The sequence below is a fragment of the Salvia hispanica genome, chromosome 2 (genome assembly GCF_029641045.1).
Source record: "Salvia hispanica isolate PSC_SH4W2 chromosome 2, Shi_PSC_v1, whole genome shotgun sequence".
In the NCBI taxonomy this organism is placed as follows: domain Eukaryota; kingdom Viridiplantae; phylum Streptophyta; class Magnoliopsida; order Lamiales; family Lamiaceae; genus Salvia; species Salvia hispanica.
The window spans coordinates 17,463,502-17,534,901 of record NC_142693.1 but is presented as its reverse complement, the minus strand read 5'-3'; the positions used below and the strand labels follow the sequence as shown (position 1 = coordinate 17,534,901).

At 37.2% G+C, this 71,400-nt stretch overlaps 6 protein-coding genes, 1 long non-coding RNA gene and 4 pseudogenes across 11 annotated transcripts; 7 read left to right on the top strand and 4 right to left on the bottom strand.

The window, feature by feature from the left end:
* Positions 1-1,824: 1,824 nt before the first annotated feature.
* LOC125187985 (peroxidase 42 pseudogene) lies at positions 1,825-3,166 on the bottom strand (annotated as a pseudogene).
* Positions 3,167-8,228: 5,062 nt separating this feature from the next.
* On the top strand, positions 8,229-9,358 carry LOC148931694 (uncharacterized; annotated as a pseudogene).
* Positions 9,359-13,089: 3,731 nt separating this feature from the next.
* Positions 13,090-13,566, bottom strand: LOC125187968 (peroxidase 42 pseudogene; annotated as a pseudogene).
* Positions 13,567-15,563: 1,997 nt separating this feature from the next.
* On the top strand, positions 15,564-18,164 carry LOC125201048 (Pentatricopeptide repeat (PPR) superfamily protein). 2 transcript variants are annotated; one of them, XM_048098931.1, is made up of 2 exons: positions 15,564-15,680; positions 16,101-18,164. In XM_048098931.1, exon 2 carries the CDS (start codon positions 16,137-16,139, stop codon positions 18,078-18,080), a length of 1,944 nt encoding a protein of 647 aa, XP_047954888.1. In that variant the 5' UTR covers positions 15,564-15,680; positions 16,101-16,136; the 3' UTR covers positions 18,081-18,164. The 2 variants fall into 2 exon arrangements, with proteins under 2 accessions (XP_047954888.1, XP_047954889.1); XM_048098932.2 differs by having other exon boundaries at positions 15,594-15,680; positions 16,106-18,164.
* Positions 18,165-18,365: 201 nt separating this feature from the next.
* On the top strand, positions 18,366-19,695 carry LOC125201051 (ATP synthase gamma chain, chloroplastic). The gene has a single exon (XM_048098936.2). The coding sequence runs from the start codon at positions 18,450-18,452 to the stop codon at positions 19,548-19,550; it is 1,101 nt and encodes a 366-aa protein (XP_047954893.1). The 5' UTR covers positions 18,366-18,449; the 3' UTR covers positions 19,551-19,695.
* Positions 19,696-22,267: 2,572 nt separating this feature from the next.
* On the top strand, positions 22,268-23,633 carry LOC125201050 (ATP synthase gamma chain, chloroplastic). Its single transcript, XM_048098935.2, has one exon. The coding sequence runs from the start codon at positions 22,365-22,367 to the stop codon at positions 23,463-23,465; it is 1,101 nt and encodes a 366-aa protein (XP_047954892.1). The 5' UTR covers positions 22,268-22,364; the 3' UTR covers positions 23,466-23,633.
* Positions 23,634-29,595: 5,962 nt separating this feature from the next.
* On the top strand, positions 29,596-40,904 carry SS3 (starch synthase 3). 3 transcript variants are annotated; one of them, XM_048121025.2, is made up of 17 exons: positions 29,596-29,838; positions 30,275-30,332; positions 30,417-30,841; positions 30,944-31,829; positions 32,816-33,030; positions 33,200-33,470; positions 33,825-34,000; positions 34,652-34,759; positions 35,134-35,243; positions 36,090-36,195; positions 36,740-36,910; positions 37,051-37,179; positions 38,251-38,433; positions 38,686-38,817; positions 38,889-39,000; positions 39,525-39,648; positions 40,158-40,904. In XM_048121025.2, exons 1-17 carry the CDS (start codon positions 29,725-29,727, stop codon positions 40,285-40,287), a joined length of 3,450 nt encoding a protein of 1,149 aa, XP_047976982.1. In that variant the 5' UTR covers positions 29,596-29,724; the 3' UTR covers positions 40,288-40,904. The 3 variants fall into 3 exon arrangements, with proteins under 3 accessions (XP_047976982.1, XP_047976990.1, XP_047976974.1); XM_048121033.2 differs by having other exon boundaries at positions 30,275-30,338; positions 30,417-30,754; XM_048121017.2 differs by having other exon boundaries at positions 30,275-30,338.
* Positions 40,905-47,275: 6,371 nt separating this feature from the next.
* On the top strand, positions 47,276-47,936 carry LOC125187962 (protein S40-4-like). The gene has a single exon (XM_048084658.2). It carries the CDS (start codon positions 47,299-47,301, stop codon positions 47,749-47,751), a length of 453 nt encoding a protein of 150 aa, XP_047940615.1. The 5' UTR covers positions 47,276-47,298; the 3' UTR covers positions 47,752-47,936.
* An 8,105-nt stretch (positions 47,937-56,041) lies between these two features.
* Positions 56,042-59,556, top strand: LOC125214224 (E3 ubiquitin-protein ligase UPL5-like). Of its 2 annotated transcripts, none has more exons than XM_048115161.2 (3): positions 56,042-57,611; positions 57,904-58,493; positions 59,089-59,556. In XM_048115161.2, the coding sequence occupies exons 1-3, from the start codon at positions 56,090-56,092 to the stop codon at positions 59,350-59,352; spliced, it is 2,376 nt and encodes a 791-aa protein (XP_047971118.1). In that variant the 5' UTR covers positions 56,042-56,089; the 3' UTR covers positions 59,353-59,556. The 2 variants fall into 2 exon arrangements, with proteins under 2 accessions (XP_047971118.1, XP_047971126.1); XM_048115169.2 differs by lacking the exon at positions 59,089-59,556 and adding an exon at positions 58,580-58,934.
* LOC125214239 (uncharacterized) lies at positions 59,220-60,230 on the bottom strand. Its single transcript, XR_007175085.2, has 3 exons — positions 59,731-60,230; positions 59,528-59,638; positions 59,220-59,336 (listed from the first exon to the last, which is right to left on the bottom strand). It is a non-coding gene; the product is annotated as an uncharacterized LOC125214239 (long non-coding RNA).
* A 1,828-nt stretch (positions 60,231-62,058) lies between these two features.
* LOC148931693 (protein FAR1-RELATED SEQUENCE 5-like) lies at positions 62,059-64,267 on the bottom strand (annotated as a pseudogene).
* Between the last annotated feature and the right edge of the window lie 7,133 nt (positions 64,268-71,400).

Genomic DNA, 71,400 nt, shown 5'->3' with positions numbered 1-71,400 from the left:
AATTCCAATTTTATATATAAACTTGTGATTTTAAAAAAAAATTCCTAATTACTTGCTCACACGAAACAATAAATGTCAACTTGAAACTTTATTCTATTAATTTATTTTGTTGAGAAGAAGCCATGTGATTATGTTTATCTATTTATTTACTTTTTGAAAATATAGACATTATACTTTTCATTTTCCTGTTTTCCATGGATCCCGAAAATGATTAACTAATAATTAGTTTAAGAATTCAATTGGTTTGCTTTGTTGTATTAATATTAAACAATTCTAGTCACACATTCAACAATGGAACAATGCGCTAGATGATGAGCGACTGTGTCATTTTATTATTGTAAAGCACAATTCGAATTTTAAAAAATAGTATACAATTTTTTGAAATGGTCATGAAGAATTGAGATGGGATTAAATGCAATGCCAGGGATCGGAGGAAAAGATATTTTTAAAGTTCAAAATTTTCCCCAAGTAGTTGCGAGACAATTCGATTCGAAAATCGTTAAAAAAAATGTAAAGTTACCTAATATATGATATACAGTATTTTCTAGAGACTGTAAATATTTAAATTCCAAAGTCCATGTGCCATTAATGTAATTCACTTTTAAATTTTATTGGCATACCGTGTAATATGAGCATATTTTTTGTGCATTTCAAAATCAAGATAATGTGAAAATTGCAAATTAGATTTAGTGGTTCATTTTTTGGATTTTTTTAATTTAAAATTAGTACTCCATGATGAGTTGATACTCCATGATTTAGTGGCGGAAATACGATTTAGTGGAATTTTGTACAATCAATAAAACATTGCACGAATTATGACATACTGTATAATTGTTCATCCGAAATTATATATTGTCACATTTATTAGATAAAAGTTGATGAATTCTAAAGTGGAGTAATATATATTCACTCCATCCACCAAACAAACATTAATGGATAATATGAATTTTAATGTAAAATTAATAAAGAAAACGAAAAAATTGCAATCCTTTGTTTAATGAGACCTATATACTCAGAAGTGTTTTGTTAAGCAGTATTAGTAGTATTAACTTTCTATTTTTTGTGTATGGAAGTTTATAGTATTTTCAAATTCTTATTTTTTCAAATAAATGGAGTAATACTTTTTTTTTTTATAATATACGTAGTATATTACATGAATTAAAATAACTAATTTTGAGGCAAAACATACACGGTAAAAAAAATGAGACATCAAATCTCATATCATAATATTGGAGGTGGTTGTGGTTGTAACTTGTAAGAATGAAATGGAAAATTATAAAATTGGATATTTTTTAAATTCGTATAAAGCAAAAACAGACTAGATATATAGGAATATAAGAGATAAGGAAGCGACTTATAATAACTGCAGACTCATCACATACATTAGATGTCTCATTAATGAAAGAAATAAATAAGAAATAATTAAATAATCTCACTAAATTTTTATTCGACTCTGATTAAACTTTCAAAGGTCTGGACAGATTGCCACATGTATAAGTCAATTAGAGTTTCAAAATTAGAGAAGAAAAAGGAACAGAAATTATTTTTATGCAATTATATATGATCAGCTTTAATATGTTCGAACCACTGAAGTTTTATTAGACTCGAAACTCTTACATACACATGTAACAAATGAAACAAACAAATACCAACACCTCCTTTTCCTTACATACACAGGTAGCAAATGAAACAAACAAATGTTCCATATCGATGTATAGAGAGAACGTCATTTAAAAAAACACACCCACACAAAATCAAACATAATTACATTGCCACCATCCTTATTTTCCAAAAACATCCCAAACAAGAAGAGGTGATCATCACTCAACGAAGATCGCACCACTCTTGGATCTCGTGTTGGATGCCGGTGAGAGGGTTGTTCTCGGCGAGAAGGGCGATGGCTCGAGCAAATTCCATGAAAAAGTAGTCTTGGCTCATCGCCATCTTCTCGACATAGGGCTTGGTCCTCTCGTCGGTCGCGAGGAGGCGGTCGACGATGATCAAGCCCTTGTTGTCGAGAATGTTCCTGTAGTAGTTGTTGTCAAGCTTCATGGGCGCGCCGCGGTCGTTCCTCACGTATTGTACGGCTTCGGGGATCCGGTGGGGGCACCTTTGCTCCACCCGGTCCGGGTAGAGGCGGTGCGCTAGCTTCATGCAGTAGGTGCGCCCCGCGCTGTGGGAGGCGAGTAGGGCGACGCCACCGGCCGTGTTGATCCCGATGCTGGCCAAGCGGTCAAGGACGACTTTCAGGCTCTCGTTCTGTGGTAGGAAAGATAAAAAACAAAACATGATACAGATACACATTTTAGATCTGTTTGTCATATAATTCCAAGACAAATTAGTACTACTATATAAAGTAAGATTGATTCATTTTCCTATGATCAGATACTCAAAAAGACAATTTTTCTACTTATATATGAAATGGCAAAAATTGCCCGATATAAGTCATAAAGTTAAATCAATCTCGTAATTTTTTAAAATGGTCAATTATATTAAAACTTCAACATTTTACTCAATTATCCCATACGTTCAAAATTGGGAAAATTATGTATGAAATGCCTAACGATGAATACTATATATATAGACAGAACGTTCGACTATTTAAGCGATACTTAGTCAGTCATGTCTTTTAATTTATACACATGTACGCTTCACGAAATCAATTCAGACACATAGGATTTTTTGCATGAGACAAATAAGAAATCCTTACAGCGACGATGGCAGAAAGCATGAGAATATCAGAGCAGGAGACGACACCGGGACAATCTCTCTCTTGAACGTTTTTGATGTTCTCGAACATCACCCTCCTCGGTGAGTCAAGCAAACGCGATGATGCATCACGTGACTGGGATCAACACAAAAGGAGAGATCGGTCATCAAATTAAATCTCTATGCAATTGAAATCGAATATAGAGTTGAAGATTTAGAAAGTTGTTTAATTTGTGAGTACCTCGACAAAGCAATCATCGAAGAGCCACGAGAAAGCAGTGCTTTTGTGGCGATTGCAGAGAAGCTGGACTTGCTCTTTGATCATGTCTTCAGCTTGAGGAGGGCAAAAGTTTTTGTACATCTTCATGAAAAGACCTTCATTTTCTGCGAAAGCAGAGACTGAGGAGAAGTAGAGCAATGAGAGGATGAAGAGAGCTCTGCAAATGGAACTCGACATTATTATTGTGATTTGTGAGGATGAAGAAAACCCTAAACTTTCGCCTTTATTTTATAGAGCCAATTTTTACTCCTTACAATTTTCTATCTATTTACATAACCGAAGTAATAATTATGTCAAATTTATGATTTTCTCTTTGTCTACGATGTCAACTTTTAATTGCTCATTTTAAATGCAATGAATAAAGGTAAAAAAATATGATAAGAATTTAACTTCGTCTTTTTTTAACATGGGGCATATACAAAATGGAGGAAGTATCCATTACTCTCTCCCCGTTCGCGAATAGGAGTTGCATTTTCCATTTTAGTCCTTTTGCAAATAGGAGGCTTGTCCATTTTTACTATATATAAATGGTAATAGAGTATCACATTCCACTAACTAACTCTCATATTTCATTTAAAACTAATACTATTACATACAAGTGAGATCTATGTGTCACTAACTTTTTCTACTCATGTTTCTTAACATTTCTTAAAACACGTGTCGTCAAGAAATGGGACTCCTAATGACGGATGAAAGGAGTATTATTTTACATAAGCAAGTCAGAAGAGTGATTCTATGATTCTATCTACATTTATGTGTATGCATAAGATCATGTAGAATTATCATGAATTAGGTAGTCCATTCGATAGAGAGAGGTGGTTAGTCATAATAAGCTCTACCATTACTATTTATTTTAATAGCAGTTTATTTGCACTCGGTACTCACATGTATTAATATTATTAATTTCTAGTATTAAAATACACACATGATCACGCACGCATAATCGTATTAATTAGTTCAAATTCTACGATTTCTACACTTCCAATTTTTTTATTAAAAAAAAAATCATAATTTCTTGGTAAATAATATTCTAACATCACTAAATAGTTTTATAAATATATTTTCAGTGATAAAAAGTTTAGATATTACATAATTTTCTAAAATAAACTCAGGAAAAGAATAGAGAATGAGGTATTTGTTTATTTATCCCTAATGGCAGAATCAGAATCCCAATTTGGGTATAAACTAGTAAGATATTAAATTTTCACGTATAATTTAATTTAATTTAATTTTTTCCTAACTACTTGCTCGCACGTAACAATCAACTTGAAATTTTATATTTGTATTAATTTATTTTGTTGAGTAGAAGCCATGTTATCTTAATGTTTTTCTGTTTGTGTATTTTTCCAAATATAGACAATACTACTTACGGCAAAAAGATGCATGATAGTAGTTCCTTTTAATATCCCTGATTACCATGGATCCGACTTTGCCCTAATTAATTAATTAATTCATGCTTCGCGGTATTAATTAAACAAGTTTAGTCACACACTCAACAAAGGAACAGTGCCAGGTGATAAGAGACTGTGTTCTTTTACTTCTATTATATTAATCCATTTCTTGTAAAAAGCACATTTCAAATTTTAAAAGAATTTTTGAATAAAATACACAAACTTTCAGTATTTTCTGATTTTTTCTAAATTTTAATTTTTGAATCTAAAAACATGAATTTGAAGTTTTAAGATTTTCTTCATAGAATAATTTTCTCTAAATTGAAGTTGATATGTTCGTAGAAGTGTGAGCGTGGTGAAAGGCGGCGAGTATGAAAACGACGTCATTTAACTAGAAGAAAATAATTTGTCTATAAATACACGAACTTCCAAGGTTTTTAAGATTTTTCCTCAAAGTTTGAGAACTTCTATAATATCCCCCAAACTTTTATGATTTTCTTATTTTTGCCCTAATGATAGGTGTTTTACTAAAATCATTCTATGTCCAATAGTTTTTTTAAAATTTATGCATGAATATTAATTTATATATATTGATGCTTAAAGAGAGTGAGATATTTAGAAAGTACAATTTCATCAAATTTTTTAAAATCACATACATTATATAATTAAAATAAAATTTATCTCCATATTATTGCATAATCATGTTAAAATCATAAAATTTAAGCTTTAATAATTGATATATAAAAATAAAAATAATCATCATCCCAACTAAATGCAATTTGAAAGATAAAATTACAAATATCTCAATTTACAATCTCTTAAAATTTGTTAATAGATCAAGACATTTGACATAGTCAAGTTTAATTCAAGAAAGAGATTTAACGTCTAAAAAATAAAAATAAAAATACAATTTAAAAAAAGCGTTAAATTAGATTATTCACAAAATATTTCAATTTTAATGAAATTGATTTATGGAAAAAATATTAGAAAATCTTAGATTTCATGTGATTGAATTTTTTTTAAAAAAGTTAAAGAGGAAAATTCAGAAAATGCCCAAAGTTCGAGTATTTGTAGGCTGATAATATGTCAAGTTGATATACCACATTTCACCATGTAGATGCTAATATGTCAATTTTGAGAAAAAAAAAAACCAAAAAAATAGTATTGAAAGTCGTGTATTTATGTGCAAATAAGCTTTTTAAAACTATCATTTTTTGTATGGGTAACTAAGAATTGAGATTGGTATCTGGTCATTCATTTATTTTAACAAATGGTTTATAATCTTATAATTTAGTACAGTATATACAGAAGTACATAATTTATCTTATTTTTTTTCTAATTTAAAGAAAATCAACTAATTTATCTTACTTTTTTTTCGACCAGAACATTTCGCCCTAATTTTTGTAGGTTTTTGGACCTCCTTTGTGATCTGTTGTTGGATCTGTTGTTTGAGAAGCCGTTTGTTCATCCTCTTTACCTTGAATCGTCGATAGCAATCCATTTTCGCTCCATACATGTAAAATAATTAGTGAAATAATTAAAAAGTTGATAAATATTGACGATTTGTTATAGTTTTTCAAATTTATGAACTCTGTTTCGATTTTACCTAAAATTTGTGAAACGCTTCCGTTGTCGCTGGAGTGTGTAAGTTTTGTGCTCTAGCCCTGATTTGCGATGGCAGAACCGATTAGAAGATAACGCGTCGCCGATTTTGGTGGGTGTGGTCGTAGACGCAGTCTATGGCGACTTTTTCTCCGATTTGGTGGGTGCAGATCTAGGGTTTCGTCGCCGTGTGAAAATGCAGAAGAAAGTATATACTACATATTTTCTTAAAATATGTTATTTGATCATAAAGTTGTTTAATTAATGAGATCATTTGTAATTAGTTAATGTTAAGTGCAATATTTTGGATTAAATCGGTTGGTTTTGTAATATGTTTGATGTTGGGCTTTTCAAATGTGAGGGCGATTTTGATTGGGCCATTTCAAAGAATTTTAGATATTTCATGTTATTTTTTTTGTTGTTATCTTTTAGTAATTTAATGTGGGATATTGTGGAACAAATATTGGATCAGCATTGTATGTAAATTTGGGATAATATTTTTGAACTCAATATCGCTCTATTTTTAAGAATTGTTAACTATATTGAGATAATTGTAAACTATATCGGGATCCTCCTGTTTTAGGGATCTATTTTTAAGAATTATTGGGCCATGTATGTTAACTATATTGGGCTTTTTTTTTTTGTCATGTTATTTTTTATAGTTATATTAAAGTATGTTTGTTCCTCTTTTTATCTTTAAAACAATTATAATTTTTAATTTTTTTAAAATTTATGATTTACTGGATTGTTTGTTTTTGTAAGTTTTTTTTTTCAGTTATGAATAACTGTGTTTTGTTAATCAAGTGAAATCATGAACTCTTTTATGTTCAAATTATCTGATTTTATTTCATCTTTTGGTTTCTGCTTTATATTTTTCTTTATTTGTATATATTATTATATTCCATCCACTCATCTCCTATTTTGTTATTTCTTTTATTTAATATTGCTATACTCATACTATTTATTCAAATTGTATAAAATTATATGCCGAATATGAGATGGTTCATTTACAGTATCTTGAGGGAAGTACATTTTTTTTTGTTCTTAATAATGATATGAATATTTTTTATATACATGGATATTCTCATCCGTAAAAATATTTATGTATTATTTTCTCTATATTCTTTATTTTAATATATGTAGTTATTAATATATCGTCAGTTTTTGAAAATCTTTTGTCCAGTGCATAGCACGGGTGGTAACAGTACCAGTTAGAAGGAGTGCGTTTTCCTTTTTTTTATTCTTTGTAATATTATTAATTGTTATAATGTTATTTATACATATTAAATTATCACATTTTTTTTCATAAACGTCAATGTTATTCTGTTCTTTTAATTTATTCCTTCTTATTTAAGATCATTATTCGTAAATCGTTTGGCCCGTGCTTAACACTAGTGGTTTATAATTTATAACTTATAATTTAGCACAGTATATATAGAACTACATAATTTATCTTACTTTTTTTTTCTAATTTAAAGAAAATCAACTAACTAAAATTACTTTAGTTTTTCTAAACTTAATTGTACAAAGAAATTTCTAACCTCGTTATTCAAATTCAAAATATTTCTATTTTTTTAATAAGTTTGGGGTGTTAAATGATTCCATTAAAAAAAAATTCAAAAAATTCAAAAGAAAGCTTTTGATGATGGGGTTGACTTTGATTTTTCGATAGGAAATATTTAATTAATCACTACTTGTGTTGATGCCAGTACGAGGATGAGATCCCAAATTTTAGGATCTTCATTAATTGAACAAAAAAACAATGTCTCAACTCTCACACCATCATCTCCTATTCCTTACGTACACTGTTGGCAAATGCAACAAACAAATATCTCAGATCGATACAATAGACTGTTGGAATAAATAATTAAATTTAATTTTGTAGTAGAATTATCTAGATATTAGTATGTATTAAAATATCTAGATATTTTATGAGAATTCTCTAGATTATAGATATTTTTTAGAATTCTCTAGAATTATGATGTATTAAAATATTTAGATATTTTAGTAGAATTTCCTAGAATGTTAGGAAAATATCTAGACTTTTATGTAGAAAAAATCGGGATATAAAATATTATAGATTCTAGTATAGAATTCTAGAATATGAAGTGAAGCCCTATAAATAGGGGAGAGTTGTAACATTTTGAACAAGTTGAAGAAGTTGAGAAGTTGAGTGAGTTGAGAAAGTTTGAGAAATTGAGTGTTCATTTCTTCCCCACATCAAAACATCTCCTAAATCATTTCTCACATATTCCACTCATTCTCCTCTCAAATATTTCCTCCAAACTAAATTACTCCTCCAACATATATCCTATATTTTTCCAACAAAGTGGTACCAGAGCCATAAGTTCCTACCTATAGTATGGCTAACTTGCCGTCGTTCCAAGTCCCCATGCTCAACAAGAGCAGTTTCGATAATTGGAGTATCAAGATGAAAGCGTTATTAGGAGCCCACGACGTTTGGGAGATCGTGGAGAATGGCTACGAGGAGCAGCAAGATGAGACCAATCTATCCCAACAACAAAGGGATAGATTGCGAGATGCGAGAAAGAGAGACAAGAAGGCTCTCTATCTCATCTACCAAGCTCTAGGGGACGACGATTTCGAGAAGATCTCGAGTGCAAGCACCGCCAAAGAAGCGTGGAAGAAGCTCCAAATCTCATGTGTGGTGCGGAGCGAGTAAAGAAGGTACGCCTCCAAACTTTAAGAGGGGAATTTAAATCTTTACAATATGAAAGAGTCCGAATCAATTTCGGATTATTTTTCAAGAGTCTTGGCGGTGTCAAATCAAATGAAAAGAAATGGTGAAAAATTGGAGGATGTTAGAATCATGGAGAAAATATTGCGCTCTCTAACCCCTAATTTTGAGCACATAGTAGTTACAATAGAAGAAACAAAAGATTTGGAGGAAATGACCATCGATCACTTATTGGGTTCGCTACAAGCATATGAGGAGAAACAAAAGAAGAAACAAGAAATTGTGGAGCAACTTCTGAAGTTGTAAGTAAGCCCAAAGGAGAAAGAAGAAAGCTCGAGCAATGGTGGTGGCCCACAAGGAAGAGGTCGCGGACAAAGACAAGATCGTGGTCGTGGTCGTGGTCGTGGTCGAGGATATGCTCATGGATGTGGACGTGGACGAGGATATTTTTCCAACAATGAAGAAAGAAAGGAGTTCCCAAATATAGGACGAGGAATGAGCAATCCACAATCGAGGTACGATAAATCTTCAATAGAGTGTTATAATTGTCATAGATATGGGCATTATGCTTCCGAGTGTAGAGAGAAAAAATCAAAAGTTGAAGAGAAGGCCAATTACGTGAAGAATACGAATGAAGAAAATGGATGAGTTCTTCTAGCTTATAAAGGAGAAGCTGGAAGAAAAGATGATATGTGGTACCTCGACACGGGAACGAGCAATCATATGTGCGGGAATAGGAGCATGTTCGTGGAGCTTGATGAATCAGTAAGTGGTAACGTCTCCTTTGGTGATGAATCTAAAATTCCAGTTAAAGGAAAAGGCAAGATTCTAATTCGTTTGAAGAATGGAGCTCATGATTTTATTTCTAACGTATATTACGTGCCCAACATGAGAAACAATATATTAAGTCTTGGACAACTCTTAGAGAAAGGTTATAACATTCACATGAAAGATTATAGCCTTTCAATAAGAGATGGCAAAAATGAATTAATTGCCAAAGTGCCTATGTCCAAGAATAGGATGTTTTTATTAAATGTTCAAAATGATGTGGTGAAGTGCCTTCAAGCATGTTATAAAGATAAGTCTTGGCTATGGCATCTTCGATTTGGGCACCTGAATTTTGGTAGCTTGAAATTGCTATCAAATAAAGAAATGGTACGAGGATTACCACCCATCGAGCACCCTGATCAACTCTGTGAAGGATGCTTAATTGGGAAGCACTTCAGAAAGCTGTTCCCAAAGGAGTCAAGTTCGAGAGCTCAGAAGCCATTGGAGTTAATCCATGCAGACGTGTGTGGACCAATCAAGCCAAGTTCCCTCGGTAAAAATAATTATTTCCTACTTTTCATTGATGATTTTTCAAGAAAAACGCGAGTATACTTCTTGAAGCAGAAATCAGAAGCATTTAACGCATTCAAGAAGTTCAAGGCTGCCGTCGAGAAAGAAAGCGGTCTACAAATCAAAGTAATGAGGACCGACCGAGGTGGAGAATTCACATCTAGGGAGTTTCAAGAGTTTTGCAAAGAAAACGGAATTCGGCGGCTATTGACGGTCCCAAGATCCCCCCAGCAGAATGGAGTTGCCGAACGAAAGAGCAGGACTATCGTCGAGATGACTCGAAGTATGCTAAAGACGAAGAATTTGCCCAAAGAGCTATGGGCAGAAGCAGTGGCGTGCGCCGTATACCTGTCTGACAGGTCTCCAACAAAAAGTTTCTGGGGAATGACTCCTCAAGAAGCTTGGAGCGGAAGAAAACCAGGGATCGCCCACTTGAGAGTGTTTGGGAGCAAAGCCTATGCACATGTACCAGATCAGACGAGGAGCAAACTCGATGACAAAAGCAAGCCATTCATCTTCGTCGGGTACGACTCTAACACTAAAGGCTATAAGTTATATGATCCAACTTCACAGAAAACCATGATTAGCCGAGATGTGGAGTTCGATGAAGAAGGAGTATGGGATTTCGGCTCAGACAATGACTTCACCTTCATACCACCATTTGGAGAGCAAAGAGCAGGTGAGCAGACCGGAGAGGAGCACCAAGAACAAACAACTCCACATACATCTCCCACATCAGCTGTCAGAGACTCGCCACCATCTTTCTTGAATGAAAGAGCCATAGAACGCACACGAAGTTTGGATGGAGTGTATGACGACACAGAAAGGTTAGAAGATCTCACCTTACTTTGCCTTTTTGCTGATTGTGAACCAGTTAGCTTTGAAGAAGCTACAACAAGTGAAAATTGGCGAGTCGCAATGGAGGAAGAGATCAAAGCCATCGAGAAGAATGACACGTGGGAGCTGGTGTCACTACCAAAGGGACACAAGGCCATTGGAGTCAAGTGGGTGTATAAAATCAAGAAGAATTCCAATGGTGAAGTTGAAAGATATAAAGCGAGAATCGTCGCAAAAGGATATAGCCAAAGAGCTGGAATCGACTATGACGAGGTATTTGCTCCTGTCGTTCGCTTAGAAACTATTAGACTAATATTATCTCTTGCAGCCCAGAATAGATGGAAGATTTATCAAATGGATGTAAAGTCGGCTTTCTTGAATGGATTTCTTGATAAAGAAGTCTACATCAAGCAACCTGATGGTTATGTGGTGAAAGGTCAAGAAGACAAAGTGTTGAGGTTGAAGAAAGCCTTGTACGGGCTAAAGCAAGCACCGAGAGCGTGGAATACCAGGATCGACAAATATCTTGAAGATAACGGCTTCACCAAATGCCCACATGAGCACGCGCTCTATGTGAAAAGTAAAGGAAATGATATCTTAATAGTGTGCTTGTATGTGGATGATCTCATTTTTACAGGAAACAATCCAAAAATGTTCGAGGAATTCAAGAAGGCCATGACTAAAGAATTTGAGATGACAGACATCGGGCTGATGGCATACTATCTCGGAGTAGAGGTAAAGCAACGAGAAGATGGAATATTCATCACACAAGAACACTACGCAAAGGAGATCCTGAAGAAGTTCAAAATGGAGGATTGCAAACCAATCAATACACCGGTGGAATGCGTGATCAAGCTATCAAAGAACGATAAAGAAGAAAAGGTGGATCCGACGCTATACAAGAGCTTGGTTGGAAGCCTACGGTACTTAACTTGCACAAGGCCAGATATATTGTACGCTACAGGACTCGTAAGTCGCTACATGGAGAATCCAACCACTACCCACTTCAAGGCAGCAAAGAGAATACTCCGATATCTCAAAGGTACGATCGACTATGGCCTATTATATTCAGCTGCTAATGATTATAGACTTGTTGGCTACAGTGATAGTGATTGGGCTGGAGACAATGATGACCGAAAGAGTACAAGTGGATATATGTTTTACATGGGAGACACTGCCTTCACTTGGATGTCTAAGAAGCAGCCCATTGTCACATTATCAACATGCGAAGCCGAATATGTGGCAGCCACCTTCAGTGTTTGTCATGCAGTATGGCTCAGAAGTTTATTATCGGAGCTCGGGTGGCCACAAAAGGAGCCAACAACTATTTGTGTGGATAACAAGTCGGCGATTGCGCTATCCAAAAATCCAGTGTTCCACAACCGAAGCAAGCACATCGACACCCGCTACCACTACATCAGAGACTGTGTTGCAAATCAGGAGATCCGAGTCGAGTATGTGAAATCGCAAGATCAAGTTGCTGATATTTTCACAAAGCCCCTCAAGTACGAAGACTTTATCAAGATCAGGATGTTGCTCGGAATGACAAATCAAATTTAAGGGGGGGTGTTGGAATAAATAATTAAACTTGATTTTGTAGTAGAATTATCTAGATATTAGTATGTATTAAAATATCTAGATATTTTAAGAGAATTCTCTAGATTATAGATATTTTGTAGAATTCTCTGGAATTATGATGTATTAAAATATTTAGATATTTTAGTAGAATTTCCTAGAATGTTAAGAAAATATCTAGATTTTTATGTAGAAAAAATCTAGATATAAAATATTATAGATTCTAGTAGAGAATTCTAGAATATGAAGTGAAGCCCTATAAATAGGGGAGAGTTGTAACATTTTGAACAAGTTGAAGAAGTTGAGAAGTTGAGTGAGTTGAGAAAGTTTGAGAAATTGAGTGTTCCTTTCTTCCCCACATCAAAACATCTCCTAAATCATTTCTCACATATTCCACCCATTCTCCTCTCAAATATTTCCTCCAAACTAAATTACTCCTCCTACATATATCCTATATTTTTCCAACATAGACAACAATATCGTCTCCTGATGAAACCCTAGAGATTTCTATCATATACGACACAAAAAAATCAAACATGCCAACATCCTTGTTCTTATCTTACCAAAACATCCAAACAAAAGAGGTGACATATCACACACTGACATGGATATTTTTAGTCGATAAATTAGCTCGTTTGCAAGATTACACTGGCCGTTCCTCACAGACCATCGGGACAATCCCTCTCTATGGCTTCCCGGATAATGTTCTCGACATACCTAAAACTCCTCATCTCATAGCTCCCGTCTGCCTCCTCCTTCTCGGACATCTCCCTCCTCGTTGACTCAAGCAACATTAATGCATCACATGACTATATATGAAAAAACACACACAACAAAAAATTAAAGATCATCAAAAAATATACAATTGAAGATGTAGAAAGATGTCTCTTTGTGCATTCCTCGAAAACGCAATGATGGAAGACGTTTCTGAGCCAGGAGAAAGCAGTGTGCGCGTGGTGGCGATTGTAGAGAAGCTGGACTTGCTCTCTGATGATGTTTTCCGCGTGAGGGCAAAAGCCTTTGTAGTATTCGAAAGAAAGCTCGGAAACATAAGTTGCTTCGTCTACTGCGAAAGCGGAGAGTGAGGAGAAGTAGAGCACTGTGAGGATGAAGAGAGCTTTGCAAATGGAACACATTGTTGTGTCACATTCAAGGGGTTGTTTGCATTATTCTTTAAATGGAGAAAGCCCTAAATCTAAATTTTGGCCTTTTTTAACAATATTTACTTCTCCATCTCATAACAATTTTCTATATATTGCTTAGACTTTATCAACTTAAAACTAATTGGTAGTACCATGAATAAATGATCTCCATATGGAATCATGTTTCTTAATTAATTGAGCTTCTTTAAAGTTACCATATGAACAAACACATGCAGATAGAGCTATGTTTTCTAGAATAGTGTTTTTGTATATTCTAGTTTTGCACATGATCATTTTTTCAATCTATAAGTACAAAAACTTTTGATTTGTTTGAATTTTATAAAAGTTAGATTTTTCTCCAAATCAATTGTGATGTGGCAATCAAATTTAAGGTGAAATTAAAATGATGTCATTTTGATGATGTAAAAATTTTTAAATGAAATTAAAACGGTTTAGAATGCCTCTTTATGATTGAAACGGTCTCTTTCTTAATAAAATATAGTAGTACTATAAAGAATTTTCAATCAAGGTGGTAAATTTCCAGTTTATTAGTTTTTTCAGGTATTTTATGCAAATAAAATAATCATGTAATTTATTGATAAACATAAAGATCATATGGCCTGTATTATTAATAATTTCATAATTCTTGTTATATTTTAACATTAGTAAATGCCTATGATTTTATTTTATTTTTTCCCACTTACTTGCTCACACGTAACAAATCAAATGTCAACTTGGAACTTTATTTTATTAATTAATTTTGTTTAGAAGAAGCCATGTGATCCTTCATCCTTATGTTTATCTGTTTATTTACTTTTAAAAATATAGTCATTATATTTTTTATTCTCCTGTTTCGCATGGATTCCGAACAGGAATAACTAATTTTTTTACTTCAATTGGTTAGCGTTGCTGTATTAATACTATTAAACAATTTACAAGTTTAGTCACACATTCACCTGGTCAAGGCCCGGTTAAGGCTCAGCCCGGCCCATGCCTATGTTAAAAGGCGATTGGCGTTAAATTACAATATAGAAAGAAGATGATATTCAGCTTAGAATCTTACTTTTAGGAGTCGGAAATGAGTCAAAGTAAATTTCGTTTTAGACTTTTAGCTATGAGTCGTTTTTCACTTCTAGAATGGGTGCAAAATGTTGGCAGATTTGTTTTTTTTAATGGTGTTGTTGAACTCTTGCTCACCATCTTTTAGTTTGAGCCTATTTTTATCAAAAAATAAAATAATAATATATTGATTTTAGTATGAGAAAATATATACTCTATGATATAGTACCATTTCCGTCCAACGGCAAGTGATTGATAGCATTTTTATTTTTGTTGTTCCAGTATAGATTACTCCTATTAGTTTTTACGTTTAACAAAAAATAATATATTTATTCTTTCGTACTTTATTCTCTTATACTTTTCTCTATATTCCTTCTTCATTTTTTTCTCTCTCCACTTAATACAATAAATATCATTTTCTTAAATCTTGTATTTGAGTGAAATTTATCAATTGTAGTGGGACGAAGAGAGTAATGAGCTACTCCCTTCGTACGCGAATAGGAGTCTCGTTTCATTCCAGCATAGATTTTAAGAAATGTTAAGAAAAGTGGGTGGTAAAAAATTAGTGGAATATAAGTCTCACGTGTATATATTAGTTTTAAATGATATGTGAGTAGAGTGATTTGGTGGAATGCGAGACCTTTTTACCATTTATAGTAATAATCAACCGGGACACATATTCACGGACAGACCAAAATGAAAAAATAAAATTCTTATTCGCAAATAGAGGGAGTATTTTTTTTTAAGTTATGCGACCATAATTTGAACAAAAAAAAAATCATTTGCCCATTTATTATGTATAAATAAATCATTATGTAGAAAATTTTAAAAAGAAGTTTTGGGCCACCTCTGTTAATCATGATTGGGCCTTGATGAAATTATAATCATAAGAAATGAGAGAAAATAGAAAAGCCCATGTAGAAAATTTTAAACAAATCCCTTCACATCAATATTTTCTCAATTACTCGCGCCACACTCATCGGTTTCCTTCTCCCTCACCGTGAAACCAAGCTCTCCGGCTCTCCAGCGCCGTTCACGCCTCAAAATTGGTAATAATTTTGATATTACATCTTACTCTCTTGTATTGTAGGATTGATTAGAAAGATTGAAGTAGGAGAAAGTTATTCATGAATTGAGCTTGCGAGGGGGGCCGAGAATTTATGGCTTGAATTGGGGGTATTTCGAAGTAATTGGCTTTACGTGATGCTCAAACTTATCTGGTAGATTATTTTCTTGAATTCGTGTAGTAATTTGGGACTTCTCCAAATATTATGAGTTCAAACTGAATTTTCAATTTTTCTAAGTTTTTCCGAACCCCCTATTTCTCACTACTGGGCTGGATAATTTGTGAATCTCCTAATCTTCCAATTTTTAATATCATTTGGTTCATTTTGTGTTCTTCATTTATTTTTATGTTCCAAGCAATTTTGTATTGCCTGATTTTGATGAGGTTTTCTTTTTTGGAATAGGATAGGTCATGCTATGATCTGCAGCTCACTCTTTCTATGTTATTTACCCTATTCAAATCAAAAGGGAGAAGTGTTCTAGTCAGGGGCCTGCATTTTTGTAAGAAATTCACACCACCTGGTGCTGAAGATATTATTTTCAAGGCTATTTGTGTGAACATAAGCCAGAAGAAATGGAAATTCTTGGACCAAGTTTCTTCAAGTCTCACAACTACTTTACTCACGCGCATTTTTCAAGAGCTCCGCAGCTCTCCGTGTCTACTTTTAGAGTTCTACCAGCAAGTGGGGGGAGTAGACACTGTTTCGTGCTCACTAGAATCGTGTTGTATTCTGATTCATGTGATGGTAGAACGTAAGAACTTTGATGATGCGTTGTGCTTGATGAAAGAATTGATGATATCCAAAGGCTATTCACCTTTGGAGGTTTTAGAAGCATTGATTCATAGCTCTGCTGGAGTATCTCCGAGTAGGGCTGTTTCTGATGCATTGGTTAGGGCTTGCACACAGATTGGGGCAACTCAGGATGCGTACGAGGTTATCAAGAAATCGAGGATAGGAGGCATTCGTGTGTCGATTCATGCTTGGAACAATTTTTTGGGCCACCTATTGAAGATAGGTGATGTTGCTGGCTTTTGGGAAATGTACAGAAAAATGGTTTCTTATGAGTATTATGAGAGTGTGAATACTTATAATCTGCTAATTTATGCGCTTTGTAAAGAAGGCCACCTATCGGAGGCTTTGTCAGTTTTTTATAGGATGATAAAGGCTGGAGTTTTGCCTAATGTAGTGGGATTCAATATGCTTATTGATGGAGCTTCTAGGGCTGATGACCTTGACGTAGCGCAGAAGGTTATTGAGAATATTGGAAAAATGTCAAGGGGGTGCGTCTCTGCTAATGTTGTTACATACAACTCTCTCGTCAATGGTTATTGCAAGCAAGGTAATCCTGAAATGGCTGAAGATATTTTAGATAAAATGATCGAGAAGGGTGTGAAGCCTGATGTACGAACTTATGCCACAGTGATTGATGGGTATTCGAGAAAGGGGTGCTTGGAGGAGGGATACAGGCTGTGTGATAGAATGGTTGAAAATAGTATGATTCCGGATGCTGTCGTTTATACTTCATTAATCCACTGGCTATGGATGGAAGGAGATATCAGTGGAGTTTCACTGTTACTATCAAACATGATGGAGAATCGCGTAGACCCTGATGAAGTCACGCATTCTATGATGATAAATGGATTATGCAGGAATGGTCATGTCAATGAAGCTCTAAAAGTTCAGAACTGGATAATAGATATGAACCTTGTTGAAGATGCTTTCTCTCACAGTATTCTCATGAACTATCTTTGCAGAAGCAATGATATATCTGGAGCAGAGCAACTCCTCTGCAGAATGTTTGTTCGAGGCTTCCTACCAGACACGGTCACATATAGTGCTATGATTGATGGATACTGCAAAGCAAGCAAAATGGAAAGCGCCATTGAGGCATACACAGACATGGTTAAGGTGTACAAGCCGAATTTGGTAATCCTCAATTCCATTTTGAATGGTTTTTGCAATGAAGAATCTATGGACATCTCCATGTCTTTGCTAGATGAGATGAAGGCGCTGAATATGTTTGATACCATAAGCTTCAACACGTTGTTGAGTTCCCACTGTCGTACAGGGAGACTCAAGGAAGCGTTTGATTTGTTCACGAGTATGAGAAGAATGGGCTTCTTGGTGAACACGGTCACATATAATATCATGATTAACTGCCTATGCAGATTCGGATTGTTTGATCATGCCGGCCAGATTTTGAGTCTCATGCTCCATCAGGGCTTAACCCCTGATTCTATTACCTATACCACTCTGCTCACAAACCTCAGCAATAAAAGCAGTTTTGATGAAGTTGTCAAGATGCACGACTATTTGTTACTCCATGGGGTGCACACGGATAAGGCGACGTATGAAGCCATTGTCCGTCATGATAGCTCGTGAGATATTTCGATGTAAAGCATACATTAGTATCAGTATTATTTTTATCCACCTTTCATATATGGAAATGATTCCTGCTTTGTATTCTGTTGTCTGGTTTATTTACTTTCGACCATATTTCATTTCTAAAAAGCAACTAAGCAATTGGTTTTTTATTTAGATATGAAAACTATTGTGAAAATTATGGCATTTGCTGGTGCCCACATATCATGTATATTTCGTAAAATCCTTATCTTGAAATGAGTCTCTCTCAGCCTCTCATTTCAATGGACAACTCTCAACTGAAAAAATCCACCCACACAGAGAGAGATAAGGCAGCAACAAGAATCTCTCACTCACTTCCCTCCATAGCCGCAGAGCTTCAGCATAAGCATGTCTTCCTCCAATCTGACTATGCCATCTCTGTCGAAGCTCTCCTCTCGCTCCTTCATCGCCCCGTTCCAGCTCCCGAGCTCCAACTCCTCCACACCTCCATGCAGATCATCCACCACCCAAATCCAGTGCAGCCTCCGCGATCTCCGCGACCGCATTGATTCTGTCAAGAACACGCAGAAGATCACCGAGGCCATGAAGCTCGTCGCGGCCGCCAAGGTCCGGAGAGCTCAAGAGGCCGTGGTGAATGCCCGCCCCTTCTCCGAGACCCTCGTTGAAGTCTTGTACAACATCAACGAGCAGCTCCTCACGGACGACATCGACATCCCCCTCACCAAGGTCCGGCCTGTCAAGAAGGTCGCCCTCGTGGTGGTCACGGGCGATCGCGGTCTCTGTGGTGGGTTCAACAATGCCATCATCAAGAAGGCTGACTTGCGGATCAAGGAGCTTAAGGCGCTCGGCCTTGACTACACCGTGATCAGCGTTGGGAAGAAAGGGAACTCCTACTTCCTCCGCAGGCCTTACATCCCAGTCGATAAGTTCCTGGAAGGCAGCAATCTCCCGACGGCCAAGGAGGCGCAGGCGATCGCGGATGATGTGTTCTCGCTGTTCGTGAGTGAGGAGGTGGACAAGGTCGAGCTTCTCTACACCAAGTTTGTCTCCTTGGTGAAGTCGGATCCTGTGATTCACACGTTGCTCCCGCTCTCGCCCAAGGGAGAGATCTGCGATATCAATGGAGTCTGCGTTGATGCTGCGGAGGATGAGTTCTTCAGGCTCACAACCAAGGAAGGGAAGCTGACAGTGGAGAGAGATATTGTGAGGACTAAAACCACTGATTTCTCCCCAATTCTGCAATTCGAGCAGGATCCTGTGCAGATTCTGGATGCGTTGCTGCCACTCTACTTGAACAGTCAGATCTTGAGATCGTTGCAGGAGTCGCTAGCGAGTGAGCTTGCTGCCAGGATGAGTGCCATGAGCAGTGCCTCTGATAATGCATCCGAGTTGAAGAAGAATCTGTCAAGAGTTTACAACAGGAGGCGTCAGGCCAAGATCACCGGAGAGATTTTGGAGATTGTTGCCGGAGCCAACGCCTTATCCTGAGCTCCACATCTTTCTTGTATCTCGGATTTCGATTGTGTTGTAATACTAATATTTTTCAGCAATATACTCAAGCAGGAGAAACACCATTCTATTTTGTAACCATAAGCCATGTTACTCACATTTCATGTACAATGCCATTTTTTCACTTCTCCCCTGTTTTATGATTGTATGCTTTTCAAACACATAACTCAAATCTAAAGCATTATAGGAGCATTTCATTCAACTCTCATATCCAAATTATGGGAATAACTAACAAGGTATATACAAATATCTAAATTTAAGTATTGGCTCTTCATGTCCTAAACTAGATTGTACATATTCCCATGTACCCTTCATTAGATCTTATATTGTAAGAACTAGTTCCACCATTGAAGGGATAGTAAACTACTCTTATCAAACCAACAAGAATTGAATTGCAAATACTAAACCAGCAAGAATTGAATTGCAAATGCAAGTTCAGTAAAGTTGTATTGACTGAACAATAAAAAAAGTGTCAAAATTCCAGTGGTAGATTAGGAAGTTCCTAATCTGTAAATTCATTCAAGGAGCAATTAAGAAACAAAGTGTTTAATGCGTGTATGCTATATACTAGAAACTACCCTATCAAACCAGTGATAAGTGAATTGTAAACGTATGTTTAGTAAAGTTAAATTGATTGAACCATCAAAGAAAAGTGTCAAAAATCCAGCCGTAGATTTGGAACTCTAAATAAATTCATGGAGCAAAAAAAGAAACAGACCGTTTAATGCATATATCACAGCCATGGTGGAGTAATTGCAACTGAATACGGGCTGCATCATAATATTAAGTAATTGATTGCAAAACAAGAACCAAATCCAACAAACAGAAATAAATTTATATTAACTATATCGATTGCAAAACAAGAATCAAATCCACAAAGTAGCAGATTAATACCGATTCTAACTGATTAATTCATAACAAATTAATTAATCACCAGCAACTAGCAGATCTACCTTTGATTCCAGAGAGTTTTATCAATACTGGACTAATATTTCGATTAATTTCCAAAACCGGAGCAATAATTTCGCATGTGAGAGCAAAATAAAAAATTTGTATATCGTTTTATTCATCTGATATTCGTCTACACTTGTGTGTGGTCAATTACAAATAGAATATGAAAAACACCTAATACCAAGACAGCCCTAACAAAACAGCATTGTATATGCAGTAGAAAAATAAATTACAGCAGGGAAAGACGGTTTACGGCTAGGTCTCAGTAAAAACCGGCGCCACAGCCAGAAGCTTTTTGCGCATAAAGCACCTCGGGAAACCCTTGGTCCTCAAATTGAAACACGGAACTGCTTCCATGGCCAAACCAGTTGACCGCGGCTGCGGAAGCGACGAATCGGAATCAGATCCGAGTCGGTACAGCGCGAGCAGAGCCTGAGCGCTGATTTGTTTGGATCTGGCGTTGATCTTCGAGTATCTGAGTTGAACAAGCTCTCCCGGCTTGAGATACTTGTAATACGCCGGCGCCGCCGATGATGAGCCAACTCTGGATTTCATGGTGATGTAAATCTGGAAACCCTAGAGTGAGATTGTAGATTGAGAGAAATTGATGGGAATTGGGAAATGAATTGTGGGAGGAAGAGAGGGTTTTATAGTAGTGAAGCGAGAAGCGGGAAAATAGTGGCGGTCAGTGAAGTGGCGCAGCGAATTTTTCAAGTTTTAATTTTGGGGTGCGCCTCATGGACTCTTCTGTCCCTCAAAAGTTATCATATGTCATCCTCTGAGATTTATTTTTTATTAAAATTATTTTTTTTATTTCATAATTCATCAATTATTCCCCATTATAGGATTAATAGCAATTTTGATGAAGTCGTTTAAATGCACGACTATTTGTTACTCCATGGAGTGCAAGCGGATAGGGCAATGTATGATGCCATTGTTCGTCAATTGATTATGATAGTTCTCCACTATTTGAGCGGGTGAAATGATAGTCCATGAGGTATTACGCTGTAAAGCATAAAATAACATGAAATATTCTTTTCATCCAAGTATGTGTAGTGTTTCCTTTTTTAATTTTGACCATAGTTGATTCCTAAAAAGTATTATGAACCACTCGTTGTGATCCTCATTAATTATTTCATAAGAGTAGTTAATTGGTACAGGTTTTAAGAAATTTGGTATCTTTGTTGATAAAAATGAATCATAAAAGTGAATAGGGCAATTACTGAGAACCAAACCAAAATAGCATATTAGGATAATTAATTATTTCTGGCCCATTTTGATTAGTGGGCAACTTGAGATTGTGCTTTGGTATATTCTTGGGCTAGCAATCGGTAGTGCTCCCTCCGTCCCAGATTAAGAGTCATTTTTTGCCATAAAAGTTCGTAAAATTTTAAGAGTTACTTTTAGAATTTTCCATATTTGGTCATACAATTTTACCCCATTCTTCATTAAAATTACATAAAAATGTCATTATCTACATTAAAATAAATCAAAACAAAAATCAAAATTAAAAGGGACTCACATTCAACCAACTCCATCATCTCACTTTATTTATTACACACTTCAACTCTTTCTTAAAATGCGAACCATAACAATAAGTGACTCCAAATATGGGACGGAGGGAGTATTTATTTAGATATGAAAGGTATTAAGAAAATATGAGATTTTGTTGGTGCCCACATATCATTATTTTGTAAAATCCCTTATCTTCAAATAGGTATCCCTCAGCCTCTCATTTCAATGGACAACTCTCAACTGAAAAAATCAACCCTCACAGAGATAAGGCTACAACCAGAATCTCTCACTCACTTCCCTCCATAGCCGCAGAGCTTCAACATAAGCATGTCTTCCTCCAACCTTACAATGCCTTCTCTGTCGAAGCTCTCCTCTCGCTCCTTCATCGCCCCGTTCCAGCTCCCGAGCTCCAACTCCTCCACACCTCCATGCAGATCCTCCACCACCCAAATCCAGTGCAGCCTCCGCGATCTCCGCGACCGCATTGATTCCGTCAAGAACACGCAGAAGATCACCGAGGCAATGAAGCTCGTTGCGGCCGCCAAGGTCCGGAGAGCTCAAGAGGCCGTGGTGAATGCCCGCCCCTTCTCCGAGACCCTCGTTGAAGTCTTGTACAACATCAACGAGCAGCTCCTCACGGACGACATCGACATCCCCCTCACCAAGGTCCGGCCTGTCAAGAAGGTCGCCCTCGTGGTGGTCACGGGCGATCGCGGTCTCTGTGGTGGGTTCAACAATGCCATCATCAAGAAGGCTGACTTGCGGATCAAGGAGCTTAAGGCGCTCGGCCTTGACTACACCGTGATCAGCGTTGGGAAGAAAGGGAACTCCTACTTCCTCCGCAGGCCTTACATCCCAGTCGATAAGTTCCTGGAAGGCAGCAATCTCCCGACGGCCAAGGAGGCGCAGGCGATCGCGGATGATGTGTTCTCGCTGTTCGTGAGTGAGGAGGTGGACAAGGTCGAGCTTCTCTACACCAAGTTTGTCTCCTTGGTGAAGTCGGATCCTGTGATTCACACGTTGCTCCCGCTCTCGCCCAAGGGAGAGATCTGCGATATCAATGGAGTCTGCGTTGATGCTGCGGAGGATGAGTTCTTCAGGCTCACAACCAAGGAAGGGAAGCTGACAGTGGAGAGAGATATTGTGAGGACTAAAACCACTGATTTCTCCCCAATTCTGCAATTCGAGCAGGATCCTGTGCAGATTCTGGATGCGTTGCTGCCACTCTACTTGAACAGTCAGATCTTGAGATCGTTGCAGGAGTCGCTAGCGAGTGAGCTTGCTGCCAGGATGAGTGCCATGAGCAGTGCCTCTGATAATGCATCCGAGTTGAAGAAGAATCTGTCAAGAGTTTACAACAGGAGGCGTCAGGCCAAGATCACCGGAGAGATTTTGGAGATTGTTGCCGGAGCCAACGCCTTATCCTGAGCTCCACGTCTTTCTCCAATCTCCATTTTCGATTGCGCTATAATACTATTATTCAGCAATACAAACTCCCTGTAATTCTCCGCCGCCTTCTTAAACAAGAGAAACACCATTCTGTGTTGTAACCATAAGCCATCTTACTCACATTTCATGTACAATGTCATTTTTTCACTTCTTCTTCCCTCTGTTTGATTGTATGCTTTCCTGTGCAACCTGATCATGTGTCTATTTCTGAACAATCCGAATTCAAATGCAATAACAGAAATTTACAAACAGGTGGATTGTGGAGATTTGAAGCATTTCATTCAACACTTATGTCCTAAACTAGATTGTACATATTCCCATGTATCCTATATAATTAGATCTTACTACTCCATATAGTAAGAATTGGATCCACCATTGAAGGAATAGCAAAACTACTCACATCAAACCAACAAGAATTGAATTGCAAGTATATGTACTGGATTGTACATATACTCATGTATGCTCTATACTAAATCTTTATATTGTAAGAACTAAAACAAACCATATCATACCAGCAAGAATTGAATTGCAAACGTACATCAAAGGAAATTGTCAAATAATCTAAAGGTATACTACATCAAAGGAAACAGGCTGTTTAATGTATATCACTTCATGTATGCTATATACTAGATCTCTATATTGTAAGAACTAGAAACTACCTATATTAAACCAGTGAGATTGAATTGCAAATGAATGTTCAGTAAAGCTGCATTGATTGAACCATCAAAGAAAAGTGTCAAAAATCCAATTGTAGATTTGGAACTGTAAATAAATTCAAGAAGCAATAAAAGAAACAAACTGTTTAATGCACACTATATCACTTCATGTATGCTATATAATAGATCTCTATAGTGCAAGATTTAGAAACTACCCATATCAACCAGCAATAATTGAATTGCAAACGTATGTTCAGTCATACTGTATTCATTGAATCATCAAAGAACAGTGTCAAAAATCCAATGGTAGATTTGGAAGATCTGGAAACTACACACATCATAAATCTCACGACGATGGTGGTGTAATTGCAGGTGGGAAATGGTAATAAATTGCAAAACAAGAATCAAATCCAACAGAGTAAGAAATTTATATAGATTTAAGCTAATTAATTCATAGAAATTAATTAATTACCAGCAAGTAACTCATCCACCTTAGATTCCATAGGGTTTTGTCAAACTGGATCATTATCCTATCTAATTTCCAAAACAAGAGCAATGATTTTGCATAAGCATCACAAGTGATCAAAACAAAAATTTTATCGTTTTATTCATCGCATATTCTTCTACACTTCTGTGTGGTCAATTACAAATAGAAAATGAAAAACATCTAAACAGCCCTAGCAAAAACAGAATTTTAGGCTTATTGTATATGCAATAAACAATAAAATTACAGCAGGGAGAGACGATTTACGGCTAGGTCTCGGTAAAAACCGGCGCCACAGCCAAAAGCTTTTTGCGCATCAGGCACCTTGGGAAACCCTTGGCCCTCAAATTGAAACACGGAACTGCTTCCATTGCCACACCAGTAGAATTCGGCTGCGGAAGCGACGAATCGGAATCAGATCCGAGTTGGTACAGAGCGAGGAGAGCCTGAGCGCTGATTTGTTTGGATCTAGCGTTGATCTTCGAGTATCGGAGCTGAGCAAGCTCTCCAGGCTTGAGATACTTGTAATACGCCGGCGCCACCGATGGTGATGAGGATGGTGATCCGAGAGCGCTGCTACCAACTCTGGATTTCATGGTGATGGAGAGGAAATCTGGAAACCCTAGAGTGAGATTTTAGATGGAGAGAAATTGATGGGAGATGCAATGGAAGGGATGGAGGGTTTTATAGTAGTGAAGCTAGAAGCGGGAAACTGGTGGCGGTCAGTGAAGTGGCGCACAGAATTTTTCAAGTTTTAATTTTGGGGTGCCGCCTCATCATTCACACCCTTTTGGACCATGGTATTTTTGTAATTTTGCATCTATTTTTGTTTATTTTACTGTTTTGACCTTCAAAATTTGTCACAAATAATGATGCTCGATAATTTTAGCCAATATTAGTAGTACTACTATATATGTTGAGTGTATAAGAAGAGATACTTGAATGAATTAATGATGATTTACTTTAAATAAAATTAGAAAGTGTATATGTATAAGAAAGGTGTGATTGAATGTATTAATGAGGATTTATTCTCTATAGGAATAGAAAGTTGACTTTTTTTTATGACCTATCTAAAAGAAAAGTAATGCAAAATCGCAATTATAAATTACACTAGTTCACTAATATACAATATTGTTTTGCGAGTTAATGAAAATGACATAATAAAGTAAGAGAAAAGAAAAAAAAAATAGAGATAATGTTGTTTTTATTTTAAAAACATTTCATTTTTAATGGAACATTTCAAAGAAAAATATTTTATTTTTTTAAAGGATAAAGAGAGTATAATACTCCCATTATTAATCATATGTCATGTTCTAAATTTTTAGTTGTTGCAAAATAGTTTTCAACTTCAAGTTTTTATCATTTTTCATAACACCATTTACTAAATTGGTGACCAACAAATTGATTTGTCTAATTGTGTAGCCTTCAGTATAAAAAAATTTCACCAACTATATAAAATAACAATGTTACGGTGAATATTGCTCCCAGATTAAAAAGTTAATAGACTATGTTTGGTTGTCATGATTATATCTGAGAAAGTAATTTGATTTTTTAAATTTTAAATTCTTATGTTTATTTTGATTTTTAATCAAACTGGGAAAGTAATCAAAATTCGAAAACAAAGAAAGTTAATACAACTTTCCAGAATTTTAAATCCTAACTATTCTTAGGTATTATTATTTCCAGTTTTAGGATTCTTACATATTTAATGTAATATAGTATAGTTCTATTATTATTATTATTATTATTATTATTATTATTATTATTATTATTATTATTATTAATTATAGTATTTTTAAAATAATTTAAAAGTATAAATTATTGTACTTAATTTCAGTATAATAAATAACTACGATGAAAATTATCGTAATTATAGCTATATTTTATAATATTTCATAATAGTAATTCATAATTTATTAAATAATTAAAATATAATTATATAATATAAATCGTATAATAAATAATTATTAGTATATTTTATAAATTAATAATTAATCAATAAAGTCGTATTGAAATTTTGAATTATAAAATTTATTCAATTATAATATACATAAATATAATAATAATAATAATAATAATAATAATAATAATAACAATCATATTTATTATTATAGTAAATGAGTATAATACTCTATGTAACTATATTTACAATTATATCATTATATATTATGGTGGACAATCCATATTTAAACTATATAATAAATATAATAATATAATTATTATTATTTATAATTAACAATTTATTAAAAAAATTATATTATTATTATTATTTTTTATAAATAAAAAAGTAATAAGTATATTTTTAGTTTAGTGTTTAAATTAACATATAAATTTAAAATCTTGATATTTTCCAAACACAGGAAAGTAAAGTTACTAGGAATCATATTCTCGGGATTCATTTTCTCATGAATCATTTTCCTTGCCAACTTTACTTTCCTGTCAACCAAACATGGTAATAGTGTTTTATTGCCCAAAATTTAAACTTATTCCGATAACTATCTGTAAATTATATGTAACGTTTTAGGGTAAAACTAGGGAGCGATGTCAGTGCAAATGTACATACATAGAGCAGAAGGGGACATGAATGAACTGAAACACACTTGAATGAGAGGGATTCTAGGGATATGTTGGTATGAGACTGCATATCCGAAAGGAGTTTATTAGATTTGATAGATGTTACATATACCAACAAATGCATCTTCTTTCTTGGCATCCATTTCATGAGAGCTCCAAGCATAAGTCTGGTAGCCGAACCTTTACGTACTCACATTATATTCTATTGATTTTAGAAAAACTAATCTGCTTATGCTTTTAGCGTATTCCAAATAGTGTTATGGCCTTCATAAAAAAATTGGACACCATTAGAACGTGATCACTTTGCTCTATTTCTTATCAATAGATTTGGGTTTGCTAGATATGGGGGCATTGTTGCTCGCACAAATGAATGTAGATAGCAAATCTTACCAATTTGAAAAAAAAATGAATATGCTATATTTCATATGAACAGTGCGGGCTAGCCATTATTTATTGAGTTCACCAAACACCAAGAATTTTCAGAAATAGACCCAAATATGATCAATTCTTCAAGGGTGAACACGCCCCTCAGTAGACATTCTTAGATAACAAGCTTGACTGTGGAAATTAGCTAGAAGACCAGATGTAAAATACGAATGAATTGTCATGGAGAGAAGGTTAAAGTAATCTTCGTCAAAGGTATCATACAAATTAAAAATGGATCATTCTTATAGTATTGTAAAGTGATCGGTAGACTCATAATTCAAAAAATATTCAAATTGCGGATCCAAAATCCGAAAATAAAGAGGCATAATTTTAATAGTATTTAATAGCGTTAAATATAATTTAATTTAATTTAATTTGTAATAATGAAATAAATAGTCCTTTTATTCCTTAAAAGCTGAGTTAATCACTTGTACATGTTTTACCAGAATATTAAAAATATTGTGTAAAAAAAATAGCATTATACTCTATTTTTAATTTCATCGCAAAATAAAATATACCCAATAAAATAAGAATATGCTTAATTGTCAATAAGATGCATTAGCTTGTACATACATATTAATATTCACCCAAAATTTATACATATTATTTAATTGATTTTCCTGTTATAATTAGTTGAGTTAAAAAATTGCTACACTCTCAACTATCAGTCCTCATTACAATATCAATAAAACTGATTTTAATTAAAATACAAATGTAATATACTAAAGTAGTAGTATTTGAGTTTATATTGATAATAAGAAAGAAATATGAATTGTTAAAATAAAGAATGCACAAAGAAAAGAAAAAATATGTTCTTATTGATGGTTGAACCATAAACCTTTAGTTGAAAGACTAAAAGTTAAACCATTGGGCTACAAAATTTTATTCTATGATATACATTGAAAGCAAATATAGTTTTACACACGAAGGAGGCAGATATGTTTTTTTCCGGCTAGACTCCATGGGATTTTTAGCCTCTCCGACGGTCGGAGAGAGCGGCCAACCCCTCCCGCCCCCCGGAATCTGCCACTGGGCTGGTTCCATGTAGAGAAAAGTCAATAGTACTAGCAACTTAGATGGATGTGGATAATCTATCTTGAACGATTGCAATGCCTATTTTGTAGTCGCTCACTGTATTGTATGATTGATGACACGAGGTGTAGTGTAACACTAGATTGTATCACAACGAGACTAATATTTCTATACTGATAAAACCAAGTACTATAATATATTGGTGATTACTTACTAAAATCTATACAAGTAATAATGAGATTATAGAACTGACTATAGATTGCTTTAACTTATTAGAAGGTATTGGTTTTCGTATTATTAGAAGGTATTGGTTTAACTTATAAGTTACTAACACTAATCTTGTGCGCGGCTAAAAGCCCTATTTGTGGGTCTTCCACTTTTTATATCCAAAGTTCAGCTGAAAAGGATGAATCTCTTCCCTTTTCATTCATGAGACTAAGAAAACAAAGGAGATTGCTACTGCATATAAAGGTTTATTTCATCACATGATCGATGGTAGGATATATTGAAAAAAAAAATGTATAGTCAATATGATAAATTATGATTCGATTTTTGCCTGCTAACCTATTTTTTTGGTTCGCTTTAAACTGAAAATATGACATAGCTTCATTTTTTTTATTGTTGTGGGAATGGGCGTGTTAGTATTTGTACATTCATTTGATTTTTTACAAAATAAACAAATATAATTAAATGTTGTGATAAACAAATTTATAGTATATCGCTTAATGTACATCAGAACTCGACTTATGTGACAAAATTCACAATACTATTAATCGTCTTACTAGAATAATAGGCTAACATAAAAATATTCACAGCCACACCTCTCTTAATATTTGTCCAATTTTTTAATTCCACGTGGCAAAATGTGACACCGCGAGCCAATTTCCTGCCAAAAATCACACACATGTTATCACTAAACACTGCCCTCCAAAATCTTCATTTTTTAATTACTCACACAGAAACCTAAAACGAAGCAGAAGGAGAGAGATCCAAGGCCAATGGTGTGTATATGTTGAATCACTAAGCTCGACTACTGAGTAGCAGAGCACATTTATTCACTTCGAAGATGGAGGTGCCATTGCCTCTGCAGAGGTCTCTCAGCTGCGGAATTGCGTCGTCGCAGAGTACACACATCAGGATCAAGCCCTTCCTCGGAATTTCGCCTAATGGAACGGCACAAGTAATTGTTTCCTTGCTATTGCGATCAACTTAATTCCTCACTGACCGTATGCTTGTTACCGATTGCAACGCTCGATTAATCAATTCTCCAGGAACCTGCGCGAGTGCTGTTTGTAAATTCGTCACTGTTGATTTTTCTCTGTGTATATATGCATTTTACTTTTTCTGTGCTGTTTTCTGTTTTTAAAAAAAAAAAATATATGTTGTGTTTTTGTTTCTAGTAGTGGTGATATGCATTACATTTGTCACCTTATCCTCTGGCATGGACATGCTCCAAAGCATCTCGTGATTTGGTTCGAATGCGGTGTTTTGACCATTTTTATATTATATGTATATGAATTACTATATGTTGGATACTTGGATGTAATTGTAATTTGTAAGTAACGTTGCTTGGATATGAAAGTTTTACTTATATGTTAAAGCTTTTGATTACACAGTCTTTTGGGCGGAGAGCTGGTCATATGGCAGCCAAGGTCACATATCAGATTAATGCGAGTGCGGGTTGGTTGTTTAAATAATATGCAACACATTATATTTCTATGTAATGTAACCAGATTTACAATATCTGTACTCATGCAGACTTTTCAAGAAGGCGGCCAAGGAAAAGTTCCACGCCAAGCTCTAAGGATTCTACACCAAGGGGTTTTGGGCCCAGAACACAGGTCCCTACGAGTACACAGAAAAAGGATCGAAAGAACAGTGAAGCAAAGGAAGGTCCGGGTACTTCTTCACAAAAGGAGATTGGGAGCTTGAGTGCTGACACTCCAGATGTGAAGATTAGGTCTGTTGAGGAAGAGACAACCAACATTAGTCTAGTTCCAGAAGTAGATGAGGACGGTGATGGTGAAAGTAATGGTGAACATGATGTTGTTGGTCTAGAGGTTCCATCAGCGCGTGAAGCATTTTCTGTCAGCAAAGTAAGTCAATTCGAAGAGAGTGTCCAAATTCCTGATATTAATAAGCATGTTATTGAATCCAAAGATGAAGGAATATCCAACAGTGAGGTCAGTAGCATTGCAGGTAGATTACAGAATGTTAGTATGCTGCTAGGTATTAAGGATAAAGAACCTTGATTGACTAACAACATCAAGATTAATGATTTACAGGAAAAATTGGCAGCAACTGGAGGTGTTGATGACAGTTATACTTCTATCAGTGAGCTTAAGAGAAAGGAAGATGAATTTCTAAAGCTAAAGTTGGAAAGTGAAGAGAGTCTTCGTAAAGAGACAATAAACAAGCTTGCTGATGCTAATTTCAGAAAAGGAAACAAATTGTTTTATTACCCAGAACTGGTAAAACCTGATCAACATATAGAGATATTTTTCAATAGGAGTTTCTCCACTTTGAAAAATGAACCAGATGTTATGATCATGGGAGCCTTCAATGACTGGAAATGGAAATCATTTGGGATGAATTTGAGCAAAAGCCATCTCAAAGGTGATTGGTGGTCTTGCCAGTTGTATGTTCCCAAGGAAGCATACAAAATTGATTTTGTGTTCTATAATGGGCAAGATGTCTACGAAAACAATGACGAACAAGATTTCTGCATAGTTGTGGAGGGTGGAATGGATGTATTTGACTTCGAAAATTTTTTGCTAGAAGAAAAAATGCGCGAACAGGAGGATTTATTGAGACAAAAAGCTGAAAGGGAAAGACAAGAAGAAGAACAAAGATATATAGAAGCAGAAAACGCGGCAATTCAAGCTGATCGAGCACAAGCCAAAGAGGAAGCTGCAAAGACAAGAGGGATGATGCAAGTGTTGATGAAGAAGGCTCCCATATCAGTTGATGATGTCTGGTACATAGAGCCTAAGCCTTGGGATGTGGAAGGCAGTGGTATGGTCAGGTTATATTACAACAGGAGCTCAGGTCCACTTTCTCATGCTAAAGAGCTATGGATTCATGGAGGGTATAATAATTGGAAAGATGGGCTGTCCATTGTTTCAAAGCTCATCAAATCCGGGAAAGATGGGGACTGGTGGTTTGCTGATGGTATGCAGTTAATTACCTCTAAATATTTGTCTTGTAATGAGCTTGGATTGTATATATAGTGAATCAGAATAATATGTTGTGATCTCAAAAGTTCTTTTGCATAGGATCAAGATTTAAAAACATGTTCATTATTATCCATGGCTGGGGGTTGGTTGAATTAGGGGATGATGTCCTGGTTATAGTGACTACCCTACTTAGATTTTGGCATTTCAGTTCACTTTGGTTCCTGGTATTATCAAAATGGAACCCTTGTTTTCAAGTAAATATGGTTATTGGCTCGGTTTGGCAAGTCCCATTGCAATGAATTGACATTGACATTAAGATGTTAGATGAAGGCTATCTATGTGGACAGCCTGGGATGAAATTCAAATAACATTCTAATGTACAACATCTAGGTTCTTGTCCTGAAAAACTGATATAAATTGCATTTCTATTATATTTCTGTGCATTATCTTTTAGTTTTTTCCATCTGCGAGATACCATGATCTTCTGTTTGGATAAACACTATGACTTGTCAATGAAGAGGTATTGGGAGGAGTTCTCACGACCGTTCTGGGGGTGTGCTTGCATTATCCTTAGATATACTTCCTATTGATGTGGTGAAACTGCATCTTCAAAAATAAACCCAGCCAATTTCTTATCACTTTCTGGTTTGTTTACATTGTGTAGCTAGATAATATAAGTTCTGGGAACAAGGAGATCATTCATGTCATCTGGCATTAGTATTTTCTCTTCTCCTGTTGGAAAACTATTATGCAATTTCTGGTAACTTTACATTCTTATTTAAACATCAAAGTTAGTAGGAAGAAGACTCATGGTAGGCATTTGTGTCAAAGTATCTATACATTTCAGCAGGATTATTTCAATTTACTATAAATTTATAGACGTTTGCTTCAACACCTTTAAAAAGTGTTGTACTTCACAGTCTGCACTTTCTCTTTAAGTTTGCCTATAAACTTTTCCCATCCACCATATGGTGTCTGCAGTTGTTGTACCTGATAGAGCCCTTGTCTTGGATTGGGTTCTTGCTGATGGTCCACCTCATCAAGCAGTTGTTTACGACAACAATAACATGCAAGATTTTCATGCTATTGTCCCTAAATCCATTGCCGAGGAACTATATTGGGCTGAGGAAGAGCAGATACTTTTCCGAAGACTTCAGACTGAAAGGCGATCCAGAGAAGAAGCAATACGAGCTAAGGTTGTTTTGGGAAGCATTATAAGGAATCACCATTGTATTATCTTGTAATGCTTTGTGTTTTCTAGTTTCCTCTTGTACAAAATTGCTCTTTTCTTCTCCAAAGTATAGTAACTTCCTGCTTCTCACTGTTCTCCAATAATTTTTTCCTTATGTTTTCTTCCATGTACAGGCTGAAAAAACTGCACGCCTGAAAGCAGAAACAAAGGAAAAAACTCTGAGAACATATTTGTTGTCTCAGAAGCATATAGTCTACACCGACCCCCTTGATGTCCGGGCTGGAAGCACGGTGAATTTGTTTTATAATCCCGCCAACACAGTTCTGAATGGAAAATCTGAAGTCTGGCTCAGATGTTCATTCAATCGCTGGACGCATCGCATGGGCCCGTTGCCACCTCAAAAAATGATTCCTGCTGAAAATAGTTCACATCTTAAAGCATCTGGTGAGATTGAGCATTATAGCGGGGTTTTCAATTATTTGCATCTGTGTTTACCTGATGACATTGATCTTTCATTAGCACTGTTCAGTTTTGGAATGTTGAATTCAAAAAAAATACTAACCTAACACTTGTCGTAAGTGTATTGGGTCTATGTAGGAACTCATAGCCTCACTGGCACATGCATCATAAAATTAAAATTCTAGTCCTACTTTGAACTTTGAAGGGCATTGTATGGCATTATGTTCAGGGTCACAACAGTAAATCCAGGGAAAAAAGAATGCTGTGTTGGAAGTCCTATGCCAGTTATGTTTGAAGATATCTCATTTTCTCCCTACCCTCTCTTTTCATCTTTGACAGTCAAGGTTCCGTTGGATGCATATATGATAGACTTTGTTTTCTCCGAAAGAGAAGATGGTGGGATTTTTGACAACAAGAATGGTATGGACTATCACATACCTGTACTTGGAGGAGTTGTGAAAGAGCCCCCAATGCACATTGTACATATATCTGTTGAAATGGCACCGATTGCAAAGGTAATTAGTTTTAACAGATCAACCTCCTGTCATTGGCATTGAAAGCGTGCTCTTGAACTATGAAATGATTTTATACTTTGTTTGTTTGTTACATTTTCTTCTTTGCCATCTGTTGTTTACAATGACATATTTATCTTGTGGAACTTGTACCTGTTGATTTCGATCATATTGGACTAGAAGTCCATTAAATTGTCATTCTTAATAACTAAGAAGCTTCAGAACTCTTTGGAATAAAAGAATTATTGAATAAGTGCTTTTACTATGTACTTGATTTGCAAGAAGATATTTTCTCAAACTCAATTTTAGTGCTATCAAGTTGCAGATTTGATGATTTAATGTCAGAAGATATATTTTTCTTACTTAGTATGATTTAACAATATTAGTGGTTATCCTTGTTACTGAAAACTTTGGACCATGAATGTTTGTTTGGTAATGCTATTATTTACAAGATAAGTCAATCCTGTTTAGAGAGAATAGCGAACTGAGGCCTGATACAGGATCTACCTGTTACCACCAACTGCTTTTTTGATTTGCGATTGCCATTTTACTGGACGTGAGATTTCCTTTTCCCATTGAACAAAGGCTATTAATTTTGTCATTGTATGCTATGGTCTTTGAGTTTTCTCGTGTTTGCTTATTCAACTCATACAGGTAGGGGGTCTTGGTGACGTTGTAACAAGTCTTTCACGAGCGGTCCAGGATATGAACCACAATGTGGAAATCATTCTCCCAAAGTATGACTGTCTGAATCTCAGCCATGTAAGTTTCAATACGTTTCTTTTTCTTGCATTTATGTTGTACTATTTTGGACAAAATCTCTTGGCATTTCTCATAATGTATTTGAAGTATAGTTTGAGCTGCTTCACTTGAATTTGCTTTGACGTAATTTCTATGGAACTGAGTATTCTTATAAATTATGTATGCTCGGACGATTGTTAGAATTATTCCCTCGTTGCATATTCCAAACTTATTTACGTTAATGAGAATTGTGATAATCAGACAGCACAGAATCGAAGCTCTGAAAGTTAGGTACCTATGAGCTTCATAGGGTTCTGTGGTTCTGCAGAATTGGTTTTACTTCGGTTAAATAAATTTGAATTTTGTATTGATGAAACCTACATGTAATTCAATAGGTGAAGGATTTGCAGTTCCATAAAAGCTATTATTGGGGTGGCACTGAAATTAAAGTTTGGTTCGGGAAGGTAGAAGGCATTTCTGTTTACTTTTTGGAACCTCAGAATGGGTAATTTCTAGTGCTCCTTTCTACATTGTGGCATAGAACCACCAGTGGATGTTTTCGACTTGCTGAAAACTTTTATTTGGCTGTGAATACTATAGATGTCTTTTTAATTTTTTGACCTTTCATCTAACTGAGATAAAGATTTTGACTAGTGAAGGTTAATACTATTGCAGTTCTCTTTCATTATACTGTATATACTCTCATATTGAGTTCTTTTTAACAGATAGGTTACTTATAACATATCAACTAATTCCTTATGTTAACGGTCTTAAGTCTCTGTCTGAATTACTTGCTATTACTTATACGAACAATTATTATCCTCATCCCCAGGTTTTCAGGTGATAGTGCATATCTATTTGTTTCATAAGTAATGTGCATCTCTTTATAATTTATGTGCCCTAACAGATATTTTCTATTTCTTGCAACTCAAAGTAGATGCTTCAGAAAACTTGAGAGTCTATACTTGAATCTTCTCTGGTGCTTCTGGAATCTAAATTAATTTGAGGTTTTTGTTTTTTATTGATCTTATCTGCCTTCATATAGGTGCCTCAAAGGAAGAATAACATAATAGATTTAAGTATTATGTGATGTATAATGCTCGAATTTAGATTTCAATTTGGTAGAAACAAGAGCACCTCCTAACCTGTATTACTTATATATGCAGTTTACATGTATCCATTTAGGAGCCTATGTCTAATTATATTTCAGTTTCTAGTGTGCCTTAAAGGACTTGGTTTAATTCTGTAACTTTATTTTGCAATATGATTGTCAATTTCTTGATGCACCTTCTCCCCAGAAATCATTGTCTACAATTCTGACAAATTAATCTAATGTGTGCTACAACTCCAGATTATTTTGGGTTGGCTGCATCTATGGACGTGGTAATGATGGGGATAGATTTGGATTCTTTTGCAATGCAGCTCTAGAGTTTCTTCTGCAAAGTGGATCCCATCCAGTAAGCTTACTGCTCAAACTATCAATTTCAGCAGTCTAATTTATCTAATACTGTCACTTTAGGAACCAAGAATCTGATCTTGATGACTATGATGAGACATACTGCAACCTATACTAATAAGAGCTTATGGATTATTTTATTGATGAGAACTTCTTTTCTGAGGCCTTGATTCTCCCTTGATGCTTTTCTTATATTATCTGCAATTTTTAATCTAGCCATATGCATCTAGAACCTCTTACAGTTAGCTAGCTGCTTAATATATGCAATGGATGTGCAAATCGTGGCACAATTTTGTCTTGATATTTTTCATCTCTGACTCTTTGTTTTATGCCATATGTTTCTTGAACTCTATATTCAAACTCTTCTCCTCAATTTTTGTTTAATTCATTGCACCAGCCCTTTTCTCTCTTGTTGAAAAGAACTAATGAAGTTAAATGACAATGCAGAAATTATTTTGTCAAACTTTGATTTCTGTATCTATTGTGGTTGCAGTTGATATTGTTTCTCTTGCAAACTGATAAAAAGGTTTTACCGTTGATACCAGGATATAATTCATTGTCACGATTGGTCTAGTGCCCCAGTTGCATGGTTGTTCAAAGAACAGTACATGCATTATGGCCTCAGTAAAGCTCGCATTGTTTTTACCATACACAACCTTGAATTTGGAGCTGAATTGATTGGGAAAGCCATGGCTTTCGCAGACAAGGCTACAACTGTAAGTTTCTGCGAGTCCTTCAGTGAAGAAACACTTCCACACGAGTCTTAATTAGTTTTTTTTAAGGACTATTACTTAGCAAGTAAAGCAGATTGTTGGGCTTTTTTAATCTTGTATGTGCCTTTTGCATTTTCCTGCAGGTATCACCAACTTATTCCCGGGAAGTTTCTGGGAATCCTGTAATTGCTCCTTATCTCTACAAGTTTCATGGTATCCTAAATGGAATTGACCCAGACATATGGGATCCATATAATGATAAGTTCCTTCCTGTAAGTAAATTACTTCCATCTATACTTAACTGTATAAGGAATAAAGTTGCTTGTTTACCTCTTTGCAAGTTGGGTATGTTTGGATGCATGAATTACATAGCTGCCTTGCTTCAACTGTTGTCATTTTTTCAAGATTAATATGAAAAATGGACTGACTGTTAACATGGAATTTTCTATTGAGAAGCAAAAGCCTGGACTACTGATAAGGGAATTGGGTTGTAGGGGGGGGGGGGATGGAGTTTCATGTAGGCGGTTTGATAAGGTCTTCTGGTTTATGACACCTGTTTTATTCTCTATAAAAATCCTCTAGTTCCAGTTGCAGATGCTGCAGTGTTTAAGGCACAATCACCTTATGGAATACAACAGAAGTCCAATACATATGTACTATATCATGGATACAGTGGGAAAAAGATATAAAGTGCTATCATGTAGATGTATAAGCACTAAAAACCTTTTTTTTATGCTTCCTTTTGTGTGTTTTATAAAGTTTATGTATATAAAGTGCTATCCTGTTGATCCTTTCTGCAAAGCTATTTATCTACTTTGTCTGTTCCATAAACCATACAAATGAGAGCAAAGACTGCCTTGGGGGGGGGGGGGGATGTTTGATATGCTGCTTCATATGCCTTGAGCACGCCATCACCATTGTGGGATAAGAGGTGCACGCCATAGCGTAAATATAGAGATTTCGGTAGAATGTCTTTGCATTGTATATCTTCGTAGAAAGTATGTCGTCTAAATGGAAGTTGAATTTGAGACCTAAAATCTGGTTGATGATGTGTTTAGATAGAATTATTATTTTTAGATGGTATGCCTTAATAGGAATGTAACTGAGTTAGGTGAGTAAATATGTTAACAATCAGGAAGTATAAATTTATAAACTACTTACACTATTAGTTCTATGATGACCCTTGTTGTGCAAGTGGAGTGCCTGAAGGACACATGTTTTTGCTAATGTCTGTTGGTATACAGATTGGCGTCACTAATGAAGTATAGAAGTCTACATCTAAGTGCAGTTTCATATTAAGCAGATGCTTTCTTTTTCTGATGCAAATGCCATGCATGCCTTAGGTATCTTATACTTCAGAAAATGTTGTCGAAGGCAAACAAGCTGCCAAAGAAGCTTTGCAGGAAAGACTTGGGCTGAAAAAGGCTGATCTGCCCATGGTAGGAATCATTACTCGACTGACTCACCAGAAAGGGATCCACCTCATCAAACATGCAATCTGGCGGACCCTGGAACGCAATGGACAAGTTTGTCTTACCTCTCTCAGTCTCTCTATATTTAATCCTGCAACTGTTACTTAGAATAACTAATATACTTTCCATGTTTCCTAACGCTTTAACATTAGTTTGATGAGGGACATGATAGTCTTTATCGACCAACTGCTATTTAAGTGTGCACCTGCATCTGTGAATGAATGGTTCATTTGAAGAATTATGAATCAACTATCAAGACAATCTTTGTTTGACAATTTTCTATTCCCTGATGAGCATTTTTTATAGGTGGTCCTGCTGGGTTCAGCTCCTGATCCTAGGATTCAGAATGATTTTGTTAATTTGGCAAATCAACTGCATTCTTCACATACGGATCGTGCACGTCTATGTCTGACATATGATGAGCCTCTCTCACACTTGGTACTTTCTCATGGAATTTAGCTGTTTCACCTATGTTCCACCTTAACTTTTGATTCTTACTTATTTTGCAGATATATGCTGGTTCTGATTTTATTCTTGTCCCTTCTATTTTTGAACCTTGTGGACTAACTCAACTCACAGCCATGAGATACGGCTCAGTCCCTGTTGTGCGCAAAACTGGAGGTGATAAAGTGGAATCTGATTGTCCTTTCTTGTACCATAACCATATGAAGTGGAATTTCACTTTCAATGTTTTGCTGATATACTTTTTGTATAGTGTTTCTTTTCGTGATGTGTTAGACCCCCACATGCTGAAGTCAAATATCGAACTCCTCTCGCCTATGTTCATCCCAAGAAACAAAATAAGTTATTAAGAGTAATTTAGGGGTTATTTGGCAATTTTAATCTGTATTTCAGTTAAATGTCTTCCTCAGCCAAAAATTCTCAATAGCCTGTTTTCACTGCCAAGACAAGCAGTTTAACAAGTTCATCGCCTACCTACTTAGTATACTATCCAATTAAAAGCTTAAAGATAGAAATATCTCATAATTAATAAGTCCATAACTTCCATTCTTTCGTGGAAAATAGGGCCGTGTACATTCTTGCAGCAGATTGAAAATATGTTCAACATATTCACGACTAGTTTAGCCTTAACTGAGTTTTTTCATCTGTTTGAGAGCCTCAAATTCTGACTTTTATCTCTGCAGGACTCTATGATACTGTTTATGATGTTGACCATGATGAAGATAGGGCACAAGAACAAGGCCTTCAACCAAATGGATTTAATTTTGATGGAGCAGATGCAGGAGGTGTTGATTATGCTCTGAATAGGTATAATAGCTATAAACTTCGGAGATTTTGCTTTTGTCTTGCCTTCTATGTCCATTTGAATATCTTTCCACACCTCAAACTTTGTCCAAATCTCTCTGCTTAGCAGTTCAGATAGGATTCTATAGCCTATCACCTGCACATTCTTAGCCCATTCATTTTTCTGTTAGAGCATCTCCAACCATTTACACTAAATTCAAACTCGTTTTAGTGGAAATGTCACATCAATAGTGATTTTACTCCAACCATTTACACCAAATTTAACTTAAAAAAGAATATTCTATATCCACTTACTTTTTATAGTCACAAAATCTTATAAAGTTATTTGGTTTTGTTTTGGTGTAAACCCTAAAATTGGTATATCTTGTTCAAAAAACCAAAATGGGATAGGTTTTGCAATACCATTGGAGCTATTTTCCTACTCTATTTTGGGTTTGGGTTTGGGTTTGGGTTTTAGAGTACCATTTGAGATGGTCTTAGTGAGAACGCTCACATAATATTTAATGTTGCAGAGCAATATCTGCGTGGTACGACAAGAGGGAGTGGTTCTATGCATTGTGCAAGTGTGTTATGGAGCAAGATTGGTCCTGGAACCGGCCTGCTCTTGATTACTTGGAGCTCTACAATGCTGCACGCAAGTGAGAAAAGATCAAGACAACGGTCTGTACAGGTTCAGTCGCTAGTTCCATATATGTTTATTATTCTGGAGCAAAATATGACGCAATCGTAAAAACAATACCGTTTCCAATAATTTCACACCTTGTATCCATCATGTTGACAATAATGAAATCCCCTGAAGTTTTCCAAGTGACAATATGGTTCCTCCTATTGGTACAGACTCCAGTTTTTCAGCAATACTGGTAAAGCCCACTTGCCAACCCCACTTGTCTTGCAATTTGTGAGAAATGCAACTATTCTTGAGGTTGGCTTAGCAGCATTAGTCAATGGGGGCCTAAACACCACATAAATTGCTTTGGTATAGGAAGTTATCCAACCTGGAAACAAACTTTGGAGTTGAAAATGATAGTTTAGTGACTAAAAAAGCATATTTAGTGGAACCAAATACCCAGTGTCTATTCCTCACCAAATTTATCTATCTCGTTTTGGTCGATTTGGGGTGATCTGATTGCATGACTTGGACACCACTTTGTATAATATGCTCATCTATGTACCAATCACTGCCAGATTATTGAGGTACTTAAAATCTTTTCACATTTTAGCTGACATTATGGAAGTTGGACGTATATTGTTTAGCTGCATTTGAATTTGTTCATTTTCATTGTTGGACATCTCAATTGAATTTACTAAAGAAGGGATTGAAGTTAAATATTACTATCTCTGAATTAAACTTATAGTTGTAGGAGGTGAGGGTGGACTGATCACCTAAAATGTCATGTCGTAGGTTTGCGTGGTCCAAAATATTTGCAGTTGGGACGAATCTACACTTCCTAGATTAGATTCCACCATTTTTTGGTTTAAACCAAATCAGTCCACTGGAAAATACAATGATGCAATACACCCTCTGACAAAGTAAACTCGTAGCTGCCTGCCTCCACAGCTTGCTCTGATGCTACAAACATTTTATAAAGATTGTTACTCTTTAACGTTGGTATTCTTATTGTGTTTTTTTATTAGCATGACTCATTATCATATATCCGTTTAGGTTTAGCTATAAGATTATTTTAGTTGGAGGGGAGTGACTACATTCACATGAACCAAACATAACATAAATCCAATCATGAGATATAATATTTCAAATTGAACATGTCACCTACTAACATAGGTTTTATCATACACCGCTTCAAATTATATCAAATTAAATTATGTCAAATACACAATCAATCGTGAGACATGCTTAGATGTTAACTTTTGAACAATGACATGTCAGCCACCAAATTAATACTACTATATATTTAAGTAAGCTCTTCCTCAGCCCCAATCTCACATAGAATTAAAATAAAATGTTTAATCTCTAAAGTTACGTGCACAAAAATGAATTGGATGTCTATTGTATTCTACATGGCAAAATAATTGTTGTAGAAAGCAATGTTTGAAAAGCAAACACCACATATTAGACTCCAACACCAATATATCTTCAACATTAAATCATCACCACTATGCTCTCTCTCTCTCTAGTCTGTACATATTCCTTGAGTCCTGACATATATTCAATCAGAAACACATGAATTACCCCACCTATGCCTTCTTTTCTGGCTGAGGAATTATCCCTAATTCCAAAAGATAAGGACTAGCAAGTGCTTGTGAATTTTACTGTTTTTCAGTAGGATGTGGATTGCACTGTCAAATCTCAGCAATAAATCCCAAAACACAGGAACAGTGTTTAGCATTCAATAATTAATTAATTTTAGAGTGAACTACACTAATAGTTCCTGGTCTTGTCTAAAAATATACCAATGGTCCTTAAATATTTTTTACTCCCCCCATCCCATAAAAGTTGAGATAAAATTTTTGGGCACAGAGATTAAGAATTTATATTAAATAAATAGGAGAGATGAAAAAAGTAGAAAGATAAGAGAGAGTAAAGTAAATAATGGAATAAAGTAAGAGTGATTAAATGTTTTGTCTTTTGTTAGAAAAGGAAATGACTCAACTTTGTTGGGACGGACTAAAAAGGAATACGACTCAACTTTTATGGGACGGAGGGAGTATCATTTTTGGTACGATCAGACAAAACTAACCCTAGGTATCATTAGTGTGAATATTTAAAGTTCTGGGGCATTTTGGACCTTTCAATCCTTTTATTTTTTTTCATTTTTTCTTCCATCACTATTTTCTTTTATAAACTCAATTATACTTTCATTTAAATACTATTTGATGCTTTATGATTTCAAAATTTTAAATAAGAAACCATATGTTTTAATTATGCTTTATTTATTTTTAAAATTAAATATTATTTTATATACAAATTAATCTATATATTTGCGAAGAAAATATTATATTTAACAGTAATATTTTTTAAATATAAATATTAAAGTGAATTATAGGAAATTCTTCGCGGAATTTATTTATACTTAAAAATTTTACTAAAATTTTTAAAATTTGAGAAGAAAAAATATTATAGTGAATTATAGTACATTTTTATTTAAAAAATATTACTTAAATATTTAAATGTTACTATACTTAAGTGAAAAATAAATATTTTAATTACGTTACTTTAAAAATACAGTATAGTGAAGAATATTTGTTAAATGTAATAATTGAAATTTACTAAAAAAATATAATAAAATGAACTATATAATAAATATTTTAATTACGTTAGTTAAAATATAGTATAGCGAACTCTTGCAAGTAACATTTTTTTACTAAAAATATAGTAATTTTTTCATTATAAAGCTTAATCTATACATTATTCAAGTAATTATTTAAAAAATATCAGTGAATTAATTTAAAAGAAAGTATTTTTGTTGTAAAAGGTGCTTTTATGTATGTCTAAAATAATTACATGATTGAAAAGGTACCAAAATTGTAATTTCTAGGTACCGAAAATGTCCTCCATGGCATTTAGGAGATTTTTCAAATGCAGAGGGGTATAATAGACCGACAAGTACCAAAAATGTAAGTTTTAGGAACCAAAAATGCTATAAAATTTTTGCAGAGACCATTGGTGTATTTTATGACAAGATCAGGAATTAATTGTGTAGTTCACTCTTAATTTTAAACTATATTACATTAGTATGAGTAGCATAAGTGATGTTGGTTTGATGTTTTAATCCATTAGACACAAGTTCTATGAATGTTGTTAGACTTGCTAAATAACACTCACATAGGATTAGTTTATACTTATCTCTTAGTCTTCTCCTTAACAAATAGTCCCTCCGTCTGATGAATTTTTTAGGATACGAGATTAAAATAATGATATTTAATAAGTTGAAAAATAAGGTAAAAGAGATAAACTGAGAATAAAGTACTCTCGCTATTAGGAGTCTCAGTTTACTTTTCCAATCAATGGTAAGAGCATTCACAATAGAGGGCCGATGGGAGGGCCTTCCCCATCGGTCTCCATAGCCCCACCATTGCGGCGGAAGGGCCTTCCGCTCCCCCCTCTCTCTCCAAATGGGCCGATGTATCGGCCTTGGCCGTCGATGAGGGCTCGTCGATCGGCCCTCCATTGTGGAGCAAGGGCCTATCGACAACCCTCCCAATTTTTTTTTGTTTTTTTTAATATTTTTTTTTATTTCATTTTTTTCTACTATAAATACCATATCCCATTATTTATATTTCTCACACCAATATCTTATCTTCTCTCATTTTATCTCAATACACTTTCTCTCTAGTACATTATTAAATGTCTTCCGGTAGGGATTCCGACGACGAAGTCATAAACCAAGTGGTGCAGCGCGTGCTTGCCGGGACGACACGATGTAGTGAAGAAGCGAACCAATGAAGATTTGCGTATTAACATTTTTGGTTCTAATAAAAAATTAAAATAAAATAGTGATGATATGGAAATGAAATGGAATGGGAGGACTCTATGGGATGGCCCTTCCATTGCAGGGAGATAGGCCCTTTGGCCAAATGTTGATGTGGAATGAGAGGGCCTATGAGAGGGTCCTTCCATTGTGAATGCTCTAAGTAACACTTCATTTTCCTCTAACATTTTCCACTCACGTTATATTATAAAACTAACATATAAAGTGAGTCTCACATTCTATTGCTTTTCTCACTTACTTTCTTTTAAAGTATTTTTTAAAATTCTTGTTGAACTCAAATGAAAATTCTAATAAATAGAGAAGTAATAGAAAAGAAAATGCTCATGTAACTGAAGAAAACAAATGTTATTTTTTGCTAAAACTAAATATTAATTACTTATAATGGGATAATACTCTCGTACTAGTTACTATTATTATGGAAAGTAGTTACAATTTCAAATTAACTAATAATCTCTAAATAATTTAATTTTAAACGCACAAGTCTCGTCACGTAACCTCAAATTTAAATGTGATAATTGTACAAGCACCTATTTCTAGGCAAGTTATGATAAAGCTCTGTTTTACAATCTGGATTTGTCTGCTGCACATTAACATGTGTGGTAATGCAAATCTTGATTCATTAAGTTTGGATAAGCTGCTTGGGTGATGCCCAATCGGTTTGTTCCACCTTGCCCAATCACATCTCTCCGGTGGAAACTTGTGATTTAACTGCTACACGTTTATATATGTTGTGCTACACCCTAATTCATTTAATTTTTAGTCTGACATTTTGCTTTTCATTTTACCAAAAGTAGTAATGAAAGGGCTTTTCAAATCTAGGAGGGGTTTCTTTATTCATAGCATAAATAATCAATTAGGACTTTAGGAGTATGATCTATTAGGGTCCGTTTCATAGCATAGAATAGCCCTAAAAACACACATTTTCTGGTCAAACTCCAGTGCTTGATACCAAATGAAGGTTTTCGCATTGACCCTTGAAAAGGCGCGTGGCCCGCCCAAGCGCATGAAACTATTCCTATGTACATCAGTTAATTTATCGGGGCTTTCTCACCCGATTAGTTTCTTACTTTGAAAGCTGTGTCCAGAAAATAAAAATCTACCACTATTGCCCCTCCATCAATTTACTCATTTGCAAATCATTCTTCAAATTTTTTCACCAAATAGTTTGAAATAGAGGTGGCAGATGTTGTTGGTCGCTGGATAAGGTCCTCGAATGTATTTCTGATTCCTTCTAAAAGACTGCCTGTCGTCGAAGCAGCATACGATGTATTGGGGGGCTGATATCGTTCAAGTTCATTGATTTATGAACCATTAAATTTAGGAGTATTATAGCAATTATTGTCTCCGTGTATCATTAGATGTATTTTTTTTTTCTTCTGTTCACTAATAAATGAATGATCTATTTTATTTTTATTATATTTAATAAATGAATTTTATAAATTACTAATTCACTCTACTCATATTCAAAAGTAAAATTCATATTTTATTAATTTTTTTATCAGTTTTTTTATAAATAAATAAATTCTTAAAATACAAGCTGATTAAAACGAGACATCTAATATCATCGGACGTAGGAAGTATATTAACTTTTAAAAAAAATTCAATTATTACAACTTTAAAATTTTTAAAATTAATTTATGATAAAAAATTCTACTTTATCCTTTACAAGTAAATTGCATCACATAAGTTGAGTCATTTTTATTTTTGACAAACAATAAATCGTTAAATCACTCTTACTTTATTCTCACTCACATTTTACTCTATCTTTTATCTCTCTTACTTCTTCTCTCTCTCTTTTTTTTTTTTATCTAACTTAATTTCTTAATTTCCGAATCCAAATAAATGATCCAACTTAGTTGGGACGGAGAGAGTAGTTAATAATGTGTTTGTATTAACTTATGGCGTACATATGTGAAAAAATAAAACTGAGGTTGACTAGGTGTATTAAACAATGTCGTTTGAGTAAATAAAGGTTTTGTACACATGGTATTATTTGTCTACCAGATCATACATAATTTTTTCCAAATAATATGTAAAATTAAAAGATAACTAAGAAATGTCAAAATTATAATAATCATTTTTATAGACAATTATATTGATTTTTAAAAAATATTACAGTAATATCATGTTACATGTGTAAAACAAAAACAAACATGGCTTTAGGTATATTAAACGATCTCGTTTAAATAGTAGTACTACATTTTTAGTAATTTTTGTCTACTACATTATACATAATTTCCTCCAAATGCTATAAGATTATGAGAAAATTGAGATAATATAAAAATTATGATATACTAGCCCTGTCTCACAATATGAGTTATATTTTGTGGGAGAATGTGTTTTAAGAAATTTAAATAAAGGTAAGTTGAATAAATTAATGGACTATGTCTACGTCTATGACTCTCACTTTATCTATTAGTACTATATAGTTTTAGACTAATAAAATATAGTGGAATATGAGACCTACTTATCTATTTTAGTAAAAATGAAATATTATTCTTATTTTAGTACGAAACCGATGTGCTAAAATATGACTCATATTATGAGAATGGATAGTAATTTAGCATTTCCGAAAATTACATAACTAATAGAAATTGACCAAAATTAGTAATTTTTCTGGCAATTAGCCCTTTAATTTTTATGTTGGCATATTGTAATGCTTCTGGTCCCCTCCCCTACTTCATCAAACTCATTTTTCACTTGGAAAATATAATCCTCATTTTTCTCTAATTATTAATTTTTCACTTGAAAAACCTCCTATATTTTTATCCTATATATATATATATATAGGTAGGGGCATGTTAGGGTGCCATCACCCCTTAAAATAACACCATACCACCATTTCTAGCCAATCATTTGTACACGTGGACGAATAATAAGCTGTCACGTGGCAAAAAAAATAAAAAAAATTCTGGAAAAAGGCGGGCAGCAATCTGCTGTTCTTTAAACAGCAATTTTTCTTGAACAGCAATATCCGACACACTATACAGCAATCTATAGATCGCTGTCTACCGTATTGAATATTGCTGTGTAGCGTTTATAATATTGCTGTATAAGCGTTGTCACGTTGTCATTTTAAGAGGGGTTGTCATTTTAACACAAACCTATATAGGTATATATACATGCACTCTCAAACCCGCGCATATACACTAATCTCTTCTGTTAAATTCCCTCTCAAATCGAAGCTCTCCCTCTCTTTGCAATGGCAAATTCTCACGGCGGCGGAGGAATGCCGACGGCGGAAGATTACCAAGAAGAGGAGGTGTGGGCCATGATCAACGCAAGAGATCAACCCTCCAACCTAACAAACAATCTCTCCACCTCCTCCTCGCGCCACTTCCCCTCCACCGCCGCCGCGAGGGGCATTCCGAGATCCGCCTCCTCCTCCTCCTCCGGCGGCGCTTCGTCGGCGCCTCTCGCCGTCCCCGACTGGTCCAAAATCTTGAAGAAGAATCCCAAGAGGAACGGTGCATGCGGAAATTTCAGCGACGGCGACGACGAGATGGTGCCGCCGCATGAGTATGTGGCGAGGAGGGCACCGGCGGCGCAGGTGGCTTCCTTCTCCATGTGCGAAGGAGTTGGAAGAACTCTGAAAGGGAGAGATCTCAGCAGGCTAAGAAACGCGATTTTGACGAAAACGGGTTTTCTAGAATAGTTGCTACTTTCACTATTAGTACTAAATCGAAAAATAGAATTTGTGGGGTGACCTTATTTGGTGGCTTTTTCGTACCTACAAAAATGTTCTAAATCTAAGATTTTGTATGGCAGATTTGCTTTTTTGGAAGTATTAATTTGTGTATTTTTATTTCTGAAGTCCTCAATCCTCATCGTGTATCTAATTATTCCAACAAATTCGATGATCAAATCTATAGTAACTTTATTTTGGTTTGCTCCATGTTTTATGCGTTTGCGAATAACGAAATCTCTCTTTCAAAACTAAATTACTACTACTTGTTTTATGAATTATAAAGATTAAATTAAATTAAATTGACTAATAAAAATAATCATGTTCATTATATATCCCGGCACTATTGAGTTTATGTTTGTTAAGTGTGTGGGATTTGAGTTTTTTGTATGTTACAATTGCAAACCATAACCTTATTTAGAGACGAAGTTCCGAATTTCGTTTTAAACTTCGATTTCTCTTATAACAACTTAATAGCTTACAGATAATTGGATCGATCAATAAGCTCCATAGTTGTAAAAACAAACAATCCGGTTTAGAGCATCAGCGGCGGACGTCCGCCGGGCGTCGGACCGGCGTACCCGACGTCCGTCGCGGACATCCGCCATTACGTGAGATGGAGGCGGACATGAACGTCCGGTGCGAACACGGGAGTTTCGCGGTGCTGCCGGGACGTCCGTCGCGACGGCTATGGGACGTCCGCCGTTGTGGCAGACTGACGGACGTCCCGACGCAATTTTTTATTTTATTTATTTTTTATTCTTTTATAAACTCTATATATACGGCTCGTTGCAAACTCTAAATATACGGCTCGTTGCAAACTCTGGATATACGATTCGTTGCAACTCTATATATACGATTTTAGAGCATGTATTATCGTTGAAAACGAAGGCCTAAAACAAAAACATATCATACCGTCGGGCCGGGACCCCCGTTCAGCTAGCGGCAAACTATATAGATTCAACGCATATGTATGTTTAAAAAAAAAAAATCGTTGCATTTTTTCCGTATTCGTGTCGAAATTTTAATTCCGTAAATTGTTTAATTCCATAAATTTTTTAATTTGGAGAATTTTTTTTATTGCGGGAAATCCGCGCGGGAAGGCTATGGGATGTCCGCCACTGTGCAGTGGGAAGTCCTTATGACATGGTAGTGCTGGGAAGGCTATGAGAGATCCTTATGACGTGGCATGAAGTGTTTTTGGGAAGTCCGTCGGGAAGGCTATGGGAAGTCCGTCCCCTCTGGGGATGCTCTCAAATTGTAAAAAAAAAAAAAAAAGCAATTGCATTCCTTTTGCAATTCCCCTTAATTAAATACTCCCTCCGTTCTATTTTAGGAGTCCCAGTTGAGTTCGACACGAGTTTTAAGAAATGTAAAGGAAAGTTGGTGAAAAAAGATAATGAGATGTGGATCCTACTTTTTTATATTAGTTTTATAATTAAATGTGAGTGGAAAAATGTTAGTGGAATGTGAGACCTAATACCATTTATGGAATATTCCAACCGAAATTTCTAAAGTGAGACATCCCAAAATAGTAAACTGAGACTTCTAAAGTGGGATGGAGGGAATACTATAGTACATTTCAGGTTTCTATATACAACTAATCCCTCCTTTTATTGACAATGTGAATAATATGATTAAAATTTCTAAAAAAAGAATGAGTATAGCATAATGTAGCTTGTCAGACCATAGTTTTTAGACAACTCCACAACCCAACAATTCATTTTCAATCATGGGCCGATCTGGGCCAGCCCAGCCCACCTAATAAATCCATTCCCTGTTTCCCACAACTTTAGATGGGTAATTTGAACCACCTCCGTGGCTCCGTGACATGAGCAAATAATTCAAGAAGCTATGAACAATTATTCAAATAGAATCTAGATATCAAATTATTTTGAAAAAAAGGACTCCATCTAACGTAACATTACATAAAAAACCACTAGTCTTTTTCAGAAATGGAGAAATCATGTCTTCCAACAGTTTCAATCTTGCAAGTGAAAAATCCTCAGGCATGACTTTTCGACAAATCCTTGGTTTTTATAGCCTCCCATGGTACTTGCAAGGACCGTGATAAGTGGCGATTAAGAGATGCATGAGTAAGGACATATATCTTTGATCAATAGCGGATCCAGGAACATAATATCATGGGGTCGAACAAGATAGTAAATATTTATGTAAAATAATTATTTAAATTAATTATTTTTTATAAATATATATTTTAATATAAATAATTCATGGGAGTATCGATATTCTTAAAGCAACATACTCCACTTTCTACGTCTCGTCATAAGTGAGACGCTTCATAATTTAAGAAAAAAACATTTACGGAGTTAAGTGAAGAAAGAATAAAATAGGAGGTTAGATAAAACAAAGGTGCAAATAAATAATAAAGTAAGAGCAAACAATTATGTTATGGAGTACGTATTTTGACAAAAAAAATGACATCCCTGGGTTGGGACGTACTAAAACTAATACGAGACGCTTATGGTGGGACATAGCATAATTTTTTTGTAACATACCAAAATTTTAAAGATTTAAAAAATTGAATATAAATAATAAGGTTGAAAATTTAAATTATAAAACTAAAATTAGAAGAAATTAAAAAAATATTTACTTCATATAAGTACGTGTTTCATTAAGATAAGTTGATTTTGATATCCTGTACTACTACTATTTAACATTATTTGGTATTTTAAGACAGAGAATACATTTTTAATGGACTTCTAAGAATTAATGCAAATAAAGAAAAAAAATTTCTTTTACAATTAGATAACATATTTAAGATATTTAATCTTTTAAATTTAGTCAAATTGTGTGAGCATATGTATTTATTGATGCCAGTTTATTCTAGTTCACGTTAATATAGGAATGAGAAATCAATAATTACATCTCCAACTCGATTCTCTTTCTCTTTGAAAACAAAAACCGCGGAAGGACTCTTCCCCTCCAACTCCTTCGTTCTTGACAACGGTCTCCCCTGCCGGCTACCGTGATGCCGACATCCGGCTGCCTCACTTTCTTCCTTTCTCTCTGCTCAGTCTCCTCATCATCTCACACTCACACGGCGTGACGACGTGAGGTGGGGGCGGAGACGTTAACGCCGTAGGGTCGGAGGCCGAAGAAAATAGCTTTCCAGTGGCACTGCGGGGCAGGTGGTGGGGTCGGCCGACCCCGCCCGACCCCACCTAGATCCGCCAGTGTCTTTGATACATTGCTGTTCAAACAATTACTAACAGGGATGTCAATGAGGCGATAATTTGCTCCCAACAAGAATAACTGTTTTATTTTGAAAATAAAAGAGTCCGTTTATTTAGGAAACCATAAAGAAGAAGAAAAAGAAACCGATAAAGAAGAACAACATAGGCACTTCCAAAATAATTAAAAAGATGAAGACAACTTAGAGACGAGAGAGTTCAAAGAGTAGGGATTTAACATAATTTTAAAATAGCTAATGAATTTTAAAAACAAAAATCGTGGAGTATGTAAAATTGTAACGATTTTTGAGGGGCTGAATTTTAGGGATATTTTACATATATATTTAACTATATTTTAGGGATACTTTCCATATATATTACACCCTCCGTTCCATAGTAATAGGGGCGTTTTTCCATTTCCGTCCGTTCCATAGTAATAGAGTCATTTTCTTTTTTAGTAAAAGTCAATACATTTTTCCACACTTACTTTACTCTCTCTTACTTTTTTCTCTCTTCATCTCTCTACCTTTTTCATTTTCCACTTTATTCTCTCTTTACTTAACTCACCTAATACAATTTTTTTTAATCTCCGTGCCGAAAAGTTTTGCCTCCATTACTATGGAACGGATGGAGTACTAATTTAACTATTTCCTCTCGTCCCATAGAAGATATCACATTTTCCTTTTTAGTTTGTCCAATAAGAGCATCTCCAATAGCGGCTAGCCCACCGGCTAGCCGATTCGCGTCGCTAGCCGAACCATTGGAATCGGCCAACGCGTTTTCGGCGAGAGAATATGCAAGCGCACGCCGATTTGTGGGCGCTCGCTGATGCGCTAGCCGCCATTGTGGCGTGCCGATCGGCGAGCGATCGGCCAACGCTATTTTTTATTTTTTGAATTTTTTTAAAAAACTATATATACGCGATTTTAGTTTCATTTTCATTTGCACCACTTGTTTTAACGAGTTTTCTCTCTCTCTAAATTTCTGTATAAGAGCAACATCGAGCGATGAACAACAACAACGAGTCCAGTCCGGCGACGAGCGGATCTCAGACTCCTACGGTACCCGTGGGGTCTGGATGGGGCCAAATGGGCGGGCAGATGGGCGGGTAGATGGGCCAAAGGTTTAACATCCCTTGACAACAGTTGATGGGGATGATGGCGGGAGCGCGCGGGGGATGCAGTAGGGGATGCCGGGCGGGGGGCAAGCCAGCGGCGGGCAGGCAACTCCGGGGTGGGGAGGTATGCCCCAGATACCGCAGCAGATGCTGCAACAGATGATGTGGATGATGGCGGTATGGCAGGGAGGGATGCAACCCGGTATGCATCCCGGGATGCAGGGGTCACCGGGGGGGGTACACGGTCTATCGTCCTTCTCTTGATTTTTTGACGGCTTCGTCTCACATGTCGACCCCAGTGGAGACACAGTTCACTGGGGATGACCATTTCTCATTGCATGAGCTGGGGATCGATATCGGGGAGGCGGACACTGCCGTTCCAGCGGGTCAGGCCGCGTCGAAGAAGAAGAAGAAGAAGACCAAGGGGAAGAGCAAGGTGGTCGACGAGTCGTCGTAGCCGGCTGTTGACGACACCCCCACGCGGAGGAAGTGGACGGAGGATGAGTAAGTCGCCCTGGCCAAGGCGTGGCTGTCGGTTTGCGACGATCCGCTGGTTGCGAACAACCAGCGGATCGTCAACATGTGGGCAAAGATTAGACAGCCTACAAGAGGAACTGCCTGCACGGAAAGGACTACAGCGGGAGGAGTGCCGGAAGGGGTGGGAACGCATCAGGGCCGCGGTCGGCCGATTTTCGAGGTTGTACGCCAACGCCCTCCGCATGATGCGTAGTGGGCAGACCGAGGAGGACGCCCGGAGGATAGCGGAGAGTCAGTTCACCGTGCCGGGGACTTATAAGGAGTTCACCTTCTGGGAATGCTATCTGGTGCTGAAGGACTCCGAGAAGTTCCGGACGGGGTCGAAGCTGGGTGGCCGAAGAAGTAGAAGCTGAACTATTCCGACGATTACAGCGGCAGCAGCGGCGGATCCTACGAGCTCCCCACGAATGCTGAGGAGTTTCCGATCCCTCCAAACTTTGTTCGTCGCCCTCGCTCGGTTGGCCAAAAGCGGGCGCAACGGGTAGTGAGGGGATCCCCCCCTATCGCCCTAGGAGGTCATCTCGGCACCCCCCTACGCGCGTACACCTTATTCTCGCGTCACAAAACGCGGGAACAGATGTATAAGGTCTTCCAAGAGTAGAGGGCCGCAACTGACCCTACGGAGAAGAGGTTTCTTCACTCCATGCTCGACAGCATGCAGGTGGATTTGGATGCCACGAGGGCACTGATGGGGGGCTCAGACGCGGGTTCAGATGCCACCGATGTGGAGGTCCCAGGTGGTAGCGGCAACGGCGGGGACGGCGATGAGGAGTAGAGAGAGGCGGGGCTCGTGTGTGGAAGCCCGTTTTTTTTTTATTATGTACTTTTTTTATCTATGTATCTTTTTTTAATTTAAATGAAATGAATGCATTCTTCCGTATATGTCTCGTAAATTTAATTCCGTAATTTATCGTAAATTTAATTGCGTAAAATGTAGTTGTTTTTGAATTATTTTTATTGCGGCTAGCCTGTGGCTGGCCTTAGGCTAGCCTATTTGAGTAAAATGATGATGTGACAGGTAGAATTTTAGTGCTGATGACGTGGCAGGGAGAGAGAGTGGCTAGTCCGTGACTGGCCTAAAGCCATTGGAGATGCTCTAAAAGGTGTCACATTTTTTTTTTGGAAAATTTTTTCTCTCATATGAATATAAAAATTATATTTTCTCTCTCTATTTAACCCACAAAATAAAACTTACTAAAATCTCGTGTCATCCAATAAGTATGACATCGGACGGAGGGAGTACTATATATAGGGATATCTTCCATATTTTCTATTAGAGCATCCGCTATGGTGCTTAGGCCAGCCATAGGCCAACCATTCTCTCCCCTGCCACGTCAGCAACACTAAAAAATCCACCTGCCACATCAGATTTAGGCCAGCCATAGGCCAGCCGCAATAAAAATAATTCAAAATATACTACATTTACGGAATTAAAATTACGATTAAATTACGGAATTAAATTTACGACACATATACGGGAAAAATAATCAATTCCATTAAAAAAAAAGTACAAAGATTTAAAAAAAAAGTACATGATTTTTTTTTTAAAAAAAGGGCTTCAACACACGAGCCCCGCCACTCTCTACTCCTCATCGCCGTCGCCGTCGCCGCCGCCGCTGCCGCGACCCGTGGTATCTGAGCCCACGTCGGAACTCCCTAGCCGTGCCCTCGCGATCTCCAAATCAACACGCATGCTCTCGAGCATCTCGTGAAGAAACATCTTCTCCGTGGGGTCAGTGGCGTTCTTCCACTCTTGGAAGACCTTGTACATCTGAGCCCGCGTTTGGTTACGCGAATGGAGAGTGTACTCGAGTGGGACGGGTGGGAGGGCGGAGGACTGGACCTCGCGGGGCGATAGGGGGGATCCGCCCCTCGCAGCCCGCTGCGCCCGCTTCTGTCCAACCGGGCGGGGGCGACCAGTAAATGAAGGAGGGGATGGAAACTCCTCAGCATCCGGGGGGAGGTCGTGGGATCCGCCGCTGCTGCCGCTGTAGTCGCCGCTATAGTTCAGCGCTGCTTCTTCGGCCACCCAGCGTCGCACCCCGCCCGGAATTTCTCGGAGTCCTTCAACAACAAGAAGCACTCCCAGAAGGTGAACTCCTTATACTTCCCCTCCAAGGGGAACTGACTCGCGGCTATCCTCCGGGCGTCGTCCTCATTCTGCCCACTTCTGAGCTGACGGAGGGCGTTGGCGTACAAATTCGCAAAACGGCCCACCGCAGCCCTGGTGCGCTCCCACCCCTTCCGGACCTCCTCGTTGCTGAAGTCCTTCCCGTGTGGGCAGTGCCTCCTATAGGCAGCTCTGATCTTCGACCACATGTTGACGACCCGCTGGTTGTTCGCAACCAGCGGATCGTCGCACACCTCCAACCACCCCTTGGCCACCCCGGCGTACTCATCCTCCGTCCACTTCCTCCGGCCAGGGGCAGCGGGCTGCGATGACTCGCCGACCGCCTTGCCCTTCCCCTTCCCCCTCGTCTTCTTCTTCGGCGCGGCCCGCGTCGCTGGAACGGGAGTATCATCTTCCCCGAGATCGATCCCCATATCGTGCAATGACAGAAGGTCATCGCCAGAGAACTGCGTCTCCACTGGGGTCGACGTGTGAGACGAAGCCGTCAAAAAATCAAGCGAGGGCCGATATACCGTGTCCCCTCCCGGTGACCCCTGCACCCCCCCTGCATCCCGGGATGCATACCGTGCTGCATCCCGCCCTGCCACATCATCCCCATCATCTGTTGCAGCATCATCTGCTGCTGCATCTGGGGCATACCCCCCACCTGGGCGCTGACTGCCCGCCGCCCGGCATCCCCCACGGCATACCCCCCTGGTTCCCCCCCATCGCCCCCCCCCCCCCCCGGCGCACCAACCATCATCCCCATCATCTGATTCCAAGGGATGTTAAACCCCGGGCCCATCTGCCCCCACCCAGATCCCACAGGTACCGTGGGAGTCTGAGATCCACTCGTCGCTGGACTGGACTCGTTGTTGTGATCCATCGCTCGATGATGCTCTTGTACAGAAAGTTAGAGAGAGAGAAAACTCGTGAAAACAAGTGGTGCAAATGAAAATGAAACGAAAATCGCGTTTATATAGATTTTTAAAAAAAAATAAAAATAAAAATAAAAAATCGGCGCTGGCCGATCGGGCCGCCACAATGGCGGCTAGCCGATCGGCCAGCCCACGCCGATCCGCTAGCCGATTTCTCTCTCGCCGACTGCAATGGTTCGGCTAGCCGATCGGCTAGCGCGACGAATCGGCTAGCCGGTCGCTAGCCGACCATTGCAGATGCTTAGAGTGTGATTCTAGTAAACCTATAATCCACACTTTGCTCTCCAAGCGCAAGCGCCACGATTACGCCGCCGATTCTCTTATTTTCTCCCCATAAAGGAGAACTCCCCCTCCAATTCCCCTCACTTTATGGCTATAATCCACACATCATACCCCCCCTAAACTTACCCCAATGTCGACATCTCTCTCCAAACGCAAGCGCCACGATTACGTCGCCGATTCTCTTATTCTCCCCATAAATCCTATTAGAAGAATCTCCTCCAATTCCCCTATTTCGTCCCCTATCAGAATCTCCGTCACCATAACTGATGTATTCTGGGACAATGCCCTAAAATTTTACGCCGACTCCTCCGACACTATCAAATCCATCCACGACAACATTCACCTCATCACCGGAATTCCGGTTACCGAGCGGAGGCTTTTCTACGGCCGGAAACAGCTGCATTGGGAGCAGACTTTAGCGGAATGTGGATTGCACAAATTTGCAGGACTCTCCCTTGTTGCCCAGATGCGCAGCGGCAGCACCAAACACCCCAAGGCCTGGGAGCTCATCAACGAGGTTGTTTCGTTTATTTTCGTTATGTGCAACAAAATTCCTCCTTTCGATGTTCCCTTTTCGATTAAGCTAATGCTCGCCGAATTCTTGGAGATGATTCCACGAGCGGACATTGAACAAGCGTGTGGACATTTGAAGATGTTCAGTGCTTCCTCGGCCCCAACAGTGCTAGTCAAGCTTTATATGTCCCCTTTTAGAACGAACAAGAGTGCGGCTGATGAGGCCATTAGATATTTCCTCACCTCGATTAAGAGCATCCTGCCTAAGCATATGCATCATCAGTGTGTGCCAATGATTTTGGAATTCTGCAAATTGTTGAAGGAGGCAGCTGGAATTGATGATCCGTTGTATCGTTGGTTAATGCTGGTGGATACTGAGGTTGGAAAGAAGGCTAAAATTGAGGAGTTAGCAGCTAAACTCTCCCGTGCTTTGGTCTTAAGTGTGGAGTCAAGGCGTTTTTTTGAGCCTTCATTGGTTGTTAGTATAAGGGATTTCTCTTCATTTGTGGCACCACACATCAAGGAGATGAAGGAGGGACGTGGCGGACCAGATGAAGCTACAAATTTATATGGAATTTTCAATAATATATACAGTAAATTCGAGTGGTATTTGGGGAAACTCGAGGACCATTTGGAACAGGATAAGGATACCGGATTTTGTTGTCATTACATTGGATTTATCAAACAACTTAATATCTCAAAAATTTACAATGGCGGTGAAAGTATATTTTGGGAAGCCATGAAGAGTAGGAAGGGTACTTTCTGTAAACTTGTCCTCAAGGCTGCAAAGAGGGGTGAAGACCATAGTTGGATTTTTGAGTGCAAGGAAATGACCAACTTTGAGACAAGGAGACATTTAGCAAGGATGATCCTTCCCATGGTGAAGGATTACCATCACGAACCGCATGAGATGCTTATTGACCGCTCACATTTGTTGGCAGAATCATTTGAGTATATAAAACACGCTCATATTCATTCCTTACGTGCTGGTTTATTTATGGCGTTCAAGAATGAGGAAGCCACTGGCCCTGGTGTTCTACGGGAGTGGTTTTCCTTGGTATGCCAAGCAGTCTTCAACCTTCAAAATGCCCTCTTTGTAGCTTGCTCTAATGATCGCAGAAGGTTCTATCCAAATCCAGGTAGACATGGCTTGCTTGCTACGTCATAGAAGCAAGTAGATGAGAAACCGTTATTGATGTCTGATCTATTGACCTAAATCATGTGTGTCTGAATTCCTTTTTGTCTACTTTTATGGTAAGACTATCTGAGGCCTGTTCACTCAAAAATTGTCTGATTCTTTCTGTAAATTAGCACACTAAAGAAAGACACTTGAAAATTGTAATCCCTGTGACATTAGAAGTAATTCCAGTTCCAGTTCAGTTGAAACTACAAGGCTGATCATTCCATTTATTGCCTTTTTTCTGTTTGCAGCATCTAAAGTGGACCCAGTGCACGTCGAGTATTTTGGCTTCACCGGAAAGTTGATTGCCTTGGCCTTGATGCATAATATACAAGTGGGCATTGTATTTGATCGTGTATTCTTTTTGCAATTGGCTGGGCATACAATCACCTTAGAAGATATAAGGGATGCAGATCCCTTGTTTTATAACAGCTGCAAGCAAATCTTAGAGATGGACCCTGAGGCTATTGATCAAGATGCCTTAGGTCTAACGTTTGTTCATGAAGTTGAGGAGCTGGGAACATTGAAGACTCTTGATCTCTGCACTAATGGGAAAAGTATTGCTGTAAACAGTAAAAATAGGAGGCAATATGTTGATTCTCTTATACAGCACCGGTTTGTAATATCTGTTGCCGACCAGGTAGAGCATTTTGCTAAAGGTTTTGCTGACATTATTGGTTGTCGCCGTCTCCAAAAATCCTTCTTCAAATGCTTGGAACTAGAAGATCTAGACTGGATGCTATATGGCAGTGAAAGTGCAATCTCTGTAGATGATTGGAAAGCACATACAAAGTATGAGGGCTTTAAGGAAACAGAAGATCAGATATCCTGGTTTTGGAAGGTATGTTAATGAAATTATATCTTATTTATTCTTAATTTGCCTTAAGTGACTTTGTGTCTGTTTTAATTTTTATAATTGAACCCCAGGTTGGTTTTGACTCACTAGTTCAAAGAAATTGTTGAATTGGCTTTAGCCAGAAGTGCCTATAAAGCTTTCATCAACATTCATGTTGATTTTTAAATTGATTTTCAGTGGTGCAAAGTTGGGGAATTTGTTAGTGCTAACCTAGCCTTTAAAGTTTATCAAATTCCCTTTATAGAGCTTGTTTTAGTTAATCTAACAATTCTGCATTGAATCAGAATGGTACTTATTTCTCAGTCAAATACAACATCTAAGCAAAGATGAGAGATATGATAAAACTCATGTATAAATATTAGCATATAGTATGTCTATATTTATATTCATTAATAAGTAGTTAGAGAGGTATGTGGCATGTGATATTGCAAATATGTAGTATGTACAGCAAATATTACAGGCTATTTTTTTGCATCCAATCTCTGTCCATGTGAACAAGTTTATTTTCATTGAATATCCATGTTTGATACATTACCCTTCTTGACATATCCATCTTCCGGTGTTCCATTGCAACCCATAGATTGTCGGAGATATGGCAGCGGAGCAGAAAAAGATTCTACTCTTCTTCTGGACCTCGGTCAAATACTTACCAGTTGAAGGTTTCAGTGGTTTAGCTTCTCGGCTTTACATCTACAAGACTTCTGAATCCTGTGGACGGCTTCCTTCATCTCATACATGCTTTTACCGGCTGAGTCTCCCGGCGTACCCTACCAGTGATGTGATGCACGATCGTCTCAACATTATCACTCAGGAGCATGTAGGTTGCAGCTTTGGGACAAAGTGAAAATATGTGGATTTAGATGGTGGTGCAGAAAATAGAATTTCTCACAGTTTGGCCAAACTAAACTTAAACAAGACAAACATACTGTAATGAGCTAATTTAGGTAGAAACATGAGTTAACAACTACTCCATATAACATGAGGAAACAGAAACAGATCGAAGTAAGAAAAGTAAATACATGATCCCCAGAGAAAAGGGCCTTTTGAAGAGCGCACTCCCTCTAATCATACTCACACCAAGTTGGAAAAAAGAGTAGGCAGCCGCAATCCCATCTGCCACCACCAAGAAACTGCAAATCAGTAAACACATGAGATGAGGCCTCTAAATCAGTGGATAACAATTATCAAGATCTCTCGATAATTTGAAGACAAAAATTAGCACCATGTTCGATGAGAAACTCCACAATTTTGACATGTTCCCCTTTGGAAGCTTGTGCTATAGGAGTATCCACTGATGCAGTTTATGGTGTTAGTATACAAGGAAAGATTACTTAAACATGCATAAACAAACAGCAGAACAAACAATTCATCAAGAAGAAACGCGCGCGTGAGAGAGAAACTCTTGTAAGTCAAGGCATCAACAAAAACTTGGACTTTCTTGATCAAGAATTTGCACATCTCCAAATGTCCGATTTCAACCGCGTGATGCAAGAAACTCCAGTAGAGAAGTCAATATATTGATCGCATATTTTGCGGAATTCCCACTCATCACCAACCTTTTTTCTAATTGCTGGAATCAGACATTCTAAAAACCTAAGAATGCAAAGACTCAGAAATCGGGAAAAGGGTGAAGAAATAACAAGATGACTTCACCCCTAAGTTGGTCGAGGTCTCCACTAGCACCAGCCTCGATAATCGATGCACCTGCCATTTTTTACCAACTGTAAAATGAATTCTCGAAGCCCCCCCCCCCCCCCCCCCCCACACACACAACAGCTGCAACCGAGCATGCATCAACAAGAAGACATATGGCCCAAGCAAGTGAAACAAAGAGGTTTTCTAATCAACATACCAATTTCAGAAGTAGAACCTATGGCGTTCGAGTTGTTAAGAGACAGTTGATTTGATTTTACCTTTCTATACAGATTGCCACCCAAAATATGCACGGCATTATTACTGTTGGATGTATGGACTATTATTTGGGCTTGATTTAATTTGTGTCTGGGCTTTTATCCTTACTGGACTTAGCCTAGAAGCCCAGCTGCTTAATCGTCGCCTCTGGATTCCTGCCACGTGCCCCCTTCACTTGGATTATGCTCCTCAGCCGTTGGATCAAGGGTTTGTGTTTTTGCGTGTGATAAGTGAGTAGAGATGCGCCTCTTTCATTCTACTCTCGGTGATTCTCTGACTTCTCTCTTCTTCTCCGATGGCCTTCTCGATCGATTCCTTGAGATTCTTCACTGTCTTTGTGTGAATAATCGGTGTGTGAGTTGTTAAGAAGGCAACTGCTTCGGTTGCTTAGTGTTGTGAGAATTAGGATTTCTGTTCTAAGTTGTGTTCGGTGAACTAATCCGGTGTGAAGGGGCTGTGTGGTGAAGGCATTGACGGTGCGAGGGTAGACTACAGTCAATTCATCGGTGCTCCCTTGGATTCGGTTCTAGTTGAATAGATCTGGGCTATGTGGTGGGGTTCTAAGCCATATCTTGTGATCTGTTCTGATTTGCTTTTATTCTTTGTGTTAGTTTCTTATATTTGATCCGAGAGGATCTTGTGTGAAGTTACTATGGTTTCTTGAGTGTGCAGGATACAAATCAAGTGGGTGAACCAACTAGGGTTTCGGTTAAGAGGCTTGTAATAGTTAGGGTTCTCTTACTTGTATCTCTTGTACGTTTACACCTTTGTATTAGTGTAAATCAGCCGCGTGGGTGAGAGTTTGACTGAGCTCTCTCGTACAAGAACAGATAGGTCTTGGTAATTTGATTTTGTTAAGGAACGAAAGAGAAAAAATTGGTTGCTCTTCAACTTGGTTTAAGGATTCATAATTTAGATTAGGAGTTTCGGAGCTCATTCATATAATGCACCATTTTATATTACACTAATAAAATAATGACATGTGGATATTTTTTAAGTTAACAAATTAATAGACTAAATGATTAATTATCATCATACATATCCTCATACACCAACATTTTAGTTAATCAAACCAATAAATAAACGGATAATCACACTTCCAATTCCATTTTGTTGGAGGAGAAACAACATATTAACTACAAGTCATGAATGCAAATTTTCGAGCTGCTCATTTTCTGATCAACCAGAACACAAACACCACCTTCTTGAAATTCCACTTTACTTTGTTATTTATCACTCATTTAAAGTCAATTAATTCATATAATAACACAAAGAATCAAAAGAATTGACAGCAGATAGTGCTGAGATGGAAATTCAAGAGGAATCGATTTGGCAATTTAAAGGGCAAACAAGACCTCCACAATTTGCAGTGCCCCAAAATGCTATGAGCTAACTTTAAGACTAGATTTCTTTGCTCACACTTAACTTAAAGAATTAGAAGGAAGAAAAAAATACATAATACCAATAAATTTGAAATAAGTCAAGAAATCAAGTAAATAAATACATAGTTGTAAACGTAAATTAATCAGAGATAACTGCGGACCAAAAAAAAGTTTAAGAAAACAGAAGAAAAAAGGAGGGGATAAAGCTGTGGAGAGTAGAGACACTATCTTCGGATAACATAGTGCACACCATTAAATTATGATGTACTTGGAGGATCAAGAGCAGTGTACGTCAAGTTCCAGTACTCATCATTAATGAGTGTAGTAGTCCCTTCATATTCCTGTGTTGTAGAAGCTTGTTCTAAACCACTCTTTGTTGCTTTTGGTTTCCGTTTTTTCCTAATATCCTGTTCCAAAGCATTCTTTGGTCCCTTACTTGATTTGTAGGGTCCTTTAGGTTTCAAGCCTTTGATTTGACTTTCGTTGGCATCACTATCAATTGCAATAGTTGCAACATCTCCAACCTTATTTGCCTCAACTACCACATTATTTGCCTTTCCTATCATTCCATCAATGTTGTTTCCCATTTTCAGAAGACAATCACTAGCATAAGTATAACCATCTTCACTCTCAACTGCTTTTACGGCCAACTGCATGAATGAGTTACATAACTCTTTATATTGTTGCTTCTTTTTTAATTTTTCATCAACAATAACCCCTTCATCACAACCTCCTGTCATACCATTCTTCGCATGTTTGGTCCACCCTTCAAGATATATTCGTCAAGTATTCGGTCCATAATCCATATTCATAAACGTTAAGACTTTTAAACTCTGTGATCATAAAATACCTGAGAATTCAAACTTTCTACAACTGCAAGAAATAGAACCTCCAATAGAATCATATGTGACTATATGCTCTTTAGTTCGATGAAATGGCTTGACCTTATATATTCTTGAACTTCCAAGTTCATCCCCACTCTCGATCTTGCTTTCAAATGCCTTTCTCAACTCCTCGTTAAACAATGCAAACATCTTATGTGTATATACGGCAGAAACATGCTTTAATATTTCCAATGGAAATGTCATAGTAGGAGAACTTTGAGCATTTTTGAAATCTTCTGTTGATTCCTTCTCACGGCGATCATCTATCAACCTGTGAAAATGATGGAACACCTCAACAATATTGTTTTTGTAACTTACATAATGCTTCACAACAACATTCATGCACTCACTCCGTTGAGTTGTAATGATATCTGCACAAAAAGTACTTCTTCCATAAACCAATGCCCATTTTTTTTCCTTAGAGAAAACAGTCTTGCCAACCACTGATTATCTTTCAAGTCATATTTCTCTATCACTTTGTTCCATGCATCAAGGAATTCTGACTCTTCTTCATAGTCGTATATACAACTACTAAAATAAGCTGCAAATGTGTTCTTGAAACTCGAAAAAACGCTTGAGAGATGAATGACTGCATTTTGAAAAATATGCCAAACACATAAGTGATGGTAAGTTGATGGCCACTTGGAAGCTAAAGCAACACTCATTCCTTGATCTTGATCTGTTAAGATGGTTTTTGGTCTCTTTCCCATCATGGCAATTTCAAATGCAGCAAACAACCATTCAAAGGTTTCAATCGTTTCATCATACAATAATGCTGCACCAAACACATTTGTTTGTTTATGATGATTTACACCAACGAACAGGGCGATTGGTCTTCCATCTCGATGTTTTTAGTATGTTGTATCAAAGCAAACGACATCACCAAAATGACCAAAATCTTGTATCATTCTACCATCTGTCCAAAATATATTTGTAATCAGATCTTCCACGTCCAACTGTATTGCATAGCAAAAGTGTGGATCATCACTAATCATCCTTTGTAAATATTGTAAAACACCTCCACTATCGCCTTGCTTGATTTCCAAAGTCCTCTTTGTTCTCAAATAATTCTTTAAATCAATATGAGTAAAACCAAGATGTTGAATTCCGCCGACTTCTTTTGCCATTACATCTATAATTTTCTTTGGATGCAATCCACAACTTTGAGCCACATCAATTTGAGTTTGTTGAATATTAGACATTTGTCTAAAACATCTAAACATGTAAGATTTTTCTGGATCACACAATTCATGATTGTGCTCTTCCATGAACTTCACAATGAGAAACTTTCCACCATATCTGCAATAGACTTTCATCGTAGCCTTACACCCACACCTAATTTCAGGATGGGGATTTTTTAACTGTAACGCCTCAATTGTTTGTTGTTCTAAAACCTTCTCTGCAACAACAAAAACTAATGTCCAATATATTGCCCGTAACTAGATCTTTATGAGCGGCCATTTTGTGAGTTCCAAAACTTATTGCCTTAGCATATTTTCATATAAGCATCATATGCTTCAACTTCTATTTCGAACTCCATCCCTATCTTAGGAGTAAGGTCATCTGATATGATTTCTTCCATACCTACAAATTATACTAGAAAAAAATAAATTAGTTATCAAATACACGTTCACACGCTCATAATTTTTCATCTACTTTCAAATCAAATAACAAATTGACAGCATTAAATCCATTTAATCCCTATCTCTTCTACTACTCTACGTGATCATTTAATCCATTTTCAAAGCACCTCATTCCATTAAAAATTGAAACAAATTCAAAGCACCTCATTGAAACTTAATTAAAACTTAATTGAAACAAATTCAAATTCAAAGCACCTCACGTGACAACAATAAAACTTAATTGAAACAAATTCAAGCACCTATTTCCATTAAAAATTGGATAACAATTACTATAACAGATTGAAGCTAAGTTCAAATCTAATGAATTACTTACGCTTTACTTAATAAATGAAAACTTGGAAATCTTCTTTATTTGAACTTGAGAATAAAAATGCAGACACTTGTTCGGCGCTAAGCTCTTTATGAATTTTAATGGGAATTGAATAAATGAAACCTCTAGGGTTTATTTCCTTTATTAAAGAATTCGTAAGCTATTATATTGGTGTATGGCTATATGTATGATATGATGATAACTAATCTTGTAGTTATTATTTTATTAATTTAAAAAATATCCAAATGTCGATATTTTATTAGTGTAGTATAAATTGATGTATTATATGAATGAGCGGATCCACTCCGGAAAACTTTGGGCTTCGTTAGTCAACAATTTTTTCAAACTTTATTTTAATCCTCTATTTCTTGAATTATATTTTAGCACACCTAAGTGATTAAGTGATGTGAATGGAAAATTTTGATTTAGTTATTCTGAATAATAAAAAAATTGATCTTGGATTTTAAAATACATTATAAAATTAATGAATAACAATATTCAATACTCATGTTGTTGTAAGTATTGCTCATTCAATAACCAAGGACATTGGGAATAAGTTAGAAGATGAGTGTTTTCAAACCTTGCCTCTATGCTATGTACTTTAGTGATATATATGGCTTAATACTATATACGTGCTACATGTAGCCGAGAAATGATGCAATTATGTATGTAATGTAATACTGTATGAATCAATGTACATGAGTGTGATAAAAGAATTTGATCCAAAATTATCTGCTCCAGAAAATGGGAAAATTCTATGTTCAGATAATACTCAAAATCTCGCCCTGGCTGCTCATCTAAGTCCACCATCGGCCTCGTGGGGTTGATCCGAGCTTCCGTGGGGTCGAGTGCAGCTCATGGCTCGACGGCGGGGTCGGTCGACCCGACCTAACCCGACCACCATCCGTCGCTGCAGGTGGTGTTGCTGTTGCGAGCTCTCCATCTTCTTCAACTTCACCCGCAACCTCTCCATCTTCCTCATGTTTCGAATCGATCTCTAGTGATTCATCGCCAATGAAGATCAGGAAGTCGTCAACTGTAAATGACGAAATTTTAGTGCATTGTATATAATGCATGAACGTGCAGGATCTATAGCAGACATAGACATATATAAAACAAATTTTCCTAGGTTTCAGATATGTTCATGAGATGACAGATGCTCTCACCCTCATCTAAGACTATCCTGACTGAAGTATGATATGTGGTGCACTTTCAACTGATTTCAGCCCCTTCTATCTTTTAATGAGTTCTAAAGCTGTCGGGTTTCAATATAGGAAGGTATACCATCATGCTTCAACTGTGAGTTTCCGATGGATGTGCTCTACAGCAACTCATGCAAGCACCTGAAGATGTGCTTCAATTGCGGGAAAAAATTGGTTGAAGAACGTTCACAATGCTATGAGTATGGTACCCGCATAGCGCGCCTGATTCAGGTTCCAATTGATTTCACCCACTCTGTTCTTATTATTCTTTCATGAAGAGCGTTGACATGATAAGTGACAATTATATAAGAATATATTGTTCGTCTTGTTAGTCCAAATGACAAATCCTACTCCATTGCTAAATTACCATTGGGGCTACCGAATTTCGAGTCCAGTATATGGTCACTAGAGAAAGAGGAAAATAGTGCATTGAATTTTAATAAATGTGTACCTTTAAAGTTTCACTGGCTTCTTCCTCTTTCTCCATTGACCGCCCAAATCGGTGAAACGACCCAGACCGGTGAAAACGACCCAAACCGGTGAAACGACCCAAAACGGTGAAACGATTTATCATCTAAAAAATAAAAAAAGTTCCTAAATCGTGGAACGATTTATCATATTGTAAATCAAAATCGATAGGTCTTGAAACAATTTATATCTTTTTTATTTTGATTTTTATTTAAAGATATAAAAGGACAAAATTGATGGAACAATTTAAAAGGACAGGATAATAAAAAAAACTGTGTGTAGCTGTCTCAGATCTAATTAGTTTAGCTTCATTTAGCTAAATAGAGATGCATCATCGACATCAAGAAATATCAAGATCAATATAAAAAATCAAAGCTTTAGACAATAAGAACGAAAATAAATCAAGAAGGATTAACTTCAGATATCGAAAAATAATATGCAGTTGTCTCAGATCATTGATGTGGGAGCTGGCGAGCTGCCGAGGGTCGCTTCTCTCTAGTGAAATTTCGGATTGTTTTTGTGGGCAAAGGAAAATGCTAAAATTGCTCTCATGAAAATTATGTTTATGTTTCCTCGGCGTGGAATCATCTTACCCTTTTTTTGGGGATTGTACTATAATCAAATAGGTTATTAAAGTAACTTAAATAGAAAAAGTTACGATGGCATTTTAATTGCCATGTGGAATAAACTAATAAGAAAATTGAATTAAAACTCAGTAGAAAGTTTAGTGTTTAATTTGAAACAAATCAAAATTTACTAATTAATTTGATACAAGCTAATATAATTTAGTAATCACTTATGAAATTAACCCGATTATTTCATATCAAAGTATACTACTTATGTCAAATTCAAAGCAAAATTTTAATAGTCCCTCCGTTTTTTTTTTTTTTTTCATCGAACACCTTCATGGTAGAGGGTTGAGTAGGACCCTCATCCCATATATATCATGTCAAAAAAGTTAGAACAATCCGGCTCACCCAAAAGTGGAAAGCCCAAAATCAAGAAAGAGTATTACAAATTCCTACTCTCTCCGAAACCCCACTTAGCTATCAAAACCAGAAAAAAAGAAAAAGCAATCAGCCAAAACTAAAATTAGGCATGCCCATTTGATCTAGTCTAGCCAAAGCTCTCACTCTAGATGGGATCGCAGCTCCTCTAAACCTCGTCATCAACTGCCTATCTTTCCCGAGAGCTGCCAAGAAGTCAGCCGCCTTGTTCCCTTCTCTTCGGATATGTGAGATCCTCCACGACACCTCCCGAAGCGCAACTCTGATCTTCACCATATCATGTCTCAGATAAGTCGGCCCAAGCTTTCCCTTGTCAAGTAACGAGCATAGAATTTCTGCATCCACCTCCAACCAAATACAGTTACCATGTGTTTTTAGCCATCAATATCCCTTCCAGCAGGGCCTTCACCTCTGCTTCCAGCCCTGTAACAGCAGCCAACGGAGAACAAAAAGCTTCCAAGCACCTGCCCAAATGGTCTCGGACCAGGCCACCTCCCCCAGCCATATTTGCGGTTCCTCCAAAAGCCCCATCTGTATTTAATTTGATCCACGGCCAGTCCGGCGGCTTCCACAAAACCTTCTCCACCCTCCTAGTCTTAGCCCTTCTCGTCTGCACACCCATGAAATCCACTCCAATGTTCCGGGCCAAGATGCCCTGCCAAAACCAGATTCCTCAAGTGTAAAATAACACGTTTGCACACATTCTCCACCTTAAACACTTTCTCCCGATGTACGCATCCATTCCTCTCTGTCCATAAATACCAGAAGATAAGACACGGAATGAGGGTACAAATATGGTTCTTATGAGTACTTCCCAAATGTCGTTGCCACCATCTTAGCCGCCCTTCTAAATTGTTCCCTTGCCTTCCAAACGCCGGAGATTGTGGAAACCAAAGTGAAAAATGGTTCCAGACCTCCGTAGCTGCCTCCCCATTCACAAAAAGATGTAATCTTGTTTCAACATTCGCCTTTGTACAACATCTACACTTAGAGGCAAGAGATACTCCCCTCCATTGTATTTTAGCATCCACCGGATGCGATTAGCTAGTAATCTCCAAAGGAAGACTGAGACTGTAGGATTAATTCCTTTGTTCCAAATAATATCATAAACATCCAAAGGTTCCCCCCTATGTCTCACAAGCTCCCAAGCTCCCAAGCCGAGGCCACAGTGAAGTTTCCATGGGGCGTCAGAGTCCATCTCCCCACGTCTTTCCCAGCCGGATCTACTGGAATGAATAAGATCTCCTCCGCCACTTCCATTGGTAGTCCCCATTCCTCCACCAGACTAAAGAGGGCTAGCTCATTCCATCCAGTTTCTGTCCAGAAATCCTCTACTCGTGCGAAGCCAATAACCCTCTCCTCCGTGCATAAAGAGGATAACGGATGATCTTTTACCCAAATATCGTCCCAAAAGTTCACCTTCCCATTTCCCAACACCCATTTAATAAAATTCTGACATTTGAGGCCCGCTCTAAACATCCTTCTCCAGACAGGACTAAATCGACTAGATCGCGAGATCACAAGGGAAGACGAAATAGTCCAATATTTCTTGTGCATGTATTCAGCCCATAGTGAATTCCTCTCCCTAAATCTCCACCAGAGTTTAAAGCTGGAGGCCTCCACAGTATCAGCCATGCTTCGCAAACCAAGACCCCCTTCCGAAGTAGGACGGCACGCATCCTTCCATTTGATCCAATGTGTCTTGGCCTGATTATTGTTGGAGCCCCAGAAATATCTAGCCAACACCTGTTCCATCATTTTCAGTGCCCCTTTCGTTGGTTCTAAGACCTGAAATATGTGCACCGGGATAGCATCTAGAATGCTTTTGATCAAGGTAAGCCTGCCCCCAAAAGAAAGGTGCTTGTGGCACCAGCTGTGTATTTTTTCTGAAATTCTGTCTCGCAAAAACAAGAACAGGTTCGTCTTCTTCCTCCCCCTAAATATGGGCACACCAAGGTATGTACACGGTAGATTTCCCTGCTGAAAACCTCCAGCAGAAATTACCCCCTGAGCCCACCCATTGTGTCTTTCATCAATATAAAAACAACTTTTCCCTTCATTAATTTTCTGCCCTGAAACTGCCATATAGTGCTTAAGACAATTCTTAAGTTTCCGGATTGAGGCTCTTCTTGCTTGGGTGAAAATGAAAATATCATCCGCTTAAGCAAGGTGAGATACCCCCATCGTATATCGAGCTGTGCAAAACCTCATTTCCTTCCGTCCTAAAATAAGCCGATCCAAGAGTCTTGATAGATAATCCGCTGCCAAAACAAATAAAGAAGGGGATAGGGGGTCCCCTTGCCTTAAACCACGTGAGGATTTGAAGAAGCCGGCTGGGGACCCATTAATAAGAACCGAGAACCAGCAAGGATTTACACATCTCTCTATCATTCCTAGCCACATATCTGAAAACCCCATCTTTTTCAACACCTTCAACAAAAACGGCCATTGGACACGATCATAGGCCTTTGCCATATCCAATTTTAGTGCCAAGTTCGGGGAAGGATTACTTTTCCATATCTCATAGAACATTTCTTTTGCTAAGAGTACATTATTGCTGAGAAGACGTCCCTTAATAAAGCCACTCTGATTTGGAACAGTGAGGATAGGAAGTAGCGGCGCCATTCTCGTCGCAATGAGTTTTGATATAATCTTGTTTGTCACATTACACAAGCTTATTGGTCTATACTCTGTCCATTTAGTAGGATTCTTCTTCTTAGGAATCAAAATGATCATAGTCGCTGCTATTCCTCTTGGCAAAATTGCTCCCTGGAAAAAATCCATAACTGCTTCTAGCACATCCGCCTTCACAATGTCCCAGCACGTTTGAAAAAAAAGAGAGGAGAAACCGTCTGGCCCCGAGGCGCTATCAGGATTGATACCAAAAACAATATTCCTAACCTCCTGCTCTGTCGGCATCTTCTCTAAATCCTCCACGATGAACTCAGGCGGCATAGAATTTAGGATATCCAACTCCGGCTCCTGGAGCTGTTCAATATCAGAAGTCAACAGATTTTGAAAGAAGTTTACTTGGTCCCCATCCTCTATAGAGTGTATCCTCGCTTTTGTCCTCTTCTGTTTTACCCACCCTTGAAAATATTTTGTATTTCTTTCCCCCTCAACTGACCACCGGATAGCCGCCTTTTGTCTCCAGTAATCCTCTTCCATTTTCAATCTCAAGATAAGATCAGCTGCTGCTTTGTTCATTTCTTCCCTGTTAGAAGAGGTCTGATTCACCTCAAAGCGCATAAGTGCTTCTTGTGCTTCTTTCTCAGCATGTTTCACTCTTTCAAAAACATTACCAAAAACTGATTTATTCCAGATTTTCAGACACTTCTTTAGTCGGCCAAGTTTAAGCTGCAAGTTGACCAAGCCTATCTCTCCCGTTGTCCCTGCCCAACACTTCTCAACCTCAAGCAAAAAAGAGTGATGTCTCACCCACATATTTTGAAATCTAAAAGGCGCTCGAACCTGGGGCCCTGGAGTTTGGCATTGTATGAGCAACGGGCTGTGATCCGACATTACTCTCGGCAAATTAGAGACTCTGGATGCCGAAAATAATTCCAACCATCCATCACCAATCAAGGCCCTGTCTAGCCTCTCAAATATTTCTCCTCTGGCCCAAGTAAACTTCGCGCCGTCAGCCCCGAGATCAAGCAACTGGCAATCATTAATAGCATCTGCAAATTCAACCATTTCTCTCGTTCTGTTATTGTTGCTTCCCTGTCTCTCATCTTCCGATAAAAAAATATTGAAATCTCCTCCCACCATCCAAGAGAGCCCCTCCATTTTAACTGCAAGCTCTCTTAGTTTATCCCATAAAGGTAGCCTTCCCACCCTAGTACACTTTCCATATACCACCGAGATGTGAAATGGTATAGGAAGAGTCTGAGTGGAAAACCGAGCGTGTAGGACTTGTTCTGATACATCCCATTGGTCCACTTCTATACCCAACTCCGCAAAAAACCAGATTTGATCATTCTCGTTTACCCCCTTATATTGGAGTCCAAACCTCCTACTGAAGAACTCCGGTCTTGGCTGTATCAAGGGCTCAATTATTGCCAGAATTGAGATTCGATGAACTC

Excerpts from the sequence above, each read along its gene's own strand:
- LOC125201048 (XM_048098931.1), top strand. The coding sequence starts at position 16,137 with ATGTTATTTACCCTATTCAAATCAAAAGGGAGAAGTGTTCTAGTCAGG.
- LOC125201051 (XM_048098936.2), top strand. The coding sequence starts at position 18,450 with ATGTCTTCCTCCAATCTGACTATGCCATCTCTGTCGAAGCTCTCCTCT.
- LOC125201050 (XM_048098935.2), top strand. The coding sequence starts at position 22,365 with ATGTCTTCCTCCAACCTTACAATGCCTTCTCTGTCGAAGCTCTCCTCT.
- SS3 (XM_048121017.2), top strand. The coding sequence starts at position 29,725 with ATGGAGGTGCCATTGCCTCTGCAGAGGTCTCTCAGCTGCGGAATTGCG. Across the intron at positions 30,842-30,943 it reads AAGGAATATCCAACAGTGAG|GAAAAATTGGCAGCAACTGG; the intron begins GTCAGTAGCATT and ends AATGATTTACAG. Across the intron at positions 36,911-37,050 it reads TCGCAGACAAGGCTACAACT|GTATCACCAACTTATTCCCG; the intron begins GTAAGTTTCTGC and ends ATTTTCCTGCAG.
- LOC125187962 (XM_048084658.2), top strand. The coding sequence starts at position 47,299 with ATGGCAAATTCTCACGGCGGCGGAGGAATGCCGACGGCGGAAGATTAC.
- LOC125214224 (XM_048115161.2), top strand. The coding sequence starts at position 56,090 with ATGTCGACATCTCTCTCCAAACGCAAGCGCCACGATTACGTCGCCGAT. Across the intron at positions 57,612-57,903 it reads AAGGTTCTATCCAAATCCAG|CATCTAAAGTGGACCCAGTG; the intron begins GTAGACATGGCT and ends TTCTGTTTGCAG. Across the intron at positions 58,494-59,088 it reads AGATATCCTGGTTTTGGAAG|ATTGTCGGAGATATGGCAGC; the intron begins GTATGTTAATGA and ends TGCAACCCATAG.